At 42.4% G+C, this 72089-nt stretch overlaps 2 protein-coding genes and 2 pseudogenes across 2 annotated transcripts; 2 read left to right on the plus strand and 2 right to left on the minus strand.

Moving 5' to 3' along the window:
* Positions 1 to 22466: 22466 nt before the first annotated feature.
* LOC133888917 (CEN-like protein 1) lies at positions 22467 to 24048 on the minus strand. The gene is made up of 4 exons (XM_062329312.1): positions 23762 to 24048; positions 23563 to 23624; positions 23324 to 23367; positions 22467 to 23183 (listed from the first exon to the last, which is right to left on the minus strand). The coding sequence occupies exons 1-4, from the start codon at positions 23960 to 23962 to the stop codon at positions 22966 to 22968; spliced, it is 525 nt and encodes a 174-aa protein (XP_062185296.1). The 5' UTR covers positions 23963 to 24048; the 3' UTR covers positions 22467 to 22965.
* Positions 24049 to 28051: 4003 nt separating this feature from the next.
* On the plus strand, positions 28052 to 41713 carry LOC133889228 (uncharacterized; annotated as a pseudogene).
* A 4624-nt stretch (positions 41714 to 46337) lies between these two features.
* Positions 46338 to 47560, minus strand: LOC133889456 (protein trichome birefringence-like 16; annotated as a pseudogene).
* Positions 47561 to 65236: 17676 nt separating this feature from the next.
* LOC133887660 (protein BIC1-like) lies at positions 65237 to 66190 on the plus strand. Its single transcript, XM_062327618.1, has one exon. The coding sequence runs from the start codon at positions 65439 to 65441 to the stop codon at positions 65973 to 65975; it is 537 nt and encodes a 178-aa protein (XP_062183602.1). The 5' UTR covers positions 65237 to 65438; the 3' UTR covers positions 65976 to 66190.
* The last annotated feature ends 5899 nt before the right edge of the window (positions 66191 to 72089 follow it).

Below are 72089 nucleotides of genomic sequence, written 5' to 3' on the forward strand. Positions count from 1 at the left end.
CACGTGCAGAACCCTCATAGACATGGGGGCAGCGGTGTAGCGACCACAAAATCATCAGCGTCGGTGCTCTCCTGGCCGAACTACTTTTAGGGATTGAATGAGGAAAACAACATGTTCAATATTGTCATTTAAACAGTATGGGTGCACATTGAATTCATCAGTTTTGGGAGCTCCTATGTGCAGCCATGGAGTCGGGAAGGTGAATGGCTTTGTTCATATCCTCCTCTCGATCTGGAGATGGAAGAAGGGACATGGCAGCTTGGGCCATCTTTGGTATGGGAAAGAATTAGGGAGAAATAAAGATAAGGAACTTCAGAGCTTTGGAGAAATGATGACAAGATATAAAATGGAAGAAATTAATATAGGGATCTTGGATAATATTGGGAAAAAGGAGCAAGGATTTATCCAACCTTAAAATTCCTTAACCTATTCTAATATTTTATAAATACATTTTTTCATCACACAAAATAAATCCTTTTTAAACTCTAAAATTTATTTGAAAAGCTTTCAAATATCAGGAAAAATGTTATTTTATTATTTTAAAATGCTCATAACCCAAAATTGAAATTTTGGGGTGTGATATTACGCGTCAAATTATGCAGAAATTTGACACTCTTTTTTTCAACGACGGTTCACTCCCAAAGATTCGATGACGGATCGTTGAGTTCTTGGTGTCTAAAGGCATCAGCACACACAGTGAGTTCCACTATAGAACCCCTAGGTTGTGAGGTCTAATGTAATATGAGTTGATCGAAACTTTGTAACATTTGTGATTCTGTAATGAATTGATTGAAACTTTGTAACCTTTGCAATTGTATGATTAATACTATTCGAGCTCGTGTTTGTCGATATGGATTTGGATGTGTTGATGTTGATTACAGGGAGAAGATGGCTACCAAATCATGGCTACGCTCCAGGATGCAGCCAGGAAGCAGGTCGATCTAGCATGATAACCTACACATAAGTGACGGGTAACTAGGTTACTAGTCATTTATATATTCCTCTCTAGCACATGGGTGACAGACATAAGTGACGGGTAAAGAGGTTACCCGTCACTTATGTCTCCCACCCCAACACATGGGAGACGCTTATAGGTGACAGGTCACAGTTATGACCCATCACCAATGACATCATTGGTGATAGGTCCTTACCTGTCATCAATGACTAGTCATCAGTGATGCATTCAGGACGACGGGTGTGGGACCTCTCACTCATGCAATTGCAAGATTATGTAACACCCTGATTTTCAGATTTCTCAAATTTCTAAAATTTTCCAAGATTATTGAATAGCTTCACTAGTAGTATAGGTTTAAAACCTATTTTCTTAATCAATCAATCAATATAGGTTATTATTTTGTGTGCATTGCATGCTGAGTTTTGTTAGGAGCCAGGTAAATGTATTAGAGTTCTTTTTCCTTTTCTTTATCTTTGGTGTTTTGAGCGAAAAAGATTTTGAAAAGGTTTTTACAAAACTTAGTAGTGAATAAGTTAAGGATCTTAATGGTTGGAATTCAAAATCCTTGAATTCATCATTTATTCAATCCTTGATCATACCTGATCCTTCTCCAAGTCAATTCAAATCTTATCCAAATTCTTGTTTAAAGTCAATCTCTCCTCTTTCGCAAATTCTACCCAAAATCTAAATTCAAATTCCTTATCTAGTCCTATTCTTGTTCAACCTCATTTTTTGTTTCTCTTAAATTCACTCCAAACTCAATTCAAATTCAAATCCTATTCAAATTTCTCTGCAAAAGTTTCTTTTCTAAACCCTATATATACCTAAAGTGTCTTTGGGCTCAATCTTGCTCAAGTCCAAACCCTTAGCCAAGTCTTCTAGATGGCCCAACAAAGGATCCACGAAATCTGTAAATTTTCGCAGAGTCCTGGACAGTCTCATCTTCTCATGACGTTTCGGAGTTCAAAATGGCCTCAAATGCAAATCTTGACAACACCAAAGTTGTAGGTCTCGTCGAGAGCTTCGATTTGAACCTATGGAAGTCCTCTTTTGGATAATGGAGCTGGGAGTTATGGCCCCCGAAATCAGTACTGCACAGAGAAGTCCGAGTTCAAACAGTTTATCTTGTAACGCATTTTTGGAAATCAAGATGACGTTTTCAGAAGTTCCAATGACTACCAAAGTTGTAGATCTTTTTGAGTGCTAAAATTTAGAATCAAGAAATGTCCAATTTGGAGTCCGGACGATAGAGATATCATCCTCAGAATACAGAGCTACGAAAAAGGAATCGTAACTGACTCAAACTCGAATCCGATTCGTGTTCGGTTTGGACTCTACCTCATCCAGCCGCCCCTAGCCCTATATATATGAGTTGCATGCCCTCTCCCACCCCTATTTCATGCCCCCAAGCCCTAATAGTCGCTGCTTCCCTGTCCGTGAGTCGCCGGAGCGCCGCCGTTCCCCGGAGCCGCCGCCGCCGCCGCCCGTGATGCGCTACGTCGTCTTCTCCACGAATCTTCCTTCTTCCACCATCAAAGCAAGGTGAGGACCCCTTCTTCTCCTCCCTTACTACTACTTTAGCATCATACTAAGTCCCTAGCTAAGCCCTAGCTCCGGTCAAAGCCCGATCTATGCCGCCTTGGTCGTCACCATCGTGGGGAACATCGATGTTCTCGACCGATCAGAGGTCAAATCACCAAGCCCTTTCACCGGTGCATGTCACATGATGTTCCCCACGCCCTCACCAACCAGGCCGGCCAGTAGATTAGCCAAACTATCGAAATCAAGGTCGACATACCGCTGTCCGGTTTCTGGACGTGTTCAGCACGCGCACCGGATTTGCATTCGCGTCCCCCGTCAATCCGAAAGCCGTATGGATGCACCAACCGCGTCACGGCATGTCCCATGGAGTCTTCTACATAACCCTAAGAGCCCATCCTCGTTTGTGCAGCGACACAACCAAGACACCATTGCCAACCACATCATGTCGCAGCCATCACCCATCTCATCTCCGTTGATCGTTCTTCCTCTCAGTGGATGATCTACCCAAAACTATGCCATAGCATTGTGTTCCCGAGTTATATGAACATCCTTGTTCAAACGGTTACTCAAAATTCATAGCCAATCTCCTGGAACGCGAGCGTCTTCGTTTTTGCATCTGTTCGCGGTCGCCACCAAACCTAGCATCAGTCATCGCTGTTTTGCCGCTACCTCGGATGACCCCTTCCAAAACCAACCATACCGCTGAGTTAGTCTTTCCGCGTTCTACGCTATGCTCCCCTTGTTTCACTAAAACACCACTGAAGCCGACATTGATCTTGGTATAAGCCTGCATATCATTACTTTCCCCCACTTGCTGAGTACTCTATGTACTCACACTTGCTATTTTCCCTACACCATGTGACATGTATGCTGCTGCTCAGTGAGTGAAGATGTTGAAGACTATCAAGACGAGGTTGTGACGTTCTAGGCGCGTGTCTCCCGGTCAGTTGCCTGCGGTGTTGTTAAGCACCAGTGCTTCTGTTCCGCTGCAGATATCTTGATAGAAGACAATATATGTCAATTGTTGTAAGAGTTTAACATTATTTAATAAAAGTATTGCTTTTGTTACTTCACCTGTGACGTCCTTATGTGTGTTGAACATCATGTGCACACATAAGCCGCATCTGGTTTTGGCCGTTGAAACCGGGTGTGACAGATTATCCTCCTTCGGCCCTCTCATTGGAAAATATCATCAACCAAGACCTTGAAAATTTTGGGCTAGGAGGAGGGCAACAACCTACGGACAGAGGACAACAAAGACAACCTTCTTGATGGATCTGCGGCGTTGTGGAGACAGCGGGTCTCTGAGGACGGCTGTGTTGGGGTTCTAGGTACGGCGGCGGCGTGGACGGCGGGGCTCCAGGGACAGCGGTGTCAGGGTTTCAGGGATGATGGTCTTGTGGACAATGGGGATTCGGGGATAGCGGCGTTGGGGATGGTGGGCTCCCGTGGACGGGGACCTAGACGAAGGGCTTCTGGCATGGCAGCATTGGGTATGGTAGGGTTCTGGGGACGGTAGCGTCACGAATGGCAGGGTTCTAGGGATAGGGATCAGGACAAAGGGCTCTGGGGACGGTGACGTCGGGGACAGGACAACGACGTTGGGTAGGCAGTGGAATCAGTAGGCGCGCAAGGGAGGAGTGAAGAGGCTACGGCTAAGTCTGATATATAGGGATAGAGTATCAGTGCCGGTTGTAAAATCCAACCGACACTGATACTTGTCGTATTAGTGCTGGTTATAAAACCCTGTCGGCAGTGATACAAGTATCGGTGCCGGTTGTTCCTTGAGCCAACCCTGTTATTGTTTTCTTTTTTAAAAAAATTTCTTCACGTCAGAATATTTTCTACAGGTCGAACGATCCAGGATGCACAGAGTCCAAACGCCGGAACTCCAGCGTGTAGAAAAAATGTTGGACGACGGACCAAAATTTTTGATGCATCCAGAATGGCACATTAGTGCCAGTTGTGTCGTACAATCGGCACTAATACTAAGACTATTAGTGTCGGTTATAGGAACTATTAGTGTCAGCTTTTGCCTATAACAGGCACTGATATTGTTTTCCTTTTCTTGATAAAATATTTTGTTGTATATCTAGGTCTGTAAAATATTGTATATTAGGGTTTATATTACATCTATAATTTGTGCATTACTTAATTATTATTTTTTGTAAGAACTAATTTATTGTATGTTTAGATTTGTAATTTATTTTGTATTAGGTTTATAATTTGTGTAGTACATTTTCGTTACATAAAACAATGTATATGTTTAATAAAAATTCAAGTTGTATTTGTACTTATTAAAGTATAAATGATAGCTGTAAACTTTTTACATAATACAAAATAAAGCATATTCTTATTTAATACATGTCCTTGATACAAATTACAACAAATTTTGAATTAATTATTACATCAAAGTTGCTTTCATTTAACGATTATAGCTTCGTTATGATCACAGCGTATGTAGGTAGGTTCCTCAATGTCGTCAATGACAAGCAGGTCAACATTCTCTTCGAAAGGAGGTAGGTCATAGAATTGATTAAAGTCTTCCTCGTCGACAACATCCTCAACCCTGATAATCTTTCTTTTTTCTTGAAGAACCACATGACGTTCCTCCTTGTTAATTGGGTTCGTGTCTTTTACATTGAAGACTTGAGTAACATCTTTGGCAAGCATGAATGGTTCTTCTCTGTATCTGACGAGTTTGAGGTTGACAGTAGTCATACTGTACTTGTCATTATTCACTCCACTTGGGAGTCCGACCCATTGGCCCTGGAACAAGGGGATCTTCAATTGTTCTCCATATTGAAGCTCCTAAATCTCCACTATGAATCCATAATAGGTCTCTCTATTGTCATCACGGTCATAGGCATCAATATGGACAACGCTATTTTGGTTAGTGCTCTTGTTGTCTTGTGCTCTCATATAAAATATATAGCCATTACTGTCGTGTGTTTTATATGTATAAATAGTAGTTGATGGCCCATTAACCACCATTTCCAATAGTGCATCATCTGTATTTTATCTATTATGTGTTTATGTAACCAACTACTAAAATTATCTCTGTGCTCTTTTGCAATCCAATCCTTTGACTTTGTTGGATTTATGGACCGTAGAATTTACACGTGCTTATTTACATACGGGTCCACTACAATTGATTGTTGCGAAACTGTAAAATGTGCTTGGGTGGATGAAACATAATCGTTGGAACACACTATATTATGACCTAATGTCCCTTTCCCCTTTAGCCTTCCCTCAAGGTGAGATACATGCTTATCAATTGCTTCCATATCCATGTAGTTGATGGCGGACTCAATGACCTCCTCTATTCCCTAGTCTTCGGCCATGCAACCTTCCGACCGACCCTGGTTACGAACATATTTCTTCAGAACTAACATGAACCATTCAAAAGGATATATCTGATGCAGAAACACAGGGCCAAGATACTTATCTCATGCACGATGTGAACAATGAGATGGGGCATTATGTCAAAAAATGATGGAGGAAAAATATTCCCAAGTTGGCATATAGTATGGAACACGTCTTCCTGCAGCTTTGTTAGTTTGCTCGGATCGATGACCTTCTGTGAAATTGCGTTGAAAAATAAACACAACTTTATGATTGGGTCTCGGACCTTATCCGGTGGAATAACTCTAGTTACAATAGTAAGCACTTGTATGATCATCATGTGACAGTCATGCGACTTCATGCCAACTAACTTCAAAGTTTTTATGTTCACTAATCTCTTTACGTTAGAGGAGTAACTGGTCGGAACTTTGATTCCATGCAAGAAACTGCATAGGCTAATCTTCTCTCCCTTTCTCAGGGTGTAGCAAGCCGTGGGAAGTTCGTTTGCCCTATTGCCTAGGATTTTAGGATGCAGAATTTTCCTTAGCTTCATATCTTCCAGGTCTAACCATGCATTGAGTGTATCTTTTGCTTTTCTAGATATGTCTAAGGTACCAATCAAGCTGTCAAACATGTTCTTCTTCACATGCATGACTTTGATTGCTTGTCAAACCATCAAGTGCTTCCAATAAGGTAGGTTCTAAAAAATTGATCTCTTTTTAAACATAGGAGCAAGTTTTCCAAACTGAAAATTTTGTACTACATTTCCCATTTCCAAGGACAACTCTAAGATTATTTACCATCTTATATACCTGCTCTCCAGTGTGAACCTTTGAAGCTTGACGAATGTCCATTGTCCCATCAAAAGCTCTTTTATTCCTGTGGTACGGGTGATCCAAGCGCAGAAACCTACGGTGACCTATATAGATTATTATCTTGCAGTTATTTAGCCACAACCCCCCCCCCCCCTATTTCATCCAAGCACCATACACATCCATTGCAGCCTTTTAAAGTCTTTCCTGATAGGTTAGCAAGAGTAAGTCAATCTTGGATCGTTACGAACAGCATTGCACGTAGGGTGAAATGCTCACGTTTGTATTCATCCTACACGTGTACGCCATCTTTCCATAGTACAAGGAGATCCTCAAGCAATGGTCGGAGAAACACATCGATATCGTTGCAGGTTGATTCAGTCCACTGATCAGCAAAGGCACCATAAGGAACATCTGCTTCATACACAGCTAAGGCAGAAGGTTGTAGATACATAGAGTCACGGGCCAAGTACTATGACTATTGCTCATGTTATTGAAAGGATTCATACCATCCGTACTCAACCCGAACCTTATATTCCTCAATTTAGCTTTGAATTCCTTATATTTTTTTTTATCGAAGTTCCTCCATTGCATTCCATCAGCAGGGTGTCTAAGTATTCCGTATTTCCTGAGTCCTTCAGCATGGCATTGCATCAGCTCAGTATTCATTTTGTTGGCAAATAATCGCTTCAAATGGGAGATTATAGAGAAATACCAAACCTTCTTAGCGGGGGTCTTTTATCCTTACTCTTCTCCACTATGTCATCGCTATTGATATCGTCAACACTGCGCTTCCTTATGATGCACCACAAATGTGATATACTTCCAAGTCTGCATCCCCGTTGCGAAACAATATACAGTCGTTTCGACATGCATGTATTTTCTCTACTTCTAACCCCAACAGGCACACAATCTGCTTGGCGTGGTACGTGTTTGTAGGCAACTCGTTGCCCTCTGGAAGCAAGTCCCTCAAGAATCGTAACAAATTGTTGAAGCCCATATCAGATGAATCATTGTTAGACTTCATTTGCAGCAACGTCAGCACAACAAGCATCTTGTTGTGCTCTTTCTTACAGCCCCGGAACACTGGTGTTTTATAGTCATCCATTATGCGCTCAAACTTTTCGTGTTGCCTATCACTGGTGAAGTCTCCTTTGACATTGCACAACATTTCATCTAGGTCATCATGATTGTTGCCAATCAAAATATCTTCGAACGTTGACATATCGATGTCTTCGTCAGCCGTCATATCGTTGCCTTCGTATTCCTCGACTGTGGGTTGCTCTTCATGCACAACCTCCTCATATTCATCATGCTCGGTCTAGCGGATATAGTCAGGCTTGAAACCCCTGCGACAAGTGTGCACGGATCTACTCTATGCCTGAGAACTGCTTTTCATTCTTGCAATCAACGCACGGAAAACATATATAGTGATCATTACGCTTGTTTTTTTGCTTTCTGTACACCGCAACATCCCTCAAATAAGCATACACTCCATGAAAGAACTCTGGGTCATGACGGCCAGACTTGTACATCCATGTCTAGTCCATCTGCAAATTTATGATTATCATTATGTTTTAGCAATCAATAAAAAACCTATAAATAATAACCATGCAATATTTCAAAATGCACATCCAATTTATTGAATTACCTCGTATCTTTACTCCATATTAGATGACCCATCACCTTTTAAATACTGCCACATCCGCTTGTGACTAGAGAGTGGATTTCTCATCCCTATAGCACAATATTCATATTCAATATGTTGATCTATTTAGATGTGATTTTAATCTTTTTTACTAATTCACTACTAGAAAATTGGTGCTAGGTTTTAATCAATTAGAGGTGATTCTAATAATTTTTCCTTAAATCACTACTAGAAAATTGGAGATGTAACAATGGCATAATCATATACTTTCATGGCTTACCAATAATTAATATGTAATTTCACCAATTTTGGACTTACCAATAATTATTTCTGAATTATCTAAACTGAAGCACATTTAAATAATTAAAGGAATTTCAATACATATATCATGCCTCCTAGTATTTTTATTATGTAGAGCATGATAAAACAAAGCTAAAAAAATTGGCTTCACTATTTTTAGAGCTATATTTAGTTTCCTATGTATTTGCAAGTTTTAGCCGATTTAATGGTTGAACAAAAAAATTTGTTTGGCAATTTCCAAAATAATCGATTATTAAAAAGGCTCTAATTCCTTTTTCACAAGGGGCTAGCTAGCCACCGTCCCTGACCGTGGGCCCCAGCTACGCTAACCCGGGTCAAATTCGACCCGCTCACGGAGACGCATAGTGTTGGGCGGTTCTGGTGACCTCACCGGCGGTGGAAGATGGCGCGGTTTGGCCTGCAAGTGGCACCAACGCACTCCCGCGAACTAGCTTAAGGCACAGGTGGTCGACGACGATGGTCAGAAAGTGGCCAACAGCGGCGCACAGCGGCAACGGTGGCTCGACAGGTGGGGAGAAACATGTCGGCGGCGAGCGACGACAAAAATGGCCCTACCGAGAACACCTAGAGCATCTATGCGAGTGTGCGGTCTCAATGGTGTGCCTATTTGCGGACGGGCTAGGTTGCGGCTCGGCCGGCGGTGAGCACACAAGGGTGGCGACAGCTCAACCAACGTGGAGACCCGCGTCGGCATTGTGCAAACAGGAAAGCAACGTGCGCTAAAGGAAGAGAGCAATTCGAACAAGCTCACCACGGGCTCGGTCACGGAGGAGGAGGTCGGAGGTGACAGCGCGGCGGTGAGGTAGCGGAAAGGGCCGCCGGAGTTGGGAATGACACTTTAGGGGGAGAAGAAGACGTTTTTTTAGACTATAGGCTTATTAGTGCTGACCTGTAATACGAACCGATATTGATACTCAGTATCAGTGTCGGCTCATGGTTACTACTGGCACTGAAGTATCTATGCTGGTTTGATCTAAGAGATGGCACTGATACTGAGTATTTCTGAGTATCAGTGCCGGTTCAACTCTGCTCGATCGTTGATCGAGCGTGAGAAGTTATGAATCGGTACTGATACTTCATCATTATCAATTCTATTTTAACTGGTACTGATAAGACGACACAGATGACTATTTCTATTGTGGTAACATCGCCGTGTATAGGATATGACCGAGAAGGACAACCCAATAACGACTCCTTCAGCGAATCCAGTGTGAGATAAGAATTACTAAGATAGATCAAACACAAGTAACATAAGAATTACTAAAACTCGACCAATCAACTTTTTAGAGAGTTATCTTGATCCTTGATGATGATTTTAAATGGATCAAACCAATACAAATCGCGGCGAACGAGATCACCAAAAATTAGCGCAAAATGATGAACACGGAAAGAACAAAGGACATCTTATGAAATTTATACTTTATTGAATAGATGGGTTACATCTCCAAAACATCCCAAAAATTTCCTCACGAACCTAGATTAAACTCTCTCTAATCTCCCTATGTCCTATCTGTTCTCGGCGCTACAGTAAAGCTCGTCGAGTTCCCCTCGCGAATTCACGATCACTTGTGTAGCCGCACGGCAACAGGACTTCATAGTCCCGGCCGCCTGGGCCTGCATACCTGCACCAGCCGACTTGGACTCCCTGTGCGCCTCCTCCTGGGCCGCACTGCCTGAGCTGGACCACGACCAGCTAGCGCCTGCCGGCCTGCGCATGTTAGCTTGCTTCGCTGCTGGGCCTCTCACACGCCCACGCCAAGCCTCAGCCTTGAACATAGGCCCGAGAGCCATACACATGCATCCAGCACATACGCACACAGCATGCAAGCACATTGGCCAACACGTGACCCACACGTGCATGTCTGCATGGACCATGTGAGACTCTTTTTTTTTTTTCCTTTTTCCATTGCATACACGTATGTATCATGAAAAAGAAGAAACACTTTCGCACCATACGCCACAACGTTCTACACCATTGATCGTACCGTCTCTTAGTGTAACTATATCAACCACATATAGTTCGTACATCTTTTATGTACGTCTTATAGTATAATTATTTTTATATGTATCACTTTCTAGTTCGGACGTTTTGTGTGATTTCTTACCGTTTTAATCTCAGTTCTTCTTGAACTTAGTCTTGATTTTGTCAACGACCATATTCACCCTCAAGACAATATATATCTACATATGAAAAAAAAACAATAACCAATCCGAGTATAAGTTTTACAAACTTACTCACGTCAATCCGTATAACACCACTCATATAAAAATATTACACCGTCAAAAACACAAATATCTTCGTGGTACTTAAGAGCATCACCATTACGTGCATATCAACACATACACATCTCCCATGAAATGATAAATCACTTTACACTTTTACCAATTTCATAATTACACTAAATATTCATTTGATAAATTTTTCAACCCATGTTCTCACCACAACTCTACTACCATGCTTCTTCTTTGATTGTGGTTCTTCACGCAGCAGATCCGTATTGAAATCCCTTAAAATAATTGTGCCTATCCTCCTGGTACTGCCATTCTGCATGGCCCAAACGTCCGCAATTTAAACAAAAGAACGGGGTCTTCTCATACTTTACAAAGAATTATATTTTTGCACCACCGTATGACTCAATTGCCTCATCTTCACCCATGGTTTCCAGGGTTCATATATTGTTAGTGACACTTTAACTCTCAAATAAGAAACTAAACCTGTTCCCTCCTCAACTTCTACTACCAGCACTGCCCCCAACTATCACAAGAACCCTACCTAGAGATGGCCAAATGGATGACCCAGTCCGGCACGACACGAGCCTATTGAGGCACGACCTGTTTAGACTTGTTAACTAAATAGGCCGTGCCGTGCCGGCTCACGTGCCGCGACTCTAGCCTAGGCACGGCCATTTAAGACCGGGTCGTGCCGTGCCGGTCCGTGGCACGGTAGGCCTGATGACTTTTTGGCCTGTCAGCCTATAAAAAATTAGAAAAATCACAAAAACTTGCTTTCACTTGAAATCAAACATCTGACCTTCTATTTAGGAGTCAAACACACTACCATTGCACCACATATCATATATGGTATTAGATCTAAATAAATTATATAAAATACTATAAAAATATGAACAGTTAAACAGACCGTGCCGTGTCAGTCCGTCGTGCCGTGGCTCCAACTCAAACACGATAAGTCATCGTACCATGCCGGCCCGACCCGTTAGCTGTCTTGCCATGCCGTACCTGGGCCGTACCAACAGTGTCGTGCCTCAGATCGATTCATGTTACACGACCCATTTAGACATCTTTAACCCTACCAATATCAGGAGTCAACCTAATTCCGAGTAAATCATATATTCTCACCTCCGATGGCATGATCTTGCCATTGTAAGGGACGATAATAAGAGCATCGCCTTTGTGAGTCCAAGGTCCACTGTTCATAACAAACTTATAACTACCTTCACTTTGAAACTGAATCATAAACAAATTATCTATCATTGGCTTCCAGAGCGCATTCTTCCTCAAAATCCATGCTTCAGCCAACTCATCTTTCAGCCCCTTTACACTATACCTTTAAATTGTGTAAAACCTAGCCATAGCTAACTAGGGATGAAAACGGGATGGATATTTTCCTCCCGTCCAACTGATCGAAGGCTTACAAATCAAATATGAGATGCAACAATAACTATCCGATAATATTTGGTACTATCCGTATCCGATTCTGGATCAGAAGAAAAAAAAGATAAGATACATGATGCTAGTATCCGTCCGAAGTATAATATTATGATTTCACTTAAAAATATGATAATATATAGGTAGATTGTTACACATTTATAGACATATAATATTAAATACTTTTGTTTTCACATCTCAACGATTACTCTCTCTATGCTCACTTTTATTGCACCCCTATACTGTTTAATATGATGTGTGAGAATGCAAATGAAATGAAAAAATTTCATCTATACTACTAACCGAAAGCTTACGGCACTATTCGCTCTGACTTCGAGAAAAAAAATGTAGAATATAATATATGATGAATAAATAATTATCCGGTACTATCTGTATCCGACTTCAACTTAAAAAATTATAAAATAAACTACATAATAAAATATATTTATTCGTATCTGATCTAATTACACCACTATAGCTAATCGCTGGACCGGCCCAGCCTTTACTGCTGCATCTAGATCAATCTCCACCGCATCATCATCATCATCCAGCCCATCTTCCTCCTCGAAATTCGCACGAGATTGTGAGATATTGCTGTCTCTGTTCCCCACGCTCGCTGGATCAAAAATAACTATCGTACCGCATGCCTGAGGGGCACCCCCGGCCTTACTGCCGCCGAATAGGGTTAGCTCATGACCCACAACACCGCCTTCATCGCCCACCAAATCATCAACGCCGCCAAGAGTTTCCACGCAACCCCTCCTCCATCGCGCCAACGAAGCACGAGACTCCCGATCTGCAATATGTTCCCTCGGCTTATATACTGCCAAGTCCAATACATGCTCAGGTGAGCCCAAAGTGTAATAGCCTGTTACAAAGGTCCATTGGCCTGACCCAACTGACACCCTACTACACCACTCCGGCCAGATGCAAAACCGATGCGAACGCAAAGACAGATAGCAGATCGGACTACCCCAGGACAGGCACCACGAGAACCGATGGAAATAGAAGATAGACAGATACGGCAACTCAAAATCGCCCCCGCATGCCCTAGCCGCTAGGAAACCCTAGCAGAGGCAGATGTGACGTGACGTGACATCGATGTGTGCTTTGGAACTTGCAAGTAGTGCAGCAAGGACTCCTTTTGAGATCGCTCACGCTCAGACTAGCAAGTGCCTTCGTAGATTTGAGCTAGTGAGCAGTGTTCTTCGACATGGTATCCGATTGAAGAGTTGAGGCTTCAAACATACGTGAGTTTGTTTGGTTATGACTCATGAAGGCATGTCAAAATTAGGGTAAATGGAATAGTAATTGGTTTGAGACTGAGTAAAAAATTAACTGGTAAAAACTGGGATCGTTTTAAGGTGTGTTTAGTTGATGATCCCAGTGTGCTAAGCAAAATTTTGGCCGCGCTTAGAAAAATTGGTCTCTGTTTAGGTTGTCAAAATTTGACCGCTTCTAGAAAAATTTGTTTGGACAAAAATTTTCTATATTAAAGCTAGTCAAGTCTTGGTACCCAAAATAGCCGCTCAACATTTTGGCAGTTGAAGACTTAGGGCGCGTTTGGTTTGGATTCGGTTTCTCGGAAAAACGTTTCTCAGAGGCAGGTGATTCCGAGAATCGGAGAAACACCTCCGAAGCTGTTTCACGTTTCAACGAGAATCATCTCACCGTTTCAGAGAATCACCTCACCGTTTGGTATGTATTCTCGAAGAAACGCTTGAGAATCGGGTGAGAATCTGTAACCAAACGCGCCCTTAGTCTTAAATCAAACATTATTTTCTTTGCCCTGATTTCGGCATGGCTTCTCAAGGTCATGAACCAAACAACTTCTTGGGCGTCAAAATCTCTTCTAGCTTTGTTATAGAAAAAATTTAGCCAATCAAAGTATTTAGGATATGGCTAAATTTTATTCAATCCATACAAAAGCTAAATTTTCTAGATAAGACCAAAATTTGGCTTGTCACATTAGGGTCACAAACCAAACACGCCCATATATCTCGGTTCTTTTTGCTGTGTAAGCTACATGAAAATTGCGTATGTTATCTGAAACTGAAAGAGAGGAACTAATCTATCAGCATTTCCACACGTTCGTATGAAGATTGATCCTGGACTGAACTTCCATTATTAGATGATCCATTCATTCCAAAGTGGTCGCAACCAGTTCTGTTGGTGCATGGTGAATGAGAAGACCCTTTGGTAGCTGTTTGAGCCGGATCAGCTTGGCGCTTCTGTTATGTGCAAATGTACTGTTCACAATCTGGAAGTACTGTTCACGTGCAGGAACAGCACCGGCTGTCTTGTATCGAGTTATGTTATAGTGAGATAATGCATGTCATTTAATTAAGAAATAAGTTTGATTTGATTTAGATTATGAGATATAGTTTGATTAGTTCCTAATTTAATAAGAAATAAATTATGTAAGTTAGGATTTAGAATTGATTTAGACTTTTAATCTCCTCTTTGTATAAAGTGGTATCTACATATTATTGTAAGTAAGAAGAATAGATTTAGTTTTTAGTCATCTTCTCTACTCTCCATCACTATGTTATCTCCCTATTTTAAGGTCTAATCCCTCCGCTAGCAACCGCTGCCATCCGACTATCCTCACGACCAATAATTATCCTAACATTTGATATCAGAGATGCTAGGTTCTGAATCCAGCGAGGGTTCTGTTGCTCCAACACTAAAGGAATCTATACCACCATGATTGTCACCGTAGCTCAAGGACGAGTTGTTTTACAGGGAGGAGTGAAATTGTTATATGTAAAAGTTACCGTCCACATGCAGGAATCACGGTTCACGCATAGGAATAATGTTGCGCTCTTGTATCGCGAGTTATATTATGGCAAGAGATCAAAGCTTGCTATTTAATTAAGAGATAAGTTTGATAGACGTTAGATTTGATTTAGATTATAACATAGAGTTTGAATTTAATTAGAGATAAATTAAGTAAGTTAGGATTTAGAATTGATTTAAGATGGTAATCTCTTCTTTTTATATAAAGGGATATCCGTATATTATTGTAAGTAAGAAGAAATAAATTTAATCTTCTTCAATATATATACTATCTTTTTAATTATAATCTAATTTCTCATCTAACCGCCTTCGTCGCCAAGCTATCCTGATGATTATCCCTAACACTTCTTCCAAAAAGAGCTACATTTGACTAGGCAAACAGGTTTGCTTGTCAATCACGAGTACGGTCTGACCATGTGTGAGTTGTGAGCAATTATACGATACTGCTAGCTAGGTGCAATGGACTGGGATCGATATGATCACTGGGCGGCCTGCCGTATACCAACTGAGAAATTGCAACCTTTTGCACTTTGCATGCTGCTGGAAGGGGACAAAAATGTACAGACATCTGAAAGAAGAAAAGAAGAGCTCATCGCCTCCTCTCATGGCTACACCGAAGAAGGGCATTTCTGATACAGTGATTAATTCACACTAGCCAATCATCTAGCATCTTCAGTACATGAAGCTAACTAGTCAATGGGCCATGAACAAGCTTTTTCATGCATTGCCTGAATGTATAGTTCTGCATGGCTGGCTGTGTGATGTAGACGCAAGCTAGCCAATGGGCCATGGATAATTGCAAGCACTGCGAGTGCTTCTTTGCATGCAATCATATCAGGGCGTGAGGAGGAATAGAAGAAAGGATTCCTCAGCTGCTACACGCATTCCTTTATGTTTTTTTAAGAAGGCAAGCCCCTACTGGTTATAATATATTAATAAAAGAGCAAAAGTAATTACATAAAAAGCAACAAAATTACGAAAGAGTCATTCTTTGATTTATGAGAGATATTTTACTTTCGCATGATGGATAACCATTGCAAATTCGTGTTTGAAATTTGTTTTGCAAGCTGACACTGGAGGGGGGACTTGGTTGAAGATGAGATCATTTCTAACATGACATATACTCCAACTGAGTAAAATGATGATCTCCATAAAGAAATGCACTCCTAGCATCTGATTGAAAAGGACTAGGATGTCCATGATTTCCCTGTGCTGCAGAACATCTAAATTGACCAATTGCCAGCAGCCTTGCACAAATGGGAAGAATAGGAAGAGATGATCCACTATATCTCTCCACCTGAGTTGTACATAGAACACAATGATATGATTGTAGTGCTATATTCCTCCTATGTAAGAGCCCTCTTGTACTTAACCTATCTCCGATTAAGAGCCAAAAGAAGACTTGTGCTTTGGTTGACAACAAGATTTCATAGCCATTTAAAAGCTGGACGCACTTCTTGATGGCAAATGAGTCACTTGTAAGCTTTGGCAGAAAAGAAAGTGTCGTTACCCCATATGTAAGTCCAAGTATCAAAGCTATTACTGGTGTTGAGGTTGTGCAGCTGGTTGAGTTGTAGAAACTGTCCATGGGCTTGAGCTGACAGAGGCAGGTTATAGAGATGTTGTAGCTCTTCTTACAAAGCCTTTCTGAGAGAGATGTACTTGTTTTTATTTTTTGCATATGAGTAGAGTTCTGGGAATTGTTAATTTAAGGTGTGACCAATCCAAAGATCCTCCCATAAAAGAACATAATTTGCATTCCCTATGTGAACCATGGCCAAATCTTTGTACATGTGAATCAACTTGACAATATCTCTCCACCACAATGAGCCACACTCTCTGAAACCAGGAAGCTGACATGTGGAATAGTAATTGTTCTAAATCAGGTGTACCCAAGGAATAGTAATTGTTCTGAAACCAGGAAGCTGACATGTGGAATAGTAATTGTTCTAAATCAGGTTGTAGAACTTGTGCAGGTTCTTCAACAGTAAAGCATCGTTCTGAGTTTTCAGGTTCAACACCCTTAAACTTCCCTTCTTGGGCCTACAGACCATTGCGCAAGCTGCTTTTGGTGGCTTTTTTGCATTAGTATCAGACCCTCTTCGTAGACGATGCTTTCTATATTTATCAATTTGTTTTATAACTGTAGCAGACAGTTTAAGTGTGCACATATAAAATGTAGGCATTCCTGTTGCAAGGGGAGTGGGGTTAGAGGCCCTTCAAGGCCAAGACTGCTGGAAATCAATCGTTGATTTTCTACTCGCTATCTCTCTTATTTGTGTTTCACACACACGCACTCAAGAATTCCCTAGAGAGGAAGAAGAACACCAGAGGAACACAAGCATATACACAACATGCTATATTTTGCTCCTCTCACGGCAACCCAAGCCATCACTTTCACTCTCTAAGCACTGCTACATTTATACACATGAGCAATGACTCGGTCCCTGCTCCCGGCCCTGCTCTCACGCCATGCACAACTCCACTCCCGCGCTACATGTCCAGCTCCACTACTTGCACAACTCTACGGACTCCTGCATGCAACACTAGCGCGCATGCATCCTCTAACTCATACCAGCACAACTAACTCACGTACACATCCTCACGATGCACGCTGACCTGACTAACTCGCTAAAAACTCATATGCAACAAGATTAAAGTTAACAAAGATGGCCGCCGGGATCCGACACGTCGGTGAGGCTAGCTAAGAGTTCTGGTGGGGATCAAATACCGAGGAATATCATTCCTGTTTGTTGCAAAGACGTATCAGCAGTACCGTGATCTCGATTGCTGGACTCATCTTCCCCGCCTTTATTCCATGTCAAATCTATCTATTGCCCTGCATGCATGTTCCACTATAACCGAAACGGTCATCGAGTCAGATCATCAGTGTCGAATAGAATAGAACTGGTACTAATAAAATATTAATGTTGATTCATAACTTTTCATGCTCTATGAAGTATTGGTACTGGTTTGTAACTCAGTATCAGTGCTAGCTTCTAATATAAACCGGTACTGATACTATTAGTATGGTTTTTAATTCAAACTAATATTGATGGGAGGATTCGACCTAAAATTTTCATTAAATCGGCTTTTGCTCACTCTCATGTCTCCTAATTTTTACTAAGTCTCCACGGGTTTGCGATTCGCCCTCAGCCCCTCACCTCCTCTATTTCCCCACCTCCCTCCTCCGCATGCGCGAGGTGACATCCTGCTCCTGCGCCGCCGGCCTCCTCCGCTGGCCTCAGCCAGCACCTGGCTCGCCCACCTGTTCCCTTAGGATCTAGCCGGCGTTGGCTCGCCCGCGCCAGGCCACCCAGGCCCTGCCTCGCCCTAGCACACCATTGGATCCTCCATTTGCCTCGACTGGCGCGCCATTACCTCCTCTGCCCACCTCGAGCGGCGCCAGCTTGCTTGCCTGCTCCCCTTCGAATCCGGTCGGATCCAGATTGCCTTGCGCCAGGCCACCTAGGCTCCGCCTCGCCCTGGCGCGCCGTTGGCTCCTCTGCTTGCCTCCGTCACAACTCGCTGTCGTCACTGGCGCTCGCGGTTTCTAGCCGATCCAGCCGTGCCTGGCACCTCTGCACCTGCAGCTCTTCCGCCCGCACACCCTTCTCCATGTTGCAAAGTTGGATTTGTTTTTGTTTCCCATTCGATTATATTGTGAAATTGATTCCCTTTCTCTCTCTCCTCATTTAGCATTACTGATGGGATTGGATGAGCAGAGCAAGGCCGCCGATGCGCTGGCATCGGTGCAAATGTTTGTTTGTGTAAATGTTTGTGATTACTGATGAGATTTTCCTCATTTAGGATTATTGATCTATGCAATTGTTTGTGCAAGTGTTTGTAATAATCGGAACTCATATGTGTAATTGTTTGTTCTGAGTTTTATGTTTGATTTGTGCAATTGTTTGTGCAATTGTTTGTGATAATCGGAACTCATCTATGCAAATGCATCCGGTTTGTGTTTGTAATATATTCTACTTTGAGAACTAGCACCGATACTTGTTTCTGGTAGATTTTTTTTCGGAAAACAACAACACTATCGACTGAACTTATAAACTGGTACTAATAATAAGTATCAGTGTCGATCCATAACAAGAACACTGATGACTCGTTATGTAGCAGTGTTCATTAAAATTTCTCTTTTTTTTAGTAATAACTATACTAATGTTGCTTGTTGCAAGTTTCATATTATTTGTTTGTACTTCAGATAGTATAGGCGGGATCTGTCGATCTGATAGGGCTATAGCTAAAACATGCATGCCACACGAGCACAGGTAAAGTGTAGCAACTTCCTTCTAACATTTTACTAGCACCCACTGGTGGGACCATATCACATAACAAAAAGCTAAAGAATTAATACACTCAAAAGCTACTAGCTAGTGTCCGGTAGAGTAATTGTTTTTTATTCAAGCTAATTGAATACCTATTCTCTATTTCTCCATCTATACGAAAGTGTCCACTGTTATTTTTGTGTTGTTACACGTACGAAAGAAACAATACAAGTTAAAATGACATTAATATACGAGTGCGATTTCAATGCATAAGGATTTAGCACTATAACAATGTAAAGTTTCCATCGCCAACGAAACACAAAACAATACTATCGGAGGGTTAACTCCTGTCGCAGGGATTCTGAGGGACCTCTTTTTAGAGATTCGGTCGGGGGATGATTCTGAATATGTTTGCCGGAGAAATAAATGGATATGAATGCGATGGCTGGCGGGGTGGAACGATCTAGTGCGGAATGAAGTAAATACACTGGGGGTTTAGACAGGTTCGGGCCGTACGGAGGCGTAACACCCTACTCCTGTATGAATACTATAAATGCCCTGAGAATGTCCCTCAAGGATGTTGCTGGTTACAAGAATGTTTGTCTATCCTAGAGCCTAGGGCTCCTTGTTCTTCGGTCTGTGTGTATCTGTTGGCTTTGGGTGCCCTTGGCCTTCTCGATCTTCTCTACTTCCTTAACCGCTTCAACCGTGCAGAGCTTGCCGAGAGATATTCACTTCTCCAGAGATTGTCATGCTTTTAACTTTTTTCACCTGTCTTTGTCCGTGCTGCCGGCTGCTTTAAATACCCGCCTGCAGTAGCGTGCCCCGAATGGGAGGGCACGAGTTCCAATGCATCATAAATAAAAAGGGCGTCATCATAGCCTCTATGCGAAGTGACCGGGGTTGAAAACGTGCCCCGCGCCTGGTCATCTGTCGCCATAATGGCACTGGCAACGGGCGCCGTGGAGAGGGCCCACCGGGCAGCCGCAGAGCGGCTCGGCGTGCCCGCCCTGTCTTGTTCTCCTGCCACAGCAGCGCGGCAGACGGAACGCCTCGGCCCTTGCGACGTTATCTCGAGGCGCGCCGGATGGTACGGGATGGGACCCGTGCATTTAATGTCCCCACGCCCTTCTGCCAGAATATGGCAGGAACTGACACCGAGCGTGGCGGGAGCAGTTGGAGGTGACAGGCCACGCGCGCTCTTAAATGCGGCCTCGGGCCTTTCGCTAGCTGACACCTCATCGCTGAACCCCTGTGGGGGCCATTGTCAAGGGGCTTCCTGGGTCGTCGGGGAACCGAGTGCTCGGGGGGTCACTGTTCACCTCCCCGAGCACTCTCTCCCAAGAATGCCCTTCCTCGGTTCTCGGGGAACCGAGTGCTCAGGGACCACTGTTCACGGCCCGAGCACTCTCTCCCGGTCTTGGCTATACGGATCCTCGGGGAACCGAGTGCTCGGGGCCACCGCACGCAGCCCCGAGCACTCTCTCCCAGAACTTCCTTCAGTGGACCCTCGGGGTACTCGGGTGCCCGGGGGGCTACTGCTCGCAGCCCCGGGCACACCCCTCCTGGTACTTGGTTCTCCTGGTCGTCGGGGGACTTGGGTGCTCGGGGGTCACCGTTTACTTCCCCGAGCACTTTCTTCTCATCACTTAGTCTTCACAGATCATCAGGGAACCTGGGCACTCGGGGACCACTGACTGTGACCCCGAGCGCCCTCTCGCGGGACTTAGAATTTTTTACCTCACGGAAGTGACCCCGCGGGATGACGCCAAGTGGCGGATTGCTAGCATGGTCTTGAGATTCGGGGACCCCTGATTCCTGATTCACCGATAAGTACCTATATTGATTGCATGAACATGGCAAAAGGAACACTGCCAAGGAACTACATAAGAACCGCCTATGAACCGCAAGAAAATACTGCCTATAAACTACAAGAACACGGGCAAAGGCATACAGAAATGCAACTTAATTAGGAACTACGGGAACATTGTCTATCTAGTATATATATGTTTGTATATATTTGATTTTTGTCCATAGTATTTTTGACCGGTTCCTATGGTATTTAATATTGTTCTAGTACGACATTTAAATTCCAATTGTAGAGATAGTTTTGTTCCCGTGGCACCTGTTATATATTTAACTAGTTCCTTTGTATTCGTGTTAGTTTTACTAATAGAGATATATTTCCCAACATAATATAAAAACAATACTATTATATATAAACTGCATTTTAAATATAATTTATCTATTATAAAAATATTTTAAGAAATAAGAATTATCTAAAATGTAGGGTGCGGGCAATGGAAAATTTTCCGATTACTCGACTTTCATGTGTAAGCGCCTCCTAAAATATTTCCTAATCTTTACTAGCGTAAGAGATCCAATTCAAATTCCCCTTAAAAGTAAGAAAACACTGGTCACCTTGCCTAGGCAAGAAAACCAAACATGCATTCTTTTCTCTAACCTTTATTAGCCAAGGTTAGACAGATATGAATTGGAATCAAGCCTCCATGACCATTTTGCCAGTGAATTTACCAAACATTCTCAGATTTGGAAATAATGCATTATAAACTTATTAACTAACAAACATCCAGACGTGACGTATAAACAATTCAATCGGATGTAATTTAAATCACTACCACTACTGTTTTCTGCAGCAATTTCTAATTAATTAATCTTTCCGTCAGTACCAGAAACCAAGATTTCCTCGACGGTCAGAATCCAGTCGACTTTTCAGTAGTGTTTTGACTGGGTTATAAACCGGCTGAGAGAGTATATGACCTCTGCATATCTAATTTGTTATATCTCATACTTAGGGAAGTGCATAAAGTCCAGCCATTGTAGGCACATATGCTAATGATCTAATATTACCAAATCACCAAGACGGCCATCTGAATGATGAGAAAAAAGGGTGGCCAAGAATTGATGCCTCTTCTCACCAGCAGCCATATAAGTATTATCTTATGCAAACACGCAGCAGATACGACCATACTTAAACACACATATATAGCCGATAGATCGAGCCATACAAATAGCAAATATAATGCATGTCTTGTCACGGTAAAGCAAGTGATCACACAGCTTACAAATAAAGCAAAGCAGCTAGCGAAAAGGAGGTAGAAGAAGTACACCTTTGCTAGCTAAGCTCCAGCTAGCCAGCAGGCACACACGCGTAACAGGAATACAGGGATAGTAGGTAACCGGGGAGAGTACTAGAGCCATGGCCACGGCCTTTCCTCCGTTCTCCACCCGACACGTCGGCGGTCTTCAGCTCTCAAACAGCTCCCGGTCGACATACACGGACTCATGCATGTTCCCAGCACGATGCATGCATCCTTCGCCTCCATGTGCAGGAGCTGAACTGAACTCACACTAGTGCCACACGTACGCATGAGTACATCGCACTTACGCACGCGCACAGATCGGCTACTGATTAACTAAAGGAATGGACTGTGGCAACTACATAGCTAGACAACAAGCAACTCGCGCGCTGGCCGGCGAGTTCTCTTATTGGATTGATACTTGATAAGCCTCCCATGCGACATGTATGCATGCATGCAAGGAGGGGTAGGGTTCGTCTGTGGTTGCTGCATCAGGTGATCAGCGGCGGCGAGCGGCGGTCTCCCGCTGCGCGTTGAAGTAGACGGCGGCGACGGGGAGGCCGAGGTCGTTGTCGGCGGCGAAGCGCCGGGTGCTGAAGTAGTCCCTGGAGGAGGGCGGGCGCACCACCTGCCGGCTCTTCTGCTTGAACAGCACGAAGACGAACCTGTGGATGCCGATGTAGGGCTTGGGGCTCTCGTACATCACCAACTCGTTTCCTGCATGCATGCACGCATTTGTAATATATGTCACGTACTCTTTAATTAGCCGTGTTTGTGCATCTCAACGGCTCCTAAAGTTAATAAACTTGGAGAATTAAGCTAAAGTAGTTTTGTATAAGAAAATTAAATGGACTTACCAAATAAAGAAGCATCAGTTGTGCCGGGAATATCAGTGACCATCCTGCGATTGGTGTCCAGCAAAAATTACTCTTCTCAGCTATATTTTATGCTATACTTGTACAACTGAGTCTATTGGAGAATTTGTGCAGCGGCAAAGTGGTAATTTATAGCCAACAAGTCATATTTATGCATGTTCAATCTTATAGATACTTGGTTCTTTCTTAATTACTCGCCAAAAAGAAAAGCAAACACGTACCAGTGCAGATTCTCTCTCAGATATGGATCGCTAGGCCCTGGCACATCTGGGTCAGTCATGACCTGAAGAACAACAACAATAATCACTTCTCAGCCGAAAGCTACAGTACCACTCCAGATCAACTGATGCACACAGCTTATAAGTTATAGGAAATTAACTGAACTATATTAGTTTCTATGAGTAGAGATCAGGCACAAACCAGTGTGAAGAAAGACCTCATGTCACAGCCCTGAACCTCGACGCGCGGCTTGGACACGACCGCCGACGGGAGGAACTCAAGGCTGTTGAACACCTGCTTGTTGGAGCCGTAAGTCACCGTCATCTTCACCGTGGGGTTGAAGTTGTCAATGACTTCTCCTATCACCTTTCCGACGATGAGAGGCTCCAACACCCTAGACATTGCTAAGCTTGAACTGAAGAGCGCGCCTGTGGTGATGAGAGATCTAGAGGTAGCTAGCAGTATTGGTAATCACGAGATAAAAAGTCTTGAGCATTGTTGCTGAAAGTGTAGACGCAGGCCTCTATTTATAGCTGTCTGGAGCTAGCCAGGCTGAGAGAATTGAAGTGCGAATAACTTGAAGTCTTGGAGCGATAGAATAGAATTTTTGCTCCGTCGTAGTTTTCGCCTGAATCATTGGCTTATTGTAAAACTTAGGCACAAAACAAAAAGGCTTCGATCCTAATTAATTCCTAAAAGTGTGATATTTGTTCCCCTTTACTTATCCTTTTGTACATTGACACTGTCTTCAATATGTACTTACTTCGACCATTAAAATTTCTAATTTTATATATACATATATATATATATATTACTAAACATATAATATCGATTAGAAGGTATTTGTAATGAGAAATCTATTTTTATGTGAACAATATTAATACACTTGTGTACAATAGTGGTCTAAGTTTTTTTTAAAACAATTGTATTACACCCATTCTAAAATGCATACATTTGAGAACATAGGGAGTATGTTTGAAGTGTGACGTTTGCGGGAGAAACTGCTTGTTGAACTTATGCATAGAATCCACATTTGTCAAAAGAAGAAAAGCCTATGGCCATATGTGCGCCTACAATGTCCCAAGCTGCGGTAGATCAACAACGTACGTACTTCAACTCTCATATTTGGGAGTACCATATTGAAACTTGCTTAAATGCCTGGAAATGCCCTTTGGAAATATGTTTTTTTTATTTGGGAGTACCATATTGAAACTTGCTTAAATGCTTGGAAATGCCCTTTGGAAATATGTTTTTTTTTGTGGATAATGACGAGTGGCGCCACACACTGGAATATAATGTACTGGTAGTATATAAATTATTTTGACAAATTAATGCTGATCTTTTTTTACTCCCATTTGCATGCATGCATTATATAGGCTTGCAGTTCAAATTTTTTTTTTGCGAGAATGTAATTTATTAGTTGCTTTGCTTATAAGGAAGATAAACTGACATTGTCTATATGTAGAAACTAGCTAGTGGTACTATTTCAGAATAGATTATCATAGACGGATTTTAACTCCTATCACAAACAAATATGTGTTCCGTCTTTGCAAACGTTTATGTGATATCGAGTTTGTTGCAAACCCTATCACATAGATGAGTGTAAATAATACATGCATATAAGGGTGATAACGGGTCGAGGCTGGGTGGAGTGAGAACGCACCTGACCCACCCCTGAAATTCTTATCGGGTGCAAAATCCAGCCCCGGTGGGGACCTGAGACTCAAAACCCAATGGTTGTGCGAGCCACTGGCTACGGGAGAGGGGCAGGCACCGCACAGGAACTGCAAATGGGAGGGGGAGGAGTGTCCGCCCTTTACCCGACGTGAATTGAGGCCCATAGGGCACCCATAGATGCAAATTAAGCTTTGACCCCGGAGCTGAACCAAATCAGGGGCCCCGACCCGATGGCCTCGTGAGGCAATTTGTACACTTGATGCCCCTACTCGGTCTAAAACCCGTAGGGCCCCAACCCAACCCACTAACATCCTTACATGCGTTTTTAATATAAGTACAAACATGTCAGTTTCGCAATACACACAATTGATTTTTTTTTCCTAAAAAATCGTCTATGTATACTAAGGGTCACATATGGATTTTAAGAAAACCTATCTGTATAAAGTGTGACCATTTCACCCTTGAGAAACCATTTTGCTTCCAGGTTATCCTCATAATATGGCATACACATGTAAATTCATATAAAAATATCACACAAATACATATCACACATGTATATACATCATACACATCACATTTAAATTAATTAAGATATAAGAACATATTGTTCACAAATAACATCATAAGAACATTATTCAGAACATAAATCTATACACAACATGAATCCCAAATACCTGGTCTTTGAGTATTAAGCTTCAACAGCATGCCTGCGTTTCACCATAATCTTAGCAAAAGTATTATCTTCATACATCATCTTGTTGTCATCAGGATCATGCACCATCATGGCTAACTCAATCATGAGCCGGAACTAAACAACATTACTTTCAAATCTCTTGCCCTTGTTAAGTAAGAGATGACGGTTCAAATCAGTCATGCAGTTCACAAAAATATCTCTATTGTGATGAACACTAATAAAGAATTTCTATCCGTAATAAAATATAATAGAACATGATTCACATCATAAATTGGGTCCACGGTTGTCACACCCGGTTTTAACGGAAAAATGAGATAGAACTTATGTGTACTCAGGATGTTCAACACACATAAGGACGTCACACGTGAAGTAACAACAGCAATACTTTTATAGAATAAACGTTAAACTCTTACAGAAATTAATATATATTATCTTCTATGTAGATATCTGCAGTGGAACAGAAGCACTAGTGCCTAACAATACTACAGGCAACCGACCGGAAGACACACGTCTAGAACGTCACAACCTCGTCTTGATAACCTTCAACGTCTTCACTCACTGAGCAGCAACACGTATGTCGCATGAGATAGAGAAAATAGCAAGTGTGAGCACATGACGTGCTCAACAAGTGTGAAAAAGATAATGATATGTAGGCTTACAACAAGAATAGGCTAACACATGACATATTTGCATAAATACGAGTAAAGAAAATAGTAATATAATTCAAAAGTATTAAGTAGTTATTAAGTAATATAACCTAACAACCCAACAACTAGATATTAGCCAAGGCTAACCACCTTACAAACCATAACCATCCAATCATCACTTGTATCACCAACTTATAGCCAAACCATTACCATTACAAACTAATCATGTCAGGATACAAATTTCCCATAACCATGGACACGGCTGTTATAACAATTTTACACTCTGCAGAGGTTGTCCAACTTTTAACCATGAGTCAGGATATCTGTGTTCCCGTGTTTGCAAGACACTTAACACATGCCAGTGGTGTACCATCAGGAGATCACTACAAAGTATGATTCATTAATTAGGTCCTGATACTCCAACAAATACCAGTCAGGTGTCTAATTAATATGCTAAGCCTTACCCATATCGACCTCATGTTTGGTACTTGTCGCTCCACGAACCGGTCCTTATATATGACACTTGGGCAAAAACTATCCAATATGAAAAAATAACTAGACAAACCCAACATCTATGCTTGAAACGTATCCACAAGCCCACCATATGAACCACCATTATCAAACCATCTCCTTGTCCAAGTTCTAGGGTTCCTTGTTACTAAAACAAGTTCATCATCACTATTGCATATGTCCACTAATCCTGTAAACGACTCTTTCCAGCATTCCGACAGCATGGTTAAGCGATTCTACCCAAAAGACTCATACTAACTACCATCTAGGCTTCAAGAGATGTAAAGGAAGAACTAGGGCAAATCCTAATAAAGGTGACTACCCACAAGATTAATAGACACTGCATGCGATTTTATAAAATAAAATATTTAAAAACATAGGTTCAATATGATCAATGACACTTGTCTTTTACCCAATGCTGCTCAGTGTTGTCGAAATCTTGGTATTAAAATCCCTCGAATAGATCCGAAGCGTTAACTACTAATCATGAATTCTACCAACAAATAAAAGCAACATCGAATAAACACCAAATTGTAAAAACAATAGGGATAGAATAAAAGACTAGGTTCTTTGATTGGGCTGAAAAAACAGAATTGACTGGAGTTCTTATAAGGAATGATAAGGTGTAGGGATCTCGATGTTAATAAGGTAAAACTACTATAAAGATATGACAATTAACATCTAAAATTAGCATGGTTAGATAAATCATGATTTAAAAAAAAATTAACGTAAGAATCACTCAAATTGAAGCTAAAACGAAGAAGATATAAGATTTAGATGTTTCAAAGACCTAATTGCAAAAAGATGGGATTATTAGAATTATTTTTTACTGAAAATATTAAATTACTGACTGGGTGTTGACTGGTCAAAAATAGATGATGTGACAGATAGCAGAGATTGCAAACTAGTACGCACTTGCAAATAAATTGTACCTGTTTAACGTGCTACTTGTCTCACCCAGGTATGGCAAGGAAGCTTGTCCTAGCACTGTTTGTGTTCTCGTCGGCGCTGCTGTACAAGCAGATTCAGCCGCCGCCTCTAAAGATCCCCGGCTCGCCGGGTGGCCCTCCGGTCACGGCATCCAGAAACAAGGCTGAGTGACGGCAGACACTTGGCCTACCTGGAATCCGGCGTCCCGAAGGAGAAGGCCAACTGCTAGATCATCTTTGTTCATGGATTCGACTCCTGCAGATATGACGCGCTCCCAATTTCCACGGTATATGTTGCTACTTGATATCTTGCTCAGAGTAGAAGTGGCTATGTCATGTAATGAAAACCGGTGCAGGAGCTGGCCCAAGAGCTGGGCATCCACCTGCTGTCCTTCGACCGGCCTGGGTATGCTGAGAGCGACCCGTGCCTGGCCCGGACGGAGAAGAGCGTCGCCCTCGACATCGCAGAACTCGCCGATAACCTGCAGCTGGGCCCCAAGTTCTACCTCACCGGCTTCTCCGTGGGCAGCGAGATCATGTGGAGCTGCTCAAGTACATCCTACACAGGTAGTATATTAAGAAACCAAATTAAAATGTATCTTAATTTATATATAATAAGTGATTGATAAGGTTATCGATTTAGTTTGTCAAGTTTTTGATTGTTTGAATTTGATTCGTTTCAAGTTCAATTGTTTGAATTGGGTTTTCAATTGAGCATTTTAATTATGGACTAACTACAGATGGAGTTGGAGATATGTGTTTACTTGTCTCATAGTGTACAGATGACAGATACAAATTGGCGGTCGACGACAGGTGATCGGGACCAAACGGGTGCTTAGTGCCAGACGATCAAAGAGACTAGGTGGAGTCAATGGTGATCCTAGCTGTAAATATGGAGGTCAAGCAAAGCATGAAACGGATGATGAAGACAGCGTTTTGACAAAGTCAAGTGAAAGGGATACTGGTACAAGTGACAAGGTGGCTCAAGGAATCAGGAGCGGGAGAGACTTGCTGATGGTTTGGATTGCAAGACGGAGTACATGATCTAGTGCGGAACGATCTAGTGCAGAACGGAGTAAATGCGCTGGTGTTTAGACAGGTTCAGGCCGCACGGGGGCGTAACACCCTACTCCTGTATGGATACTATAAATGCCTTGAGAATGTCCCTCAAGGATGTTGCTGGTTACAAGGATGTTTGTCTATCTTAGAGCCTAAGGCTCCTTGTTCTTCGATCTGCGTGTATCTGCTGGCTTTGGGTGCTCTCGATCTCCTCTTCTCTTCGCCGCTTCGAAAAACTTTTCCAAGCCTCTTTTCTGTCCATGCTGTCGACGGCTTTAAATACCCGTTGACAGTAGCGTGCCCCGAACAGGAGGGGGGCACGAGTTCTGAGACACCATAAAAGGAAAGGGCATCATCATCACCTCTGTGCGAAGTGACCGGGGATGGAAAATACGTCCCACGCCTGGTCATTCGTCACCATAAATGCACTGGCAACGGACGCCGTGGAGAGGGCCCACCGGGCAACCGCAGAGCGGCCCGGCGTGCCTGTCCTGTCTTGTTCTCCTGCCACAGCAGCGCGGCAGACAGAACGCCTCGGCCCTTACGACGTTATCCCGAGACGGGCCGGATGGCACGGGATGGGACCCGTGCTTTTAATGACCCCACGCCCTTCTGCCACAAAGTGGCAGGAACTGACACCGAGCGTGGCGGGAGTAGGTGGGGGTGACAGGCCACGCACGCTCTTTAAATGCGGCTTTGGACCTTTGACTGGCTGACACCTCATTAGTGGGCCCCTCGGGGGCTACTGTCGGGGGGCTCTCTGAGTCGTCGGGGAACCGAGTGCTTGGGGGTCACTGTTCACCTCCCCGAGCACTCTCTCCCGAGAATGCCCTTTCTTGATCCTCGAGGAACCGAGTGCTCGGGGGTACTATTCACCTCCCCGAGCACTCTCTCCCGGGCACGCTTGTATGGATCCTCGGGGGACCGAGTGCTCGGGGGCTGCTGCACGCAGCCCCGAGCACTCTCTCCCGGAGCTTCCTTCAGTGGGTCCTCGGGATACTCGGGTGCCCAGGGGGCCACCGCTCGTGGTCTCGGGCACATTTCTCTCGGTACTTAGCTTTCCTGATCGTCGGGGAACTCGGGTGCTTGGGGGTCACCGTATACCTCCCCGATCACTTTCTTCCCGGTATTTAGACTTCGCAGATCATCGGGGAACTTGGGTAAGCGCCCTCTCCCAGGACTTAATCTTTTTTACCTTGCGGAGGAGACTCCGCGGAATGGCGCCACGTGGCGGATTGCTGGCCTGGCCTCAGGATTCGGGGACCCCCGGTTCCTGATTCACCGACAAAGTGGTTATCGAATTCCTTTGCCTCTAAGCTATCAACTTGGAGTGTTTCTTCACCTGGTGATCTTTTCTTTTGTTTTTGTTTATTGTCTAAGTTTTGAGCTTTTGTGCACAAGGACACATGAAATGATCTAGAAAAGAACCTATAGTTCATATTTCATCCGTGGAGTCATGTTGTCTTTGATATTTCTTTCTCACTTTCTCTCTCTTGATATTTTACTTCCACTTGCGTGATTTTGAGGTGTGTTGGGTTGGAATAGGAAAATACCATCTATTTTGTAAGAAATTTTTTTGAGCGCCTATTCACCCCTCCCTCCTCTAGTCATCGTTCTCAGTCTTACAATTAGTACCAGAGCCAATTTAATCACTTATTGACCCTAACCAGCTTTGTGATCCGTAGACGACATGGAGAGAAGTGGAAAGACCCCGTTGTTTGATGGTCGTGATTTTTCGTATTGGAAGGTACGCATGGAGGCTTATCTTCTAAGCCAAGAAAGTGCAATAAGAGAAGTAGTTGATTCCAACCACGAGATCTATGCTGCTAGCGTGACTCAGGTTTAAATTGAACAATATGAGACTAACAATAAGACCAGAAATATTTTGTTCACTAACCTGAGTCGTAATAAGTTTGATAGGGTCCAATACCTTCGTAATGTCCGGGAGATCTGGACTACTTTGAGTGTCTTCCATGAAGGCACTAATCATATTAAGGCCAGACACCAAAGCACTTACGACCAAGAATACCAAATATTTGTGTAAGGGCTCGGTGAATCTTTGGACGCTATGTTTGCTCATTTTGATGGAATTGTGAGTAGCCTTAGATCCACTGGTGTTTTTCCATACTCTGACCATGAGAGGGCGATCAAGCTTCTCTATGCTCTTGGGCTGTAGTAGAGGGGAAGCGAAGATCTCGAGCATTGAAGAGTCAACAAGTTACAACACATTGACTTATGATGAACTCTTTAACAAGCTCTAGTCCACCGAGATAGTCAAGGTGGCTCGGATAGGCCTCAGAAACCCCCTATCTCAGAACATGGTGTTGGTTTCCGGACCTTGTGGTGGCAATCAGGCTGGAGCTAACTTTTCTTGTGCTAACATTTCATCGAGTGGGTTTGCTTTATCTTCCTTGGTTTCTATCACAAAAGAGTAGGTGGATGCGCATGATGATGCGGACCTTGCACTGATTGTGAAGAAGTTCACCCACTTCTGCAACAACCGCCAAGATCGGAGGAGGGGCGGTTCTCGTGCCTGCTTTGTGTGTGGTGATACCACCCATTTCTAGGTGGACTGCCCAAAGCTCAATAAGAGGGAGGACCGCAACCACGACACCGACAAGCACAAGAAGACCAAGAAACCCTTCTTCAAGAAAAACCACAACAAGGTGACCAAGAAGATAACCAAGGCGGCTTCGAGGGTGTTCGTGGTGGCTCTCAGTGACATCGACACCTCTTCAAATGAGGAGGAGAGCTAGGAGGAGGAGGAACCACAAGTGAAGAATAGGAAAAAGGCTAAGGACTTCATCGGCCTTTGCTTCATGGCGGACGACAACGACAGCGACCCCGAGCTTGATCCCTCTGAGGTATTATCTTCCTACTACCAGCTTTCAATCCTAGTTGATACCTTGAATGATGCTCTTGTTAGCCAGGATAGATTACTTAAGAAAGCTGCGTGTGAGTTGAAGGATCTTTGGCCTAAGTATGAGTCTCTGTTTACTTAATTTTCATTGCTTAGGTCTAGACCTAATGTTAAGGAGTGTAAGAGTTGTTTCATTATGATGGCTGAACTTATCGAGCTTCATAATGTGCATGCTTAAGTCGCCAGTCGACTTGAGAGTGTCGAGAAAAAGTTCATTGAGAAGGAGTCAGGTTTACTCTCTTAAGTGCTTACAAGAATTGACATTTACTTGTAAAGGATGTTGAACTAAAAGACACGCGCCTTAAGAAGTTAGAATCTATATTGGAGAGTGCTAGGTGTTTGAATGATGTGCAGCTGAATTGTTCCACCTGCATAGCTTTCAGGACAAGTTCAACTGGGTTAGAGGGCAAGTTGAGAAGCTCTTGATTGAGAATGAATACCTCCTTTCTCTAGTAGAGAAGTGCTTAGAGGGCAAAGGAAAAATGAATTTGATCTTGACCAAGACCAAGATGTATGCTGATAAGGTAGGTTTGGCTCTTGGGTTGGGTTTTGAGACGATGGCTTACAATAGGGATGGCAAGACTGTTTTCACTTCACCTACTACCCTAGAAGATGAGAAATCCACAATCAATGTTACAAAACAACTCATTAAGAAACCTACTCCATAACTCACAAAGAAAAAACCCACACCATAGCCAAAGAGAGCTTCACAACCTAAGATGAGAGCACATGTGAGAGAGCCAAAGTGACTAATAGTCAAGTTCTCGAGAAACGCTACCACTGCACCTACTATCAGAGAGATGGTCACTTGGTTGGGTTTTGCTTTCGCCGTAGGAGAGATGAGCGGCATGAGTGGGAGTGAAGTACTCGGGACATGTACCACCCCTCTGTTGGTGTACATGAGCCTTTTTCTCACTCTCGCCCACATGTTTTTAGCGCTTTTTCAGTTCTCTTCTAGAGGTGTTGCCCGATGTAGATTTTACCATGACTCATATATTTTTGGTCCACATGTAAGAGGCTTTGAGTCCTAGCGCTTTGGAGGACCACTTTTTTCTCATCGTGGTACTCGCCCTTAGCATGTTGGTGTTGAGTTGCATGCATCTACTATTTCTGCTTCAGGATGAATGACCCAATACTAGATTCCCAAGAGTTTTTTGACTAACCCCAGTACTGAGCCATTCACCTTCTATTCTTCTCATATGTAGGTGACAAGCGGAGGCCTGGAGAATAAGTGGCTCATCGACTCCGATTGTTCGCACCACATGATCGGAGATTCATTGTGGTTCTCTAGCCTCACCCCAACAAAGCATCATGAGTACATCACATTCGGGAATGATTAGAAAGGTAGAGTGAATGCCAAAGGGACTGTAAAGGTAAATGTTTAGTTTTACTCTCAAAGTGTGGCTTTGGTTGAGCATCTAGGATACAACATGCTTTCTGTATGTTAGTTGCTCGATGAAAACTTGGAAGTGCGCTTCAAGCACGATATTTCTCAATTTCTTGATTCTTCTGGCGCTTTGATTTGCAAGATTTCTCGAGTTGGGAGAGTTTTTGGAGCCAATTTTTCTGGGTTTTTTGGTTCTTCCTGGTGTTTACTTGTTCGACCTTCTTCTGAGCTTTAGATGTGGTACATGAGACTAGGGCATATGAGCTTTGATTTGCTTACTTATTTGAGTGCCCTAGGCTTGATCCTGGGATTGCTCAAATTCAAATTTGAGAAATTTTTTGTTTATGCTCCTTATCGGCATGGTAAGATAGTTGCTGCTCCTCACCCACCAGTTAATTTGGTGATGACTGAATAACCAGAAGAACTTTTCCATATGAACACTATTGGTCTTTCCCAAGTTCGTTCGGTAGGTGGGAATTGGTTGTACTTGTCATTATTGATGATTATTCTCGCTACTTTGAGTTTTCTTACTTGTGAGAAAGGATGAAATGTTCTCATACTTTTAGATCTTAGTTTTGAGATTGTTCAAGAAACTCCTAGGTGTATTGAAAGTAATTCACAGTGATAATGACACCAAGTTTAAGAACTATCTATTTGATATTTTCTGCCTTGAATATGGCATTAAGCATCAATTTTCTGCCACACGCGTTCCTTAGCAGAATGATATGCTTGAGAGAAAGAATTGCACTTTGGTGGAGATGGCTAGGACAATGCTCGATGAGCATAGGACTCCTAGGAAGTTTTGGATAGGGGCCATAAGCACAATGTGCTACATCTCCAATCGGATATTCTTATGCTCGATCTTGAATTTGACTTCTTATGAGTTGCGCTTTGGGAGGAAGCCGAAAGTTTCTCATTTGAGAGCCTTTGGTTGTCGGTGCTTCATCCTAAAGCGTGACAATCTTGACAAGTTCGAGTCGCACTCTTCTGATGGCATTGTCTTAGGGTATTCTCTTCATAGTCATGCTTACAGGGTTTACAATCTTGACACTGACATTATCATAGAATCCTGTGATGTGACTTTTGATGAGTTAACCTTTTGTGCTAGTTCTGTCTTTCAGTGTGCAGGTGATCAGAAGATGAGCAAGAGTATCTTTGTAGATGGCGACCTTCCAACTCTTGGTGATGATGAGGATGTTCCACTACTTTCCTCGATCACACCTGCTTCAGAGCTAACTCCTGCTTCTTCTACCCAACAAAGGGTCCTGCAGCCTCTACTTCCACTTCAGCTGCTCTCGAGCCTACACCAACTGTGTTTGATGGGGAGGTTCTCTCAAGGTGTGAGACCCCTCAACACATTTAGTAACGACACCCTCTACACATGATGATTGACGACCTTGATGAGAGGGTAATGAGATCCAAGTCCACTTCTCATGCTTATTTTACTGATTCTGCATTCGTTGCTTCTTTCTGAGCCTTATGATAGTAGACATGCTTTATCTGATTCGAGTTGGGTCAATGACATGCATGAAGAGCTTGAAAATTTTGAGAGAAACCAAGTTTGAGTCCTTGTAGAGCCACCTCCTAATGTTCACACCATAGGCACAAAATGGGTTTTCAAAATAAACAGGGGGACGATGGGTCTACAGTGAGAAATAAGGCTACACTAGTGGCTCAGGGTTTCACTCAAATAGAGGGGATAGACTTTGGAAAGACCTTTGCACCGGTAGCTAGGCTAGAAGTGATTAGGATCCTTCTTACTTTTGCGGCATTCTAGGGTTTCAAGCTGTATCAAAAAGATATCAAGAGTGCGTTCCTAAATGGTTTCATATAGGAAGAGGTCTACGTCAAGCAACCCCCGGACTTTGAGCACCCTAAAACCCTTATAGATTGTATAAGCTTCAGAAAGTTTTGTATGGGCTTAAGCAATCACCTAAGGCTTGGTATGATAGGCTTAGGTCTTTCTTGTCAGAGCATGAGTATGTCATGGAGTTGGTTGATAAAACTTTGTTCACTCTCAGGTATGATTTCCTACTTGTTTAGATTTACGTGGATGATATCATTTTTGGTGGCTCTTCTCATGTACTTATGACCAAGTTTGCAAAAACTATGAGTAGGGTGTTCGAGATGTTGATGATAGGCGAGCTCAACTTCTTTCTTGGATTTCAAATCAAGCAATGCAAGCTATTTACCTTCGTTTACCAGAGCAAGTACACCAGGGAATTGCTGAAGAAGTTCGACATGAGCGACGTGAAGCCCTTGGTGACCCCGATAGCTACATCGATGGTGCTTGATCCGGATGAAGATGGTGAGGCGATGTACCAGCAGAAGTTCAGGAGCATGATCAGCTCCCTCCTGTACCTGACGGTGACACGACCGGACATCCACTTCGCTGTCTGTCTCTACGTGCACTTCCAAGCTTCATCAAGGACGTCTCACCGCCAAGCGGTGAAACACATTCTGAGTTACCTTAAGCATACTCTCTAGTATGGACTTTGGTTTTCTGCTTCCTGTTCGCTTTCTCTTCGAGGTTTTTTCGATGTGGATTCTGCTGGATTTAGAATTGATAGGAAGAGTACTTCTGGTACGTGTTATTTCTTAGGTACTTCTCTTGTATGTTGTTCTTCTTGCAAGCACTCTACTACTGAAGCTGAATATGTTGTTGCCACCAGTGTTCTTAAATTTTATGGATGGTTGCTACCTTGAGAGACTATGGATTAGACTTTAAGAGTGTGTCACTTTTGTATGACAACATAAGTGTCATAAGCCTTGCTAATAACCTAGTTCAATACTCCAGAACCAAACACATAGATGTGAGATTTTACCTTTTGAGATACCACAATGAGAAAGGAGATATTGAGTTAAGCTACATAGATACCCAACACCAGCTAGCCGATATTTTTATCAAACCTCTAGATGCAACAAGATTTGCCAATTTAAGGGGAGAGCTTAGTATGTGTCATCCATATGGTATTATGTGAGGGAGAATTGTTTTTGTACATACTCTATTTTATTTTTGTTATCTTTACATTGCATCTCGTCATGTAAGATAATCATATTAGCAGAGTTTTGACTTGTATATCTTTAGCATTTTCTATTGCTAGACTCGAATTTGGACTAAGATGAGTAGTTGTGTGGAGCAATCTTTTAATCTTAGGTTTTTCTTGATGCTTTGACATAAATATTTCAAGTAAGCTAGCTTTTTCTTAAGATAAAATTTGGTAATTTTATGAATCATGTAGACTATGAAATACTACATTCTTGATCATCATATTCGTAATTACTTTAGTTTAGTCAATGTTGGTGTTAAGACTAGTTTGATGAATATCTTGCTCTAGGCTTCTTAGTTCAAGATAATAGATTGGGGAATATTACACTATATTTTCTGTCTTTGTCAAATGTTTAGCTCATGATAGAACCTTGAGGGAATATATGTCCCTTGTGTCACAAAGACACTACTTGACTTGATCTTGTGAAAACTTGATAACTTATGAAATCTGAATAATCTTGTGAAAATCAAGTTTCTTGTGTAAAAATGTGATCCAATACGATTGTCTTGAAGCCTCGAGGTGTTTGCCATACCTAGTCACGCGACACTTCGCTTGCCAAGAGGCAACTTGAGGATAAAAAATAAAAGAAATACGCATAAATGATCAATTTTGTTTTAAATCACTTCATCTAACTAAATCTTGGTTTCATATATAAGCGTTTGCAAAGCTTACTATCATGAATGCTTATTTACCTAGTTTAGGATTAAAGTTAGCTTGTTCTTAATGCTTGTATTGCCTTGGTATGAGTAGATGCTTATGTAGTGACCGCTTTTAACAAGATTCGGCTGTGAAATTAAATACACCAAAAAAATTCTTCGGGTTTAACTTGTGTAGCTTCATGTTCTTTTGTCACCGTCTCTTTTTGAGCCTTTGTGCAATTGTGAGTTCCATTTTGTACTTTCCGCAGCCCTTTAATGTTTCTAGTATTTGCAAATACTTTGTGGTATACTTGTGAAAGCTCATTAGGTTTGCATGTTCATGCATTGCATAATATTTTATCCTTGATGTTTGTATTGTGAAGGGATCGGTGATGTCCTAAGAGAGGGGTGAATTAGGACACTTAGAACTATTTTAGCTCTAAAAACAACACAAAATAAACCTATATCAAATTCTATCTAGATGTGCTATAGGTTTATCTAGTGTGTCTACTCTACCGATCAAAGCGTTTGCAACCCATCTAAGAAATTGCAAGAATGTAAATGCGGAAACGTAAATAAGGTAGAGATAGCATGAATGCCACCCCTGATAAATAAGGCACAAGGATGTTTATCACATGGTATCGATGGCATGAATGCCACCCCTAGTTCACGTTGGAGCTGCATAAAGGATATACTCTCGGTTGGCACCCGGTCATGGCTATTAAGCCACCAATTCACAAAGACAAGGTCTTAACCCAGATAAGCCACAAAGCACCAAAGCAAGGCCTCACCACAAACCTCTCTTCAGTCCCTTATAGCCGTGATCACTTCGGAGCTTGAGCCGTTAAGGTAAGGGTTTCCGCGTTCCCGCATACGTGTCTTGCCGCCACTCCACACCAAGTCGGAGGGTAAACAAGTTGCCAGCAAGTCACCAAGACTCCAAGATGTCGGTGTGCCAAGAGGTACAAGCTTAGATCACTACAAGATCCAATCTCTAGGCGGCAATCACCTAGCAACATACTCTCTAGGCCTATAAGCACTAATCACTCTATAATGGTGGGCTTAATCGCCTTGAATGATCACTTTAAGCACTTTGGTGCCTTAAATGTCTTCTCAGGTGTACATGAACTTCTCTGGACTCTAGCAATCTCAAATGACTGAGTGAAGGGGGTATTTATAGCCTCAAACCCGTGCACTAGCTGTTAACCCAATGGTTCAGAAAAGTTGCTAACACCGAATGATGCGGTGAGAATAGTAGTACTAACACCAAATCATCCGGTGAGTACACTCTCACAAACTAGTCGTTGGAACCCCCACTCAAGCCTCTGTGAATACCGAACACCCCGATGTATACTTCATCTCCATCACTAGACTATCCAGTGAGTTATCCTAAGCCATCCGAGTCTTTCCTTCTTCTTTGTGTAAATTGCTCCGGTGAAAGCATCCAATGCACATCACTTCATCACCGGACTATTCGGTGAGTTGACTTCAGCCAACCGAGCCAATGCAACCATCTTTAAAAATAATACTCCGGTATACACAACATTTATCACCGGACCATTCGGTGCCTTACACTTCGTTCTTCAACACTTGGCACCTTGTGTAAATTAGTCCGATGTTAAGACTCCGGTGTGTACAACACATACACCGGACCTTCTGGTGTGTTGAGCTCCTTCTGTCCATTTGTACTGTTCATTATCCGGTGTGTGCAATACATTGATCACCGGACCATCCAGTGCTTTGATCTTCAACTTCAATGGCTGCAACCTTCTCTGGACAAAATGCTCCGGTGTGTATCTTCTCTGATTACCGAACCTTCCGGTGAGGTTTTCATGTCTCTCCCCCTTTGTCAAATATGCTTCGGTGAGTTCAACATCCAGAGCATCGGACCATCTGGTGAGGCAAATCTTCCTAGAACTTCTCCAATTCAGTCCAACTTTATCCCAGCTGCGGTGGGTTCTTCATGTATTGCATCCATGAGATCTACTAACATGTTAGTCCCTTTGACCATGTTGACATTAATCACCAAAATCACAATCATGACCTAATAGGACTATTTTCGCTACAATATTGCTAAAGGGGGAGAGAATATACACAAAGATGTAAATATGCACAAATATGCAACAGGAGAAAATTGCATTCTTCAAGAAATGAAAAGGGAAAATAAAAAATGTGCGTTCATCAAAGGGAGCATTTGTTTTTATGTTTTGAACTTTTCTTTCTCTTTTGAGGTTTTGGCTCTACTTTGCCTCTCTTTGGCTTTTGACAACCCTTCTTATACCAAGTGATGTGTTTTGCTCTTTCTTAAGTTTTTGGTCACTTGGATGCGCTTCATTAATTCAAACCAAAATCTTTATGCTTTAAGGTATTGCCAATGCACTTATCAAGGGGGAGATTGAGAAAACTAAGTTGAAATGTACCTTGGTTTGTGATGAGTGATTGATAAGGTTGTCGATTTGGTTTGTCGAGTTTTTGATTGCTTGAACTTGGTTCGCTTGAAGTTTAGTTGTTTGAATTGGGTTTTCAATTGAGCACTTTGATTATAAACTAATTGTGGATGGAGTTGGAAATATGTGTTTGCTTGTCTTATGGTGTGCAGGTGATGGATGCAACTTGGCGGTCGATAGCGGGTGATCAGGGCTAAGCGGGTGCTTGGTGCTGGACGATTAAGGAGGTTGGATGGAGTTAAGGGTGATCCTAGCTGTATACATGGAGGTCAAACAAAGTATGAAACAAAGGATGTAGATGGCGTGTTGACAAAGTCAAGCGAAAGGGATGTCGGTGCAAGTGATAAGGCGGTCCGAGGGATCGGAAGCGGAAGAGACTTGACAGCGGTCTGGATCGCAAGACGGAGCACACGCATCGACATCATATTATTTGCTTAAGGTGTAAGTAAATGGCGAGTTGCACTTTAAGAAGCGTGCAGAGGGTTTCGTGGTTTAGCCTTAAAACTATGGGAGGACTGGAGGAGTACGTGGTACCATCGTGAAGCTTACGTCGAGGTGAATCTATGTTATGAAGACGCCACATTCGTCCCATAAATGAAGAAGAAAATAGATTAAAATACCCCCAGTGATAGGTAGGAGTGTACTAAAAGAGAGAGATATTTTGGTAATAAGCTAAAAAACTTAGGGGTCAAGTTTTCTAACCTATGAATAGAGTGGTAGAGGTATCGAAGATGATGAACTAGCCATTGGAGCCTTTTGTGCCACACATATGAGAGCCTTGTGTTAGAGTTTTAAGGAGAGGGTGATGAATGCTTAGCCTAGATATTATGTGTGAGCTTTTGTATGTAATTCTTTTGTAATCCGTTTAAAATAGGACTGATCTTTGCTAGTAATGAAGTTTATTTTTATTCTCATGTGTGAATTCACCTCATTTTAGTTTTTCTCTATTGGTTCATTTGCTTTTCTTACAAGTTTTTCTTTTTCAGTTGTGATCTTTGTTTTCCTTTTTAAGCTTTAATTTTTCACTTTGTTGGAGCAATTTTTCTTGTTATTAGAGGTATAAAATTCGCACGTATATGTATAAGTGAGTATTGAATTCACTTACCTCTAAGCTATTAACTTAGAGTGTTTCTTCACCCGATAATCTTCTCTTTTGTTTTTGTTTATTGTCAAAGTTATGAGTTTTTGTGCACAAGGATATATGAAATAATCTTAAAAAGAATCTATAGTTCATATTGTATCCATAGAATTATATTATCTTTTATCTTTCTTTCTTACTTTGTCTCTCTTGAAATTTTACTTCCGCTTACGTGAGTTTGAGGTGTGTTGAGTTAGAATAGTAAAAAACTATCTATTTCATAAAAAATTTATTAAACCGTTTATTTACCTCCTCTCCTCATCGTTCTCGGTCAATCATGTACGAACCAGCAACCAAGCTGGTCCCCTTTAACTTCTTATCTGAACAATCAATTCGACAAATCTGAAAAATTCTCCATCCTGGTGCAGGCTCTCCGGGGTTGCCATTCTTGGCCCGGTCGGTAACTACTGGTGGTCCGGCTTGCCGTCGAACGTATCGTGGGACGCCTGGTAACAGCAGCTCCCACAGGAGCAGTGGGCAGTCTGGGTGGCCCATCACCTGCCGTGGCTGACCTACTGGTGGAACAGCCAGAAGCTGTTCCCGGCCTCCAGCGTCATCGCCTACAACCCTGAGCTCCTATCTGAGGAAGACGATCATGCCAAAATTCGCCTATAGAACCTACATGGTAAGAATTACTAGTGACACCCCGCGCATTTCGCAGCTGTAACCGCGGAATTCTTGCGCAGAAGGCAGACGGGTGGTTTGATTATCGGTTTGCGCGCTTTTTTTGCAGACGGGTGGCGCACGAGTGCCTGCACCGCGACATGATGGTCGGGTTCGGGAAGTGGAAGTGGAGCCCGCTGCAGCTGGAGGACCCGTTCGCCGATGGCGGCCGGGGGAAGGTGCGCTTGTGGCACGGCGCCGAGGACCTCATCGTGCCAGTCAGCTTGTCGAGGTACATCAGCGAGAAGCTCCCATGGGTCGTCTACCACGAGCTCCCCAAGTCTGGCCACATGTTCCCGATCGCCGACGGGATGGCGGACGTCATTGTCAAGTCCCTGCTGCTAGGAGATGATCAGTGAACGGCCTGGTTCTCTGTGGATTCTCGCTCTCCTTCACCGGCTTATCACGTTCTCCCTTGGCATTTCGCGGTCCATTTCTGTATCTATATTCTTGCAAGTACACACGACTTTCGTACGGCCATACAGGTAAGTGACACTGCACCGTCTGCCGTGTAGTTAGGTTGCTGCTTTGCTCATGTGCACTGAATAAGGTTTCATGTAAGAATTGAACTTCATGAGAATGCGGCAGCCTGCAGGAGGTGTGATGTACAACAACAATGCTGCACCATTCGCACATTTGAAACATCTCGTTTTCGGCTCGTTGCGCCAGAAACAACCCATTTCATTTGGTACGGGAGCCGAACCCGGCCCATGAAGGTTGGTCTAGGTTGCGGTCCGTGAGCCCATCCTCCTATTCCCTTCCGTGACCGAACCCATCTATTCCGTGCGTCGCAATATCTCTGTCACGTCCGACTTCTCGTCCTCGGCCACGAGTGGCAGCTGACTGTATCTTCTCCCTTTTATTGGCTTGTCGTGGTTGCTTCCGCAAACAGCCAAGCAAATAAATAAAGGGAAAATAGGAAATGCTATACTCCCAACGTTTGAAAATAGATCAAATCTTAATCGACTAATATAGTTCGCCCGATTTTTATTGTATGGTTCATCTTTTTTCTTCTTCTTCCTCGTCCCGCTGAGACTCCCCCGCCCCACCGGTCTCCACCGTCTCGACGGCTCTCCTGTCACCCCCACCGCGCTAATCCAGCTTCGCTAGACGACATCCTTACCTCCCTTGCTATCGGTACTGCCCACCATTCGTCTTTCGTAAACCACAGTCGACGGTGTTCTCCGCAAACCATGATCGATGGCATCTCCGCTGCCCCCCTCTCACACCCGTCTTCTCTACCTGGTTAGCCTGTTGCCCACTAACATCCCTTTAAACCCACGATAGTAAACAAATTCCTAAAAAGAACACCGCCACCAACCCCAAAGATCTAACCCTCTCATTATCACTGTGTTCACACCATCGCTAAAAAACAGCTGCAAAATGATGCATCTAAACTAAAGGAAACTTGATAAATAAAAAGTGGCACGCACGTGCATACGCATCACGCCATCACCCCAGCCGAGAGCAGGCGAGCCGTCCCCACGAGGGCATTCAGTGGTGCAACGCAAACGAGGATTACGCAGGTTGCACCACCAGCTACGCGACACCGGTTTGTCTTTTCGTGGCCGTGGCTGCGTCCGCGCGGATGACGCGAGGCGCACCCTTTGCGTTCGCCGCGGAGCGGGCGGTCACCACTAACCACGCATCCGGCCCCCGTTGCGTTCGGTGGCGTGGCGTGGGCTATCACCACAACATCCGGCCCACCGTCTCACGTCGTGAGGGAGAAACCCAGTGGAAGGTCCCGGGCTCCTGGCACGCGAGTTCCCAGCGATTCAGCGTAAAAAAAGCCGCTAACGTCATCGGAGGGAGGCGTGGCCGCGTCGCCATCCAAGGAAAGAGCGGAGGCGGACGGTAGGAATGCGAGGGCGTCATTAGCCTCTTTTGTGGTCTCTAGTTGTGTGGCAATCGGAGGCAGCCCATTAATCTTTCCTCGTCGACCACTTGCCCTTTGTATAAATATAAAAACTAGCAAGATGATCAGTACTAATAGCACGGTTAGGCTTGTTATAAGATCTTTATTAGCACTGTGCTTCTGTTTCTTTGGTCTCTACCTAGCAAAAACTTTAGATATGTGCTCTTCTTTTTTAAAATGCTCTATAAGCTGATATCATACATATACAATCGATCAATAAATCTATTATGTGATTTCTGACTTTTCTACCTAAGTCAATCAAACGTTATTGCTCATACAAAGATAGAAACCTTGCTCTTCGCCAGGCTGCCACTGGGGTTGCAAGCTGCCTGGCCCAAGCTTGGCTTTTGCAAGCTAAATCTCTCCCTTTTCTATCCTCAACTTTGTTGGTGTCTCTTATTATCCATCTATTATGTGCATCATGAAGGATGTGTATTTCCCATCGGCTACCTAATGCCTGACCACATGTAGCATAATAACAAACCTTTTATCGGGATTTTGAATTTCCCTAATTATTAAACAAAAATAGCTCCTCATCAGACTGTTGCCACATTAGCGAGGTGTGTGGCCCTAGCCTAGCACACGTATACTGGCTGCCAATCCACAACTTCGTCGGTGTTTCTTGTTGCCACCGGAGGTTGTGGCTTTGCCGGGCTGCCACTGTGGTTGCAAGCTACCCGATCCAAGCTTGGCTTTTGCAAGCTAAACCTCACCCTTCGATCCTCAATTTTGTTGGTGTCTCTTAATATCTATCCATTATCTATGCCATATAGGATGTGCATTTCCCAACGGCTACCTAATGCCTGACCATGTAGCATAACAACAAATCTTTTATCAATTTTTAAAATTTCCTTAATGATTGAAACAAAAATAGCTCCTCATCAGACTGTTGCCACATTAGCGATGTGCGTGGCCTTAGTCTGGCAAACATATCCTACCTTGCCAATCCACATCTTCGTCGTTATTTCTTGTTGCCACCAGAGGTCATAGCTTCACCATCTACGACTTGCGGGCTGTGTCTTACCCCTTCACCTACCTAGCACTATAACCTCCCATAGCTTAGTAACAAATCTTTTTGTTTGACTAGTTATGTGACCATATGTTACAATTAGCACCGAATATTTTCATGCTATAATATGTGTTGTCATCATCTTAATAGTGGCAGGAGTCTAGCACAACTGTTGGAGCCAAGCCTTATGATTTGAGCCATCCATGAGAAGACCAAACATCAATAAAATACAATGTATAAGTTTACGGTCGCCTATATATTATTTAAGCAAATTACAAGGTAAAAGTTCACGATCACCCACTACAATTGTACATAATCAAAGTCATGAGCAGAAACTTAGTAAAAAGAGAAAAATAAATGATACAATAGTTATGAGCAAAAAATAATAGCACAAATAATATCTCATTCCGAAACGTTGCACTATTTTATGCGTTTAACAAATTCTCTTACATCCTCAGGGATGTTGTCTTTAAATTTATTACCATTGTATTTTAGCTGGTCAACCAAGAACTTATTTTTAGTTCGTACCCATCCTATAAGTGCAATATATATCATTGTAATTGTAAAAAAAAAGTGCAATTATGAATCATCTACATATTACTAATCACTATATATACAAGCTTGAACTAACTTGTTCGACATTTAATTCCTCTACGTTAAAAAAAGTCATTAGTGACGGGTGATAACGGTATTAGTGATAGGTTCTGTACCCGTCACTCTTATCGCGTCACTAATAATATGTCATCAGTGACGGGTTATAACCGTGACCCGTTACTAATGTTCAGTCATTAGTGACGGGTCGTAACCGTGATCCGTCACTATTGACTGAACATTAGTGACGGGTTTTAATCTTGATCCGTCACTATTGACCGATGAATATTTTTTTATATTTTTTGGACAAAAAAAATCAAAAAAAATATTTTTTTCACCTGAGCCATCCCGGATCATCCCATATGCATCACAAGTTATGTTTTTTCATATTATTTTCAAGTTTGCGTTCCATGGGAATCGAACCCGCGACCTCCTCCTCGCGTATGTAGCCACCTTACCACCTCTGCTATCACGTAGTTGTGATAGAAACTAGATATTTTATCCTTTTAATCTTCTTTACTGAAGGTTATTAGTGACGCGTCATAACTATGATCCGTCACTAATGACTAATTTTGTCAAATTTTATCAAGGGGTATAATTTGATAGGTGACTCGGAGTGTATTCGGTAAAGCAGGCATAACTTTTGTATATAGATTTTGATTTTGACGTTTTTTTGACTCTACGAACATCTACAAAAGAAGTTAGATCCGTTTCTTCTCAACTTTGTCGGGTTTGGAGAATTTTTTGAGGTCAAAAATGGCTTGAAAAATTGAGTTCTCGCATCTGGAAGTTTCTACATCATTTTCGAAACGCGTATTTGTGTCCATAGCCACCACACCTTATATCAAACTTGAGTAAAAATGTACAATGGTTCCTATTCTAGTGCTGTGAGGTGAGAAAAAATAAGAGAAAAATAAAATAAAAAAATATATATTTAAGAATACCGTCATTAGTGACTAGAGTTGGTTATTAGTGATAGATTACAAGTTGATCCGTCACTAATGACTAGCATAAGACGACCCATCACTAATGAGTGGATCATTAGTGACAGGTCAAGTTGTGACCTATCACTAATGACTGACCTAGGACGATCCGTCACTGATTACCTTATCATTAGTGACGGGTCATAACTTGACCCGTCACTAATGACTGGCCTAGGACGACCAATCACTGATGATCTTATCATTATTGATGGATCACAACTTGACCTGTCACTAATGACTGGTCTAGGACAACCCGTCACTGATGACAAGTGACGGGTCACAACTTGATCCGTCACTATTATCATCAGTGACAGGTCATGTTACGACCTGTTACTAATGACCACTCATTAGTGATGGATCTATATCTGGTCTCGATCAGAAGGGACATTAGTGACGCGTCCTTATTGACCCGTCACTAATAGGACATTAGTGACATGTGTTGAGCAACCATCACTAATGTGGTATCTCATTTGCTGGTTTCTTATTTAGTGTCTTTGGCTAATAATGAATCATCTATAGGCTACAACTGGGCTGCAAGGATCTCATTCCACGTATCTGGCACACCTGGAAGACACCAGTGCAAGCAATCTTGAACCCCTTATGTGACTTTAATGATATACCGTAAGATACACCCTTCATCCCTAAGACGTGATAGGGCGGTGACATCCAATAGTTTCCCTTGGCCATAGAATTTGTGTTATCGCATCGCTCGTTAGTATTCCAATCCCCATTAAAAAATTGCCAAGGCGATATTGATCTGTAGAACACCTTCAGCTGGGGTGGTGAGGAAGTTGTGCATCTAGCCACTCAAGGACACTGTAGATGGTGAAATTTTTGGTCTTCCAAATGACGGCAATGTTCTTGTTGTTTAGTGCTCCACGAAGATACATCTTCCACTTGTTTGCCCTTGCTTCCCCCAGTTCCAGTGGTGGACGGTGTTAAGAACCAGAACATGGAACCTGTGAAGGTTAAGGTGCATATCATAATTTGTTTTCAGATCTAATGGATTCAGAGGCTCCAGATCACAAAGTGTTGATGACCAATCGTATAAAATGGTTGTATTAGCCTCGGGAATCCATAGGCCTAGGCATCTGGTCTTTTGCACCTGGTGCTAACACAAAGAATCTTCTGGGACTTATGTACACAAACAATAGGAGGAGCATGCCAATGGAGAAAACAGAGCAGATTTTTTTAAGTTGGATCCAAAGGCAAGCCTTCTCACTTCGAAAATAGTTATTTCATCTTGTTTTCTAAACTTCCCAATACAGAGCAGCTTTCTCAAGGAGCTCTTTCTTTTAAAACAGCAAGAATCTATAAATGATCAACAAACAAAATGAATTGTACGGTTGTGTTTATAATTTGGAAAATCATGATACAGGCACTAAAAAGGTAAAAACATTAGTGTGCACGCAAAGACCACTTCAAAATTGTAGCAGTTACATCGTGTGTTGAGATGTGGCCACCTTTGACTAGTGCACGACTGAGGGAAAAGGACAGTCAAATGCTACCGAGTTAGCAAAAGTAACAGGAAATGCAGATGTAATGTAGTACCATCAACGACCAATAAGAAAGAAGGGAACATTTAACTCACATCAAGCAGATTGCTGATCAGGTGAGAGATCTGCCTACCCATTCACGCTCCCTCCGCTTAAGCTTTGCTTGCATCTTATTGAATTTTTGTTTTCCTTTCTCCAGAAGAGGATCAACCACTATATAGTCATCTGGATCATCTTTCCTAGCCATTCCATCGTGAGAAGATCATATTTCAGGTAATCCCGAATCTTTACAAGATACAGATATTTCCCCAAGGTTTCCTACCTTCGAAGGGTCAGACACAAAAGTTAGCCACCCTGTGTAATCCTCCTCCTCATCAGTCTCCTTTTCCGTGATATCAGTAGCATGGTTTGTACTGAGGAAACATGTGGCTTTGGCCACCCAACTTGAACTTCTGTAACTTGGCCAAAGTAACAAGAAAAATAACGTGTAAGAAACATGTGGCTTTGGCCACCCAACTTGAAGAACACAAAGATTCACAGACCTGTAAAGTTTCATAAATAAAAAAGCACACCTGTAAATCAAACGATGTTGTAAGATGGCCTTACTTACACCCTATCTTGATGACAAATATAGTCTAACTTTCCTACTTTAAAAACTCTTGTATTAGTTGTAGAGATTTATTATAAAAGGAAAGGGTCAGATAAATTGGAGAATCATTTTTTATATGGCATCTTCCTTCACATTAGCATTACCTTTTTTCCTTCTTAATGTTTAAAATGACAAGCAAACGAAAGGTGATAAAGTGCAATAGGAAACATGGCATGCTACAAAAATAGCTCGATCTTTCAAAAAGTGTAATAGGAAACATGGCGTTTTTTAGGCTGCCACACGGAAAAACTTCAGCAGAGTCTCTAGCTACATAAAAAAAGAGAAAGGAATAGTAAGGCCTAGCGTTTTCATAGATACAATTGAGATAAGATCTTTCAAAAAGTTCAGTAATCATTCACAAACCAATTGTGACTCAAAGATTAATCCAACAGGGATCCAGGATCAGAGAGCATGAAGTGTCGCCAAAGTAGCATGGATGAGCTCAGATCTTTGTGTTGCAAATAAGACATATAAACATAGCTCATGAATGAACCAAAACTCACTACCCAACAACAAAGAAAATTTGGTTACAATGTTAAAATAAAAATATTCCTACCTAAAGTATACAATATGGATCGAATGAATATCTATTTATCAAGCGGAAGCTTTAAGGCAGCCAAAAAAAGATACAAGTTGAAACCAAACCCATCCTGTTAAGTGAAGACTTTAAGGTCTTTAATCTTTTGTTGTGTCATTCTGCAAAACTAAGTAAGATAGAAGCAGCACACAATTTCATACCAATGATTGTACTAAGCAATGCACATTAATTAGATTTGGATCTATTTAACTTTTTCATACCAACTTCCTGCTCTCAAAACCTTGTGAGAGTTCATGAAAAAATCAAGACGTATCAGCATTCACCATGATCATTTCTCAAAATATATCTTCCACATCTGCATGATAGTTTATTAGGGCCAAACCATCGCTAATTGCATGTGGAGTAAAATTCCAAATAAATCAAAATTTATCCCCCAAGTACAGGAAACAAATCAATCATGGAGATTTCCTTTTTCTGAGGGGATCAATCATATAGACTTTTAGTTGCATGCGCACCTCATTTTGGAGAAGATGCCGAGTTGACCAGCAATGGGGCCATGAGCCTCGGCAAGGTCAAGGAGGATGACAATGTTGACATTGATAGGCAGTATAGGTGCGCGGCAATGGCCCGGTGCACCGCCACCATCGTCCGCTGAAGCAAGCACCTCTGTCATCAAGCCCTCTGTGAGCTCAACACCTCAACCCCTTCGACAAATGTGAGGGTCGACCCTCCCCGAGTTTGCCTCCAGCTCCAGCCTGGTGCAAAGGGGATCAATGCCTCAATCCATCATAGGATCCGGCCCGTAGTGGCCTCAACCTCCCCTCATCGCCAAAGTGCTCCCAGGAATGGCAGCAGCAAGGAGTTGAGAGGCTCGGGGGCATGGCGGCAGTGAGGGCGTCACGGTGGCGAGGGTGTTGCGGCGGCAAGAGCAAGGGGAGCAGGGGTAGGGGCATGTTGGTGGGGAGGGAGGGAGAGAGGGATCGGGGAAAGGGATGGTCCTCTGCAACATGGGATCAGGGAGGGAGGGAGAGAGGGCTGTGTGAGGGGATCGGGGAGGGCGGGAGACTTGGTTTTTTGTTTGGGAGAGAGGGAGGAGGGAGGCCGGTTTTTGAGTTTGGGAGAAAAGGAGGCCGGTTTTTTAGTTTGGTGGGATGAGAGGGTTGAACGGTAGACCAACATCCATGAAAGAAAAGTTACTTTTTAAGTAATGGAGATTTTGTTTTGTACCGGGTTGATGCATGCCTCCTTGAAGAGCTATGGAATCTGACACGGGAACCAGGATAGCACGCATGTTTTTGTAGTTTTTGGATTTGGACTTTGTTGACTATGTAACCTGATTGACGACTGTAGTTCTATATACATTACCTGACAATGATCCGAGCACTAATAGTAATGCAAGTATTCTATTATAGAATAGATTCCATCTTTAGTACAAATTCTTACTATGGCATGTTGGCTTCCAAATTAAATAAATCGTTAAAGATCTAACAGTTATAACTTGGGGCAAAAAAAATTAAGTTGTAGATCTTTCTTTTTTTTACCGATTAACGTGATAATTTTTAAAACTTGCGAGCGAAGGAGGTGACTTTTTAAACTTTATTTTATTAAGATAATAGATGGCACATCTACCCTACGGTTTCCTAGCTCTCAGGGTCGCACCATCTATCTGCAAAAATGAACTTTCAACATCCGATCCAACCTGCAGGTTGTTGACTCTCAATCATAAAATTCGGACCTCTTAACTGTGAAGATCAAGTTAAAGTATACTATCTACTGTTTGTATCCATAAATTTCAAAGTAAAAAAATTCATCTTTAAACCATCCAACTAAGAAACTTTGAGTTAGCAAAATAGAACTTTCGGTTGCTGGATCCAAATTTTTTTTTTCAACATTATTCAAAATTACTGCAAAAGGGGAAAAACTTCAAACTTTTAATTGAACCCAAAACTCAAACTTGATTTAAAAATCTCCAAGAAAAAAAAGGCTTCTCCTAGCAAATTTAAAGGAAAAAACAAGCAGTTTGGTGAAGGAGGATCACTCCTTGGGCCAAGGATCAAGATTGGGACTTTGCAAGCGAGGATGGAGCAAGACGGGCATGTAGTTTGGTAACTAAGGTTGGGGCGACAAAGAAGGGAGCGGGGTCTTGCCACGTCGCAGATTTTGTCGCTCACTATTGGCAGAGAGGTGCCTTTTGGGCTAGTAAGGACAGTGACAGGTAAGAAAATCGTGGGTTGAGACTCTTGGAACTATAAGAAAACTTGTCAGGAGACAGCTGAGAAAGATGAACAAATACGGAAAGTATGGAAGAAACTGGGAATTAACCTAACAGATTAGAATGTTTGGTCATGGCCTCATGGGTATGAGGATGGACGGTGGACTGGACGCTCATAATTAAGTTAGTGGTTGCTAACCAAACCTGAGTATTTTTTTTAATAAGTCTACTTCACCTTCTATTGAGGTTCATCTACTTAACCCCTCACCCATGCATGAAACCAGATATTCTAACCCTCCTCTGAAACTATCTAAAACCGTCTAAATAACTCACTATGGCGATTTTGCCACTATGGGATCACATGGCTGATGACATATCACTGGCTTAGCAAATAAATGTTAAAAGTAAAATACTAAACTTTAATATATAATATATGAAATGTTAACTCATGTTCTAAAATTCATAATCAAAATCTGAAAATTTAGATTCAAAATATTGTTTTTAAATTCTAATTTTTGTAATGCTGAATTAAAATATCCAGCATTAATTTATTGGGACTAAAAATGAGAGCAAGGAGATGATTGGTGGTGCTAAAAATACCAATATTTTGAATCTAAATTTCAGATTTTGATTATAATTTTTAAGAAATGAGTTAATATTTCATATATTCATATATTAATGTTTGATATTTTACTTTTAACATTTATTTGCTAAGTCAGTGATATGTCATCAGCCACGTGATTGCCATAGTGGCGAAACCACCTCTACAACCACCGTCGGGGTTTAGACGGTTTTGGATAATTTAAGGGGTGAATACCTGATTTTATCCGCGAGGGAGTTAAGTGACGAATCTTAATAGAGGGTGAAGTAGACTTTTTTTTTATCATATGAACAGACTAAATATCTTAGTATTACTAATTGGAGGTTTTTTAGAGCTTTCACGTTAATCCTAAGATTAAACGTGCTACTTTCAATCTTCAAGTAAACTTAGCAGCTACGACTTGCATGGACTCCGAATCAAAGAGTCCCCTACATGCACGTGCTACCCTTCCAGCCTTCTCACGGTCAAACTAACCAAGCTTGCATCCTTCTTCCTTCCTAACAATGACAAGACTCCGGAAGGCAGAGTCACTACAGGAAATCTAGACTCTACGAGCTGTCTCCACATAAAAACCCAGACTCCAAAACAGGGAAAGTGAAAAAATAGGCAATATACACAGAAGTATTTATAAATATAGATAATATATCGGTGTATTTATAAATATAGCATATGTATTTGGTATCTCAAAATCTGATTTTAGTCCCTCAAAATCCGAAAGTAGCCTGGGCTCACTGATTTCGGCAACTCAGGTGCCGAATAGGCACTGTTCACCATATTTGACACCTGAGCTACAGAAATTACACCGGCCGAGTCACATGTTGTCCGTGCTTTGGGTGCATGCGAGTTTTGCAGCCCATTGGTAGCTAGCTAAATTAGCAACGATGAGAGATTTTTTTCACACATTTCTTTATTCACTTGATGTAAATTGATGGGGTAATTTTGTAAAGTAACATTATGATGATACAAATTCGAATTTATCAAACAATAGTAGTTTTGATGTACAATTATCATATAACCCGGTACAGAGGTTACATATGATAATAAACAAATATTGGCATATACGTTATACAAATTCGAATTTATCAAACAATAGTAGTTTTGATGTACAATTATCATATAACCCGGTACAGATGTTACATATGATAATAAATAAATATTGGTATATACGTTACGCCTACTGACTAATTTAATAGTGTGTTGTTGCTAAACCTAACATGTTTTAGGGAATAAAAATAGATCAAGTTATTATAGATGCTCTCTACTGAGAGTGTCTAGGATATTTGCCATTCCTCAGGGCATCAGAGCCCTCCGCCTTAGTGTGACGGGTCATTTCCCGCTTCCTTTCCCTATCTTCTTCACGAGCTTCAGTCCGACGCGCTCCTCCACTGCCATCCTCATACGCTCCTCTTCCTGACACTTCAGCCATAGTTCCTCCTACTGTTGTTCGTACTCTCGGCTTTCGTACGCTTCTCTCCTCCACCGTATGCTCATATCAACCTACTGCTTCTGATGCTCATTTTCCTCCATATCTAGCCATTTCATGAAGTCACAAATAGGTGGAGGAGACTAGATAAATGAAATAAGAGGGGAGATTAGTAAAATAATTCATGAGATGGTATGGAAAGTACCATATAAGTGATCTATGTTTCTATACCGGTGGGTACTCATACGATCCACAGATGTCCTAGGAGATGAAAATCCCCCAATGCTTCTTGAGTGGGCTTGGTGAAGCTAAGGAAGACATTACAGTTAAGAGAGTTGAGGAATGAGTAGTCTATCAACAGCAGAGATTTCTTGTGAAAGTTGATGCTTGGTGTTGTCATTTCATGGTTAAAGCTGAGTCGTGTGGTCACTTCTTGTCTAAAGCCTGACTCATGATAGATGTGTTGTCATTTCATGCTTAAAGCACTGTTGTGTGTTCCCTTCGTGTTACAGTGTGAGTCACGGCAGAAATGTTGTGCTGGCACCCAGGTGTGGTCATTTCATGCTTAAAGCTGAGTCGTGTGGTCACTTTATGTCTAAATCCTGACTCACAACATAGGTATTGTGCTGGCAGCAGGGTGTGGTTGCAGTAGTGTGTGTTTACAATTGAGGCTGTGAATGACTATAATTGACCTACAACGAGCTTATGGTGGAGATAAAGTAGTCGTCTGTATGCACTGAAGTATATTCATTAGTACGTGAGCGGGTCAGGTGGAATGATAATTAAGTAGATTTCTAAGTAATGCTTTTTATATGTTGGAAAGAATTGTGTTTAAATAGTACGTTAATATAATAAACTTACCATCATATTGATTAGACATAAAGTTTACAAATAATATAAAACACTAACCATACATCCATTGAATTAAACTAATAAAATAGAAAGGTAAACAAAATAAATAGTCCTGTCTGGCATTTATATAGTTCATAGTGCATAAATGTTGAATACCTACATCATCTCAAGATGGCGCAGGAAAGTGGTGACGCAAATTAGCGAAAGAATGCAAGCTGTGCCAGTCAGTGCTATTAGAGTAAGATGGTTGTCATCTCCGAGGTGATGATAGAAAGTTGTAAGGATGGATACCAGTAAATCCATCATCATTTTTAGGGTCATGAATGTTCTCTGGAGATAGAGGCAATGGAGAGGGGGGTCGTTGTGGCATGAAATCGTCGTCTTTGTTGTCATCTTGAGCTATCACGGTAGTACGATGTCCTATTTCCTTATCGGTTGTACGCTATCTCTATGTGGTGCATGAATGTCCTCTTGCAGTGATCCTTGAACCTTCTCCTGTATGGTCGCTGGAACGATGATGCATTGGGGGTATGAAATCATCATCCTTATCATCCTTATCATTTTCTAGATGAGTAGTAGAGGGCGCCCCTGCACCCCTTAGGTTCGTTGACCGTTGTCATCTTCTATGTGAACCAAGCACCATACCTTAGCCGAAGAACATATACATCACCAAGAAGTTTGTGATCTCTCTGTTGATTAACTGTGCGTCTTCCGGAACACCTAACGCAAAAGAGGAGCATTCGAATCAATGGAAAAAAGATAAGTAGGGTGACCAAATAGAAAATGACGAACCTGAATGTGGGATGCATACTGGTCGGGCAACATAACTATCGTTATTTGCCTCCTAGAGAAACCAAGTACAGAAGGATGGTTGGCAAGTTCGCACACCCTGATATATGTTTGACGCCACTCATGCAACAAGCCCCTAAGGTCATTAGTGGTTACATATTGGAGCGGAGCGGTTAACGCAGAACAGAAGGGTCTTGCATGCAATTTGGTCATGACTTCCATTAGATTGTTTTCCTTGAAGGGATCATCCTTCCATTTATGCACAAACTGCAAGGATGCATTAAGTGTAATATCGATTGTCATAGGTGTCCATGGAAAACCTGTACTTGAAGATTCCATCATAGATTTATTAATCCCTAATTGCAACATTATGGCTTTGCAATAAAGCATGACTCCCTGAATATTTACGAAATAATAAACTAGTAGTAAATATCATAATTAATATGTAACAATGCTTAATAAATAACTTAAAAATAAAGTTATATGCCATAATTATTTGATAAATATTTAAAAAATTCAAATTAATTAAATTAACAATACAGTGAATAAGACGACGCACCAAAAAATTACAATAATGGAAAGTAATTACATTAACAACAAATGAAAAGTAATTACATTAAATAAATGAAAATTAATAACATTAACAAGTACAAGTGCACCGCAAAATTGCACTGGCTACTCAACAACGATGACGTCGCACACAATCCCCAGGATTTTAAGTGTCTGGCGGGTGTGTGGCCCTTATCCCAACAGCCTGTGCTGGCCCCTACCTCGTGTGCCCTTGCTCCTCCTCCTCATCGTCCTGTCCTATGGGACTCCATCGAACGTGTATCCCGCTCCGCTAACTCGTCCATGCATATACCACAACGAAGGATCCTCATGCGGAAGTGTGGATGCCCCTAGAACATGCTCCAATGGAGTCGGGTGGGCCGAAGGCTAACCCTACTGGTACCACTGTGAATCCCCAAGTGCATTGGGATATTAGGGGTACTGTTCGCTGAGGAGACCGGTGAAGCTGGCGGCCTGCATTGCAGAAGCCCAGTCAAAAACATGCATGCTACTCTAGTCAGGTGTCTGCTACGAGCAGTCAATGATGGTCTTGTGATGAGTCGATGCTGCAAGCGGAGGTGTCCTCATAGTCTGAGGAGGCTGTTCCACTGTGAGGCCTATACCCCGTATAAACTACTTGGGCGCAGGTGTCTGCATGCACTCCTCGACCTCAGCATCGAAACATGACTCATGGTGCTTTGAAGCCGAAGGTGCCACATGCGACTATGCCCGAATGGGTTCCTCACGGGCACTAGACGAGCGCCTGTTGTGGGAGGCACGGGACGAGTCTATGGCTGGTTGGTTGTACCACCTCCATCACCAGGCACAATCACCTAGACCGCATATAGTGGATAGAAAGTGGGACCCTCTCGTCCTCATGTAGTCTTGGAGAGGGTTCCAATCCCTCTGCGTTGAAGACCCGCTTGCTTCCCCACAAGTTTGCTCTGCATGCGTATGCATGTCGTATGTCTCTTCGGTCTGTAGATGATGAGGGCCATGTCAGTAATAGTGATTTTTAACCAATGAAAATCGTTATAAGTACCGCATCACGTACCACAATATAAAGAAGGTGGGCACGATCATCAGGGAAGGGTCTGGGGGTGGCTCTACACGTCTGCTGAGTCAGGTGGCACGCGTGCATGGACGATACCACGAAAGGTACTCCCAGTAAGTGGCATCGTTGTATTGTCCAGCAGGAACGACGACATCCACCGCGGCTAACTCTATCCAGCTCTATATGTGCTTGGCATTCACGGATGCCCAATCCTACATGCCTCCGTGCCCCTGTGCGCTCCTTCTGTACATGACATAAACAGTTACCATTTGTTAACATGGATTTCCAAAAGATACTAATGCTACCTACAACAACACACTTACTCGTGCGCCCATTCGGTGTATCATAGGGGAGGTACTGGCACCACTTGTCACTACCTGAACTGTCTCTGTACAAGCTCAGGAGAATATATGTCCACATTGTTCATGTACAGCAGGAAGCATCTGGTCAACCATAAATCTGCGTCACACCAACAAGAGGATGCGATGAGCCCTCCATTTGTAATTTCGGCCACTCATTTCATACGCCATGGATCCCACTCCACGAGATCAACGTTGAGGACGTCTAGATCACTGATCACCCGAAGTATTTACCATGGTCTTACTGCTGACTCCATCTCAGCCTGGTATGAATCCACCGATACCCCATCGTAGGCTTCATATCATTTGTAATGCCATCGGAGATGGGGACTGGATAGTAGCTCTTGAGCACCCAAGTCCGACAAACGAGGAAGTACTCTCAACTACATAGCTATAAGAGGTGTAGGCAGCATGTAATAGTTTCCTCTTCTTTGATCGCTGGGTTGTATCACATAATCCTTCATAGGTTACAGCCAAAACAGTAGATCCCCAACCGTAAGATGTCGGCTCATAAGGATGTGATGCAAACTGACTCGCTAACCATACAATATGGAGGATGACATAATCGTCTACCATGTTGCAGAACATTTTGCCTCCAAGCAGGATGTACAAGTACACCTCATAGTGCTACATAAGTGTAGCCTCGTCCACCTGAACTGTGGAAGCCTATGAATCCAGGACATGGAAAGGCCAACATCATTCCTGTTATATTGCACCCCAAACCTATAAGATGCAGAGGGTCAATCATGCTTGAATAGTACTACAATATTTGAAATGTATTACATAAAAAATATTTACCTGCTCTGAACATAACCTTTCCGCTACTCCCTTGATGGTCACGAAACTACTAAAGGGCGCCCCTGATTAGCAGCTCGGTCAGCATGACCACGTCCCTCAATGTTACGGCCATCTCGCCAAAAGGAAAGTAGAATGTGTGTGTCTTAGGACGTCATTGGTCAACAAGACATGTGAGCAGTGCCTCAATCGCCGGGAGAGGTATCCTACCACCTCCCCCTATGGGAGGTCCAGCCATCATGAGAGTGAAAGGTAGTAGTCCTGCCTATGCGAGTGGCTCGTAGAATCGAGAGTCTAACTCCTTAATCTTGTGGACACTCTGGACTCGCAACGGACCCAACTGCAAGAGGTATGCAATACATGAATTGAGTTAGTAGCAAATTATCGTGGTAATGAAATAGCACATATAAATGTTGTACCTGCTGCCCTGTGAAAATCATTCTCCCCTATGGTTCTCGTTGTACCGCTGCTGAAGAAGCTCGGGAAGACCACCATGAGCTATAACAATAATTTCAGGCTTCATGGTTCAAGAAATATGTGACTAACAAATTAGAATATATTACAAGCTTCATGGTTCCATAAATAGGTGAATAATAAGTTTCATGGTTCAAATAAAAATACAACATCTATGGTGCCAGTACCATACAATATATTACAAAATAAGTAGTACAACCAACATGTGAATAATAATTTATAATACAAACCATGCCTACAAATAGCTTCGAAGAACAATAAATGCAACAATTCTAATACAATACAGTTCGATAGTGGCTCGATAGTTTAATGCCGGGTTGGGCAAGTTCTCCTGTCATGGCCAGGTTGTTTGCAAAGTTTGCACCTACGTAGGCCGTTAACAACATCTGCTTCATCCATGTCACATTACAGCCTCGTAGCTCTAGGCCTTTCGGGATCCATACGTCGTGCTCGGGGATAAAGCACCCACTTATGCCCCTCGATCATTTTGTAGGTGCTTCTGATGTTGAAGGACCCCATCTTTGGAAGTCATGTGCTCGTTAATGTATCGATCGAGAAATACGATGATACATATTGTGATTAATCATTGCCACCCATGTGCCTACATGCGGCTAAGACATGCGAGCACGGGATATGGTGCATTTTTGGTTTATTGCATTTGCACTTCACCTCGTTAGACCCAAGTTGACATTGCTGCATGGTGTCCCCTGCACTATACCCTAATGCATACCTACGGCGGCACATGACCTCGAAAGTGTTGGCCAGGTCATAGATCCTCGTCTAATAAAAGTGTTCCTTGCTCCTCCTTCTGGATATGATTTCCTCCACCTTAGATGCAACTGCATGCTGCACTTCATAGCAGCTTTACCACGATCTCAAAAGTAGTCCGTCGTTCTATAGAATGTGAACTCAATGATGGCACACAATGGGAGGCCCCGTACTCCTTTTAGGATATTGTTGAACGCCTCCGCTATGTTCGTTGTCATGATGGTGTACCTACCAAGGGATACAATAATTTTAGAAGGCCTATTTGCATAAGAAATTAAGGCCTATTTGCATACGATCATTAAGATTCTATGTGCTAATTTGGCACCGTGAGTATCATGGATTAGGGTCCAACACTCCGTCGGCTTCCCCACTATGAACATAGCACGTGAATGGCTAACGATAGTTTGGCCCCCAACAATTTGCGTTCGCAGATTGTCCTCATGTGATTGCTGCTCTGCCATCATCTTGCGAGTCTTATTTAACTCTCTTCATATCTCGTTAAACTTCGTATGCTAGTTCTGCAGACACAACCCTTTTAATCTCTTTACAAGAGACTTGCTGCGGTACCTTGTGTACATGTTCGCTCCCAAGTGTCGTATGCACCATCTTTTCTCCATATCTGGCCATGTAATGGAGTAGTTTGTGCTATCGTACAACAAGTCCAACGCATGCAGAAGACCCTTGTTGTGGTCTGAGATGATGCAAACTCGTTCCCTATTGCACACGACACGTGTCCTCACCAAAGTGAGGAACCACATCCAGCTATCATTGTTCTTACTCTCAACCATTGCAAAGTCGATAGGAATGATCTAATTATTTGTATCCGCTGCCATCACTGTCATAAGGGTACCATGGTACTTGTCGCTCAAAAATGTGCCATCCACGCATACAACTGGCCTGCAATGTCTGAAAACTTCGATGTATTGTCCAAAGGATCAGAATAACCTAATGAGGTATCAGTCAGTGGTGCTGTATGACCCATCCTCTAGCTTGATCGGCCCATCCGTCATGGCCCACTGAGTCCCTGGATTTGTCATGGCAATCTTCTGCAGTAGCCTCGGAGCATAGTTGTAAGACTCTTTGAAGCTTCAAAACAGCATCTTCAACACCTTCTGCTTTGCTCGCCACACGGTGTGGTAATTGATCAACATACCCGTCTTAGTCTGCACCTCCTCCATAATTGATTTTGGCGACAAACAAATGTCTGTGCCAACAAGGGTGATGAGGGTTGGGTTATGAACCTTGCATCAATGGTGTGGCTCACATTTCTAATAGCCTCTTCGCTGCATGTATGTGGGATGTGCCTATTGATCAAAAAATAGTTCTCATATTTTGGCTTATGTGCTCGTACGAAGTAAGGACAGTTTGAGTGCTTGATACACCTGATCTCATACTCCGTAGGGTTAGACCGAGTGCATTGTGGCCCTTTCTTGTCATGACAGCATAGTTGCTAATAAAGTAGATGACATCCCTCCTGTTACAAAACTGTTGTCCGATCTGGATGTTGCTATTCTGGTATCCCTAGTTAGATAAGATGTTATGCTCAACGATGGCACAATCCAGCAACCCAGCACTACGAAAGTACTGGATCGTCAGCACCAGGTCATCGTTATTAGCAGCTTCTTCATCCCCGCTACCACCAGCTTCATCATCCATGCATCCTGCATCTACCTCAGAAAGGTCCACTCTAGCTCCGTCTCTATCGTAACTGCCCTCCCCGACATGCCCTCCATCCTCTTCATGCATCACCTGCTGGCCTGATCCACCCACGGTATTCACTGCATCACCTTGCACAAGTCGTGGCTCTATGTTTACGTACACCCCTATATCAAAGTTTTTCTCCAATGCCTTGCATGAGTACAAAGCCTATGCGTTGTTTCTACTCATATCGACAATGACCAAGCTGTTTGGAACAAGCTGTGGCCGCACACCCTCTAGGACAACAGTATAAGACTACTGGTTCACACGCAAAATGCTCATAACATGTGACTTCAGGTCATTTAAGTCAATAAATACATCAACCGGACTCTCTATGTGCTGGCAGTTCTGAATTGTTACGAACCTCCCATGCAAAACAGCGGGACGTTCTCCATAATAAATATGGAAAATCATACAGTATCTGCTAAATGTACATGTAATAAAATAACTACTTAAATATATATATGGTACACAGCTAATTACACCCTCACTAAATAATAAGTAACAGTACTCACCCTACTTAAATAATCTGATTAATCATGTTACTCTACTTAATCTAAGTGATTAAGCTAATTAATCAAATAAATACAATTACACTAATTAATAAGATTAATCAAATAACTCAAATAATTCTGATTAAATTATGTAAAAATCTAGTTATACTAGTTAATGACGTGCATACAATTATACCATGGGAATAATCTAATTACATTGATTAATGAAATTCATGTTTTTGAACAAGGTATATAATCTAATTACACTAACTAATGAAATTCATATAATCAAACTATTCAAATAATCTAAATACTCGATTTTATCAACTTAATAATTTAACAAATGTAATTGGACATATTAAATAATCTACTTACTCTAATTACTATTACTAATCTAAGTATTAATTACATATATAATTTAAGTACTTACTGTAACTGGAGGTAACATTCTTAAACTGTTCAACAAGCGCTGGAGCTCCTCTCCTCGCGTTGATGCTGCTCCTCTCCTCGCTCCTCACCTCGCACTAATACTGCTCCTCTAGGTTCTAGCTTCATGCTGCTGCTTCTCTACTCTCTTTGCGCTGCGCTGCTGCTCTCCTCATTTTATAGCATGCATGGCTACCACGCGACACACAAAAGAAAAAAAGCAGCAGCACGTGGACACACAACACCGAAACTGGGCAACACGACGTGACTAAGCGGCAATAAGACGACAATGGCTTTCGGTAGCAGCGCGGTGGCACGCGGGCCCAGTGGCTTTCGGTGATGCCAACTATGGCACTGTTCACAGTATTTGGTAGCTCTGTTGCTGAATACACGGAGATTGCGGCTACTGAGCTACCGAATATGGTGATCAGTGCCATATTCGACACCTTAGTTATCAAAAAAGGTGGGGCCGGCATGTTTTCGGTGTTTGAGATTCAGAAATCTGGTTTTCGGTATTTAAGATGCCGAATACAAGCGTTAAATTTGTAAATACGTCAGTATGTTATCTATTTTGGTAAATAGACCAATATATATTGTCTATTTTCCATTTTTGTCCTCCAAAACTGGCAGACCATGCATACAAGAAGGCAGACTCCAGGTTGCAATATTTTGACGTTAAGAAAATCTGGTGTCATACTCCTTTCCTATTCCATACGTATCACAAGAGTACTTCCATCGAGACAAGTGGCAACAACAATTGCCAAATAATCAAATATAGATAGGTGACAGACAAAAGTTAAAAGCATGTGGAACACTAGAAGTACTCTCATAATTGAATGTGAAAGAATCAACACCTTATTAGTCCAAAGTGAGACATAGCACAAACACTACTATACTTCTCCCAAAGTGTAATAAATAACTTGAGACTCTAACGAGCAACTTCAATTTTGTGTTGGTGTGCCGCATGTATGGCTGCAAAAATATAAAGATGTCTAAATGGATTGTATCTATTGGGCTGGCTCGAGACAGACATAATACTGTAGACACGGTCTATATACGGTATGGTTCGAGCCAAGACGGGTCGGGCCGTACCTGGGCCGAGCGCGCGGCATAGCACGACCCGACTGAATCGGGTTGGCACGGGCTTGGCCCAGCCCAGGCTAGCACGGGTACAGCATGGCTAGGTACGATCTGGCTTGGCACGTATGGATCCAGCTATTTTCTATTTTTTATTATTTTTTTAATTTTGTAGATATTTTTAAATCTATTTTCTATATATTTTTATCTGTTTTATATATATATATTTTAAATTTGTAACTATTTTCTTATTTTATCGGGTCGGCTGTGCCGAAGGGCCGCCCGTGTGCCATTGGGTCGTCAGTGGCGTCATGCCTGTCGTGCCTGCCGAACCGGCCGTACTGCCGAGCCGCAATCGTGCCCGAACCGACCCGACCCGGCACAACACGATTGCCAACGGGCCGTGCAATGAGCCGAGGGGGAGGCACGTGGGTCGGCATGGCACAGCTTGTTACAGTAACCGCGCCGTTCGGGCCGTGCTATAGCCGGGCCGTACCGAGCCGGCCCGAGTGGCCCATTTGACCATCTCTAATATAATGCAACAATTTAAAACAAGTGTAAAAATGCATTAACCAGATGAAACTATTTTACAAATAAAATTCATAATTAGGGTTAGTACGAATCATTAATCGCTAAATTAAAACAGTAGAAAAAGTTGTTGAGCAATTTATAGTTTAATTATAAGTACTGTAAGCTTAAAAAAGGTACATGTCCAAGCTAAATGAATGTACATATTCGTGATTATGCATAGATGCTCATAGACAAAACCCAACGTCATAAGCATTGGAGAGCAAACCAAAGCTCACCTATTTACCATCATGGTAATTAAAAACGAAGACGAGGTAGTTGAAATCTAAATGCATAAATTCTTTAGAGAAGTTCAACTAAACAAGTGGTGGCCAAATCTAAAGCATGGTAGATGGGAAAAGGGGCAAGGTGGTCATCACTACAAGCATAGTTCTTAGACAAAATCGAATGTCATCGGTACAGAAGAGCAGGCCAAAGCTCTCCTGTTTGTACCATCGTAGAAAATAAGAATGAAGTCAGGTGAGCCAAAATTTGAATACTTGAAGTCTAGAAGTGGAGGCGAAATACAGAGGGAGAAAGATGGAATGGGGATGAGGAGGCATGGAGAGTCGATTCCTAAATATAAACAAATTCAGTTATAGCCGGATACAATTAGAAAGCATCAACATGAATAATGTGTGTTGAAAAAAAAAGACAAAGGTGAGGAAGCCACAAGAACGTGAGAGGTTGATAGGAGGAGATGAAGCAACTTTTTGTTTAGTTATGGGTCCTACGTGTGTGAAAGGGGCTCTGCACAATATAGAAAAATGTGAAGAGTTGTCACATAGTCCAACAGTAGTTGACATTTCATATCATTTATCCACATTAAATACAATTAGCTACACTTCCAACGAAAATGTATCCTTTTCATCATTTAAGAATAAAATTTGTATTTTTGTTTGCAAATCATAAAGGTATAAGTATATAAAAGAAATATTATATACTTTTCTCCATATTAATCTTAAACATGCAACCAAGTTTTCACGAAACACTACTATCCATACATCTTTCAAAGCTAGTCCGTGCAAATACACGGTTTGATGGACTAGTTTCTAAAATGGGGATGTAATTTCTTTAAGGATGTTTTTGGCCGTAGGAGCTGACAGCTAAGACACGTTAAAACCAGCCCGCTCTTCCTAATTCTCTTGCTCAAACACTGCACAGTCCAATTAAACCACGGACCGAGACTATGCAACTACGCGTCCGGTCATCCAGCACCAGCAATCGGAGGCAACCTTCAGCCGTCGGTCGCCATTGCAGGCACAGTGCCGGGTCAGATTCTTGGTGTTCAAACATGGGGTGGTGAACGCCCACCAGCGCCCGGTGGCCCCGAAAAAAAAAAAAAATCCACCGTGAGTAGCATCCCATTGGCCCTGGTGCGTCCAGCCGCCCCGTTACTACTGTAAAATTATTTTTAAAATGGTTGATAACTCGTTTATAGACGTTTAGTGTATTCATTTGTAATTAAAATTTTGTAAAAATATACGATTTTCATAGACGTAAAAGAACCGTATGTGAAAATATATTATCACGATTCACTTTACAAACAATATAAAAAAATAGGTTTTCATAAACGGTTCTTTGAGCGGATCGCATCTGAAAATCGATTTTCACATACGATTTCTTAACAGAACACATTTAGAAATCGATTTTTACAGACGATTTCTTAAGCGAACTGCATGTAATAATTGGTCCCGGAATCGTCATTTTTTATCAAAAAAGCAAAAAAAAAATTAACCGATCAGGCACCCGTGGTGAACCGCATGTGAAAATAGATAAAAAAATATCTTAAAAAATTCATAAATTTTTCATACTAAGTCGGATGAGTACAAACTCTATATAAAAATTATAGCCCGATCTATAACTTTTGTAGTTGAAAAGTTTTTCATTTGAAATCATTTAGATACCCAAATAATTGTTTGTAGTTTTGAACGATTAATTGGACATATAAATGATTTCAAATGAAAAACTTTTCAGCTACAAAGTTGTAGATCTCATCGAGAGATACAATTTTTAAATAAAGTTTATCCTCATCTGACTTTATATTAAAAAATTATAATTTTTAATATAGCCGGTCAACATAACCGTTTATGAAAATGACCCATTTTAACAGGTGGTTTAAATAAAAAATCGCCTGTAAAAATAATCTTTTATACATACGGTTCTTTATATTAATTGTATGTGATAATCATCACATTTTCAAATACGGTTCATATAAAAAATAGCCTATAAAAATATATTTTTACATACGATTCATGAACCAACAAACCTTCGCTAACTGCGCAGACAATTTTCTAAATAAACTGCCTATAAAAATACACTTTACATATCTCGAAAAACAATTTTTTTATAGTGGGCGCTACCGCCAACCTCACAAACACTGCAAAACCCCGCGCAACCGCACGCATACGGCCCCCATCATATGCTACGCGCTCCAGTGCGCCACCGCTACTTACTACAGTACGTGTAACCAGGTCTCCGTCCACGTCGCGCGGCACGGGCAGCCACATGTACGCGCGGAGGCAGCAGGGAGCAGGCCACGCTCCCCTCGCGGCCACCATAGGCGCCCGCCGCCCTGCTGATCGCGTCCCCCATTCCTATGTCCTAACGTGTCCGCTTCTTTCCCCACCCGTCCCCCACCTCCCTCGCCTCGGATCTTTTTCCCCATCCCTCGGGCGCGCGCATTATATCGCCGTGCTAGAAGCCACCCACGAACTGGTGCTGCTCCATTACGTACGGATTGATTGAACCACCGCGCGGGGTTCTTGAGCGCGTGCGTAGCTCGACCGAGATCGGCTGCATGGCGTCCTCCAGCGACCTCGAAGCGGTGCCGGTGCATGTGGAGGTGGAGCAGCCGGCCGAGGCATGCGACAGTGGAAGCGGCTCGGCAACGACCACGACGGAAGAGAGCGAGGCGGTCGTCCAGGAGCAGCATGGCACGGCGCCCGAGCCCGATCACCATGATGCGGCGGCGCCAGAGCAGGCCGCGGAGGTGTCGCCATGGAAGGAGCCCGAGGAGGAGAAGCAGCCAGTGGCCAAGGAGGAAAGGGAGCTGAAGGCGCCTGGGGATGATCATCAGGAGAGCACGCGGGAGAGGCTGAAGCGGCACAGGCAGGAGATGGCCGGCAGGGTGTGGGTGCCGGAGATGTGGGGGCAGGAGAAGCTCCTCAAGGACTGGGTGGACTGCGCCGTCTTCGACCGCCCGCTCGTGCCGACGGGGCTGCTCACGGCGCGCCGGGCGCTCATCGCCGAGTGCTGCACGCGCCGCCCGGACAGAACGTCGACAGCAGCCTCGGCCGGCTCCGGCCCTCTACGGGTGCAGAACGGCTGCATCTGACTCCTGAGTCCTGAGTATCACCTCCACTCCAGTCGCCATTAGCTAGCGGTGGATCGATTTGCCTTATTTTTGCTCAAATAAGAGATCCTTCTTGGTTCGGAGTTGTGAAGATCTAGTGCGTCGTCTTTCGTGTTTTCTGATCTTGTGAATTACATACGACCTTGATTAGCTTACAAACACTGCTAATAATTCTGAGATAATGATCTGTTTGAATCGATCGATGAATGCATAATTCTCTTGTAACATCTCTTTTAAAAAAAAGAAAAATAGTAAAGGTATGATAGCATGTCTGAGCTTTCTATACACATATTGTTTCTGCAGCTGCTGTTGCTAAGGGGTATATCGTATGTACGAAGCATTGTATTTGTTAGCTTATCATGCATTAATTGATTAGACTGAACATACACTGTGCTGACTTTGGTTTGGGAGGAAATCTGTGTAGTCATTAATGAGTATTACGATCGGATTGCAGGTTTAGATCGCCATCGAGAAATTAATTGTGCTTGTTACTCTCTCCGTCCAGGATTCTAGGGCGTATCTTGTTTTGAAAAAAATTAAATTTTATAAGTTTTGATCAATAATTAATTGAATTATATGTACATTTAAAAACAGATGTTATTTTAATAGATTCGTATTTGAAAGTACTTTTAATATGATAGTGATTTTTAAGTAATTGATAATATATTGTAAGAGAAATTAACTATTAAAGTTTATATTTGGTGACTTTTTCAAAATAATATACGTCCTACATTTGTGAACGGAGAGAATAATTGTTTCATCATGTGAATATTTGTCGGCGTCGTAATGCCGGACGTGGTTTCCTGCCTATCTTTCGTTTCCTCTCCTTCAGAGAGGAACATATTCTTGCATCTTTCGCTGTTGCTATTCATTATTGTGCATTTCTCTTTTCAAAAACGTGACAAAGCCAGTACTTGTATATACACTTGCATTCTTCGAAAAGTTTTAATTGCTGATGTGATACTGCCGTTCTTTACGCGTCAATTCAAGCTAGACAGGAATCTTTGCTCACAATTTTGTGGGTGGCTGTGTTTCCACAAGATCATGCATGCATGGTTGATTCAATAGGATCGTGGACTAAGGTGTGCCACCGAATCCTGTCTACCGCTGTACTTCTCTTTGTTCCAAAGTACTGTTTTAATCTTTTCAACTTGCCAGTAGTCTAATTTTTAAAACTTCGAAAATAATATACACACAGTACATAGTTTGACATATGGAAAAGGTTTAGTAGATTCGTCATAAAAAATGGTTTTACAATAATATATTTTTATGACTTAGGTAATAACAAAATGTGTATATTAGAGACCGTATATGTACATCATCTATTAAAGTACAAAGCTAGCTAGCTAGAATATACTGCAGTTAGTAATAAGTGACATCTTGGATTGTGTGTACACTCAAAATATTTAAAATTTGACCATCAATACTACTTTATATAGAGATTGAACATATTGAAAATGATATGAGTAGATTTGTAGTTTTATAGTAATATAATTTTGTTATATCAATAAAAAACCAGATTTTAAATGCACATTTTAATTTGAAGACTATATCAATGTCCAAAATGTCACTTACTATTTATGGCTAGAGGGAGTATGTATTACTAACAACCTCTTCAACATGTCTGAAGATAAATGTATGCGATCCAATTATTCAAGCATCCAAAATTTCAAATCTGCAGCTATGATTTTTCTTTTGAAAAATCTCCAAGCATTTAATTACCCGTTAAACATTGCAGTAGCGAAGCTAGCTACAATCTATATTTGAAAAAATGCATATATATGTTCTTGACATCATGTGAAATATCCAAGGGTTGTGTAAGTCCGAATCTAAGGTGATATGGAGAATCGAACTCGTGGGTCATGATCTCAATCACCAATGTATAGGGGTGTTAATTAACTTCCTCAGTTTTTGGGAATCCTGAGAGTGCGTCGCTCCATTATTAAACGATTGAAAATCTGTCGCTGGATATCTCACTGAGACACGTGAGTTCTGAAGCCACATGTCAATCACACAATACAGTGGCATGTCATGGAATTCCGAAGAAGGGAAGGAGTAAATTCTCATTCCCTCGTATAAGTTTTACTTTAAGATAATACAAGAAACGGCCCCAAGGTCTCTGGCTAAAGATTATATATGGATTGTTTCCTTTGTGCCCAAATAAATCGCATGTAACCAAGCCTAAAATATATAGCAGCGCTACTGAAATTTGAGACGCCAAATTAGCCCTGAATTTTGACCAACACCTATCTATCTATCTATTATACTAATAATTGGTCAACAAAAGAAGACTCCTCCTAGACTCTCAAGGTTTAAAAATTATCACGTTAATTAGAAAAAAGCAAAGTGTTCATATACATGTTTATAAATTTGCCATTAAGAAAAAATAAACATAAAATATCCCTATGCATGCATGCTTCTCTGTTACCCACATCTGTTATTATTAAAAAATCTATTCTATTATCTTAGTAATTAGAGAAGGAAAAAATATATCGGCGTTTCTGGTTGTCACTACCATGTAGCTTCCAACGATTGCAATACATGTATGTTCTTAGAGATACAATTAATGGCCGACAAGCTGCTCTTGGTGGTTATGCTGATCAAGATGCTCACATACATGACTCACAATGATAAATGGCTACAAAGGCATTGTGGCTCGCCGTCAACCTCCCTGGTATGTGAAATGTCTACCACATGACGGATGGTGACTTAGAGTTGGATAGAATATTTTTGAGGTTATAATGTGCCTTGAAGTACGTGAAAAGGTAGAAATAATCCATCTTGGTTCACAAACTAAGAAACCTATAATATATTAATCATCTCATCTATTGCAGAAAACAAGGTTGAAAGAAGTCAGTTTAGAAACTCTCATGTTAAGTGGAGCGAACATAAAGACACTACAACAAAACACCTCATCAATGTCGGTTCTGCCGATTTTAGAACTGACACTCTATAAGTGGCACTGATAGTGGAAGTCTATTGGTGCCGGTTTTGGACTCGGCACTGATGATGTTTTTTAGAAACAAAAAAAGAAAAATGGCCAGGCAAAACGAGCCGGCTTGATACATTGAGCCGAGCCCGCTGCTGGCCCCACATGTCGGAGGTCATCATCGCCGATGACGCCGCCGCAACAGATCCTTCTACATCCTGCACAAATAAAATGCAGAGCACGAAGGCCACCACCACAGAAACCGTGGATCCATTTCTGTTGTGCTGAAGCCCTTGGTGGCCGAATCGCCGCCCCCGCGCCGGATCCCGCCACCCCTGGGCCAGATCCTACCGCCCCATGCGAGAATAAGAGGAGAGAGGCCGGAGAAGAGGAGAGAGAGAGAGAGAGAGAGAGAGAGAAGAGGAGAGAGAGAGAGACAGAGAGACAGAGAAGAGGAGAGAGGCCGCCACGCGCAGAAAAGAGGAGATAGTGTTGAGGAGAGAGGTGGAGGTGGGAGGGAGGAGCTAAGGAGAGAGGCCACCACGAGCGGAGAAGAGGGGAGAGGGCAGAGGAGAGAGGCGGAGGTGGGAGGGAGGAGCTGGCGCGCTGAGGAGAGAGGCGGAGGTGGAGAGAGTGTTGAGGAGGCGGAGGTGGAAGAGAGAGAGGGTTGCGTATGGATTAGATAAGGTTGAGAGAGCGAGTCGCACCAGACATCGGCACGAGCTAAAACTCTAATTCATCAAAAATTTAGGTCCGAACGATATATCGGTGCCGGTTAGTATTATAAACCGACACTAATATTATCAGTGTTGATTTTTAATACTAACCGGCACTAATACTACTTATCAGTGCCAGTTTTTGTCTGAATGGATGAGCAGATGTATGGTTTTCCTACGAACCGGCACTGATACACTATTAGTGTCGGTTATGGCCTAACTGGCACTAATGAGACGCTACTTTTGACAAATTCGGTAGTAGTGAGACCTACCTTTCTTATTTGGTCCCACGTTAAAACATAGAGAAAAGGAGAGGGTTACATAAGCTATTTGATGAGGCCATATTTTAATGGTGCACATGGGTCATATAATAAGTATACAATAAATTATAATGTTAATTGGTGGGGAAAAAAGAGAAATCAGTAAAAGGACAACCTTGCATATCACGGCATACATGTTTCCACTAAACACGCACAAGCGTGTGCGTGTGCGTGGTGGTATGAATGCGGTGTGAGTGTGATGTATGTCCAAAATGTACTCTCTCTAAAGAAAAAGAAGTCTATATGGTTGCTTTAAAAAGCTAGAAAAATCTCACGTTTATGGGAAAGAAAAAGAAAAGAACTACTACACCATCTTATACGGTGGGTCTAGATTATAAAGGTCTAGATTACGTACGTGCATGTATTTATTAAGGATTCTTGAATATTGAAAGATATGATGGGCCTATTGCAAAACCGAAAACTGGTGGGGAAAAGGCATGAAAGATGAGGATGAGTTAAATAAATCAGCAGCATGATGGCGTCCGACAATCAAGATTATGACCTAGCAGGGTCGGCATTACGAGTAGTGGTATTGGTGCAAAATGTCTCTCTACAAATAAAAGTTTCATTTCATTATACAATTTTATTGTACCAACAAATATAGTAAATGAGGAGTCGCGTAGTACTGTACGTACCTTAAGTGGACATGTCTAGTCGCTGTGAGTCGGATACGTGTCGCGAACGTTCGACACCTGTCGTGGAAGCTCGGTCAGTGTGTACGTGACCCGAGTGCGCGTCCAAGCCATGAATCAGGACGAGTACTCCACGTACACCTCCTCAGAGTGTGGCCGATCCTCATCCAAAATGTTCTCGATAAGATGATCCCATCTATCAACCTATGTTTGCCCATGAGTCGCAAATGTGCTTGTGGTATGAGCCCTCTTGAGCGTCAAGCTACAAAAACATAAGAAAATGAAAAAACGTGCTACATTGTCTCCAATGAACAGGTAATTATAATGTTACGTACTTCTGTATGTTGCTAGGCACCGTCCTCATCACCGGGAGCAGGAATGCTTGGAACTTCCCGAATTATCGCATCACGCGATGCGTGAGTACTCCTCGATGTAGATGTCACAGAAGAAGGTGCACCGCATGAGCCAGTACTCCTAGTACTGTAAGAATAGCACCGAAAGTCCAAGAGGAGCGTGTCGATGTACCTCCTCCTTCGTGTACAGCCTCTAGTGGACGTCATTCACCATCAGCTCATCAAATTAGTGAATAAAATCTGGGTATGCGCGGTGTGTCTGTACACTGGACCAAGATGGTTATGGGACCAAACTAAGTTAGACAAACCAAAAATGAAGTAATGAACAAATACCTGCAAAGTTTAGAACTCTTACCCTCTATCTACACCACAATAATCCCATGGTCGGGCTGTCGACGCTGTCCGTAGGGAACTAGTATACACTATGGTTCATAACAGGCCTGCTAATGGCGAAGCGTTTGTACAACCACATCTGAAGTAGCAGGGGGCACCCGGTGAGAATCGCGTTGTTATCCGTCTTTGTGCATGCGTTGCACAGGCCACAGTACATCGCAACCAGCACAGCAGAAGCCCAATTGTACTATAGGACCTCCCTTGGGTTGACATCTGCAACCTCTCTAGCGTATGGGATTATGCTCCTCGAGACCGTGTTATCGTGGGTCTCAGTGAACATGATCCACCTGAACAACCACAGAAGGTACGCCTTGAAGTGGCAGAAGACATCCTCGTCATCTACTTGTGGGTGGATGTTGTCCGCCCATCAAAGAAGAAAGAATTACAAATTTTTTTATTGGTTAGTAATGTAAAGGAGATCACAAAACAGTACAAGACTGGAGTACCACAAACCGAATGAGAAAGGACTTCGTTAGACCATGCTTCTCCATCCTTGAAAAAGTCCTGAAAGGGGCTAGGCCATCCCTCCATTGAACGATGGAGAAGCGTCTCAGTAACTTATCGCACCATGCCATGCCCACATTCCTAGCCCCAACAGCGGCACCCGTACAAGGCAGCCCCATCAGGAGTGATACGTCCTCGAGGGTGGGCGCCATCTCGCCGCATGGGAGGTGGAATGTGTGCATCTCGGGATGCCACCTATCGACAAGAGTAGCAAATAGGCCATGTCATAATTGAACCGTGTGGGTGCCT

This window comes from Phragmites australis, chromosome 13, assembly GCF_958298935.1.
Source record: "Phragmites australis chromosome 13, lpPhrAust1.1, whole genome shotgun sequence".
Taxonomy (NCBI): Eukaryota; Viridiplantae; Streptophyta; class Magnoliopsida; order Poales; family Poaceae; genus Phragmites; species Phragmites australis.

Excerpts from the sequence above, each read along its gene's own strand:
- LOC133887660 (XM_062327618.1), top strand. The coding sequence starts at position 65,439 with ATGGCGTCCTCCAGCGACCTCGAAGCGGTGCCGGTGCATGTGGAGGTG.
- LOC133888917 (XM_062329312.1), bottom strand. The coding sequence starts at position 23,962 with ATGTCTAGGGTGTTGGAGCCTCTCATCGTCGGAAAGGTGATAGGAGAA. Across the intron at positions 23,625-23,761 it reads TGAGGTCTTTCTTCACACTG|GTCATGACTGACCCAGATGT; the intron begins GTTTGTGCCTGA and ends GTTGTTCTTCAG. Across the intron at positions 23,368-23,562 it reads CTGAGAGAGAATCTGCACTG|GATGGTCACTGATATTCCCG; the intron begins GTACGTGTTTGC and ends CACCAATCGCAG.